Source organism: Adiantum capillus-veneris, chromosome 26 (assembly GCF_014529385.1).
Source record: "Adiantum capillus-veneris isolate H3 chromosome 26, ASM1452938v2, whole genome shotgun sequence".
Classification (NCBI taxonomy): Eukaryota; Viridiplantae; Streptophyta; class Polypodiopsida; order Polypodiales; family Pteridaceae; genus Adiantum; species Adiantum capillus-veneris.
The window spans coordinates 5,769,559-5,841,647 of NC_140956.1; the positions used below are offsets into that span (position 1 = coordinate 5,769,559).

Below are 72,089 nucleotides of genomic sequence, written 5' to 3' on the forward strand. Positions count from 1 at the left end.
GGCAAAAAGAGAGAGAAGATGACCTGCAGGCCAGCTTGGCAACGGCTCTACAAAACTGCCAAGCAATGGAAGAAGCAAATGAGGTAGTAGCAAAAAGAATACAAGCAGCTGAAGAAGAGTGTCTGCAGCTCAGCAAGTCATTGTGAGATGCTGAAAAGAACGAGATAATCTGACAGTACAGCTGGCAGAAGAAACAAAAGAAGTAGAGGCCATGAGAAATGCCAAGGAAAAGGCAGAGATAGAACAAGAAGCAAGCATGGATGAAGTCCTTGAGCTCAAGGACCAATTAAAAGTCAAAGATCAAACCATCCAGAGGCTGCGAGCATCACCTGCTAGAGTTAGAGCTACGAGCTCGACTCAAATCATTTCCGAGAGTCAAATATATGAAGAGCAAATGCAGGAACTTCAAAAGGAGCTGACTCTCGAGAAAAAGCAAAGGTTAATGATGGCTGAAGGGTCTATCGCAATGCAAACAAGAATGGAGGACAGCCAAAAATCCCTACAAGAAGAAGTGGAGAGCATAAAGATAAAGCTCGAGGAGGCGGAAAGAGTAAACGCTGAACTTAATGACCTCCTCGTGAATATGGGCGGAGAAGTTGAAGCGGAAAAGCAGACACTCCTCAGGCAAATTGAGGAGTTGAAAGGCCAGCAACAAGCAGAGGCAGAAAGCTCAGGGCCAGCCGCCAATGAGGGCATCGACCTCGAAAATGTGGCAGATCCTGTGGACACACGCATGCAAGAGGAAAGCATAGCAGGATCCTCTCAAGAGCCGCAGGATCTAACACAAGAAGAGGAGGAAAAATTGTGTAAGGCAATAGAGGCAGAGCTAAGAGAAAGCACAAAGGAAGCCTTGGAATGGGAGCACAAGGTCTTCAAATCTATGACAATTCAGAAGATCGACGCCAGCAATCTCAGGCGCGAGTGGCTTCAACCCTCTCTCCCATATCCATTGTTGAAGTATGAAGCAGCAACAATAAACAGGCAAATCAGAGAAGAGCCAACGGTACCTCTCTACAATGCAGACACCTCGAGGCCAGAAGGAGTTAAGCTCATAGTGGATTCTCAGCCAAAGTGGAGGAAGGCTTGGCTTACCAAGTACCCACAATACATAATCCACTTGGTAGAGGCACCTAAACATATCAGAGACAACCTCAGCTTCTGTCCTCTACCAAGGGTTAGGACGTGGAAGGCACAAGAAATTTTGCAAAGAAGCCAACCCACTTGGCTAAATTACCCAAAGCTGCCGGGCGTGAAGGCAGGTGAGAGAATAAGTGTCCAACACATGGTGAAAACCCTAACGGGCGCCATAAAATTGTTCACTGGCTCACCTGACCTTACATGCATTATGATGAGAAAAATCTGCAGAACCATCCTAGCAGTGTTCGAGACCTTCAAGCCGGGCCAGGTGACCGACAATATATTCTTCTTCCAAGATACATACAGATGTGCTTACAATTTGTCAGGTGAGCCTTCCAAGGAGGTGATACATGCGCTGTACCAAAGAATCATGTTTCTACCATCCTATCACCTCCAGGCTTTTGAAGAAGCATTCTATACGGGGTTCTTCAACATGAATACAGATATCTTTGGCCCGACAATGCTGAACCTACATGCAAGGTACGAATCACTGCTAAAGATGCGGGAAACGATAAGATGAAGCAGCTGATCAACGCCATGTCGGGGACGACATGAACAAGGAGAGGGGGGATGTTAGAAGCTGGACACACCCCACGGCATCTAACTACTCGGCGGACTATTATTTTTGTAATTATTCATTCATTGAGGAAAATCCGATCTTTCACCTTGTAAATATTGGGACTTACAGAAGTTTCCGGATTGTATCCCAGTTTTGATAGTTAGATTGAGTAGATGGTTGATTTTGGAACTTTAGGGTTTGAGAAGTTGTAAGGTATATATACCACTTTTTTACCTTAATGAGAAAAACCTTTTGTCATTTTAAAAAACAAGTTTAAAGTCTGTGAGTGAGTGTACTGTGTACGAGAGAGAGAGAGAGAGTGAGCTTCGTCTTGATGCTACGAGTGCTACGGTGGTCGGAATCGAGTGCGGAGAAGTGCAGCGTGTTGCCCCCGACTAGAGCTACGCGTCGATACCAACATTGCGCGCGTACGATCCGGCTTTGTGAGCTCCTTCTACGAGCTTCATCGGTTGTTTGGGTGAGCATACGTTGTCCGATTTTGCCTTGCAGCATATCCACGTGTTCACATTGAGTAGAACTACACATTAGGCACTTTAGATTTTGGAAACGAAGACCTATAGATTTCGGTCAGACATCCTACGTGTTTTTGCACCGGGTGTTTTGGGTCGTGATTTTGGTTCATAGACCTTAGGGAGAGCGGCCTATTGGTATTAGTAGGGTCTCCTTCAAGTTCTATGGTGTTTCAAGATTGTTTGATGGGTGTTCGGCTCTAGAAAGAGTTGTAGGAAGTTTTCTCTTTTGCACTCTTGAAGGCTGTGACTTAGACAATTGGTAGAGACCTCTGTAGGAATTAGTTAGGAGTCGGTCGAGTGTAGGTTGACATCTTATGCTTGCTTCCACGCGCTTGCGGGTCGAGATTCGTCCTTAGCTGACATTACATGTTAGGTGAGTTCTCGCTGTGCTGACGTCCGTCGCGGCGTATCCGTCCAACAAAGACTAGTTCTCTTTTTGTTGCGCACAAATTTAAATAGTATGCTTGCTTACAATCATGTTTGTGATGATGACGTCTCTCAAACACCAAGTAGAATTTGTCATGCTACTTTGGGAGAATGAAATGGACTAAAGAGTAGACATGCTTGTGGCAATTATGTCTCCCGAGCACCAAATGGACTAGTCATTTATCTTGGAAATATGTTGTAGGGTAAAAAGGGATCCTCTACCCGCTAAGTAAGATTGACTAGTGCTTAAGGCTTTATCTCTTCTACCTCATAGTCGAGGACAGCTATGATTGCAAGAGAGTGGTAATGTCATAAAATCTAATATCTAACCAACCCAAATGAAGTAAGATGCTTTCACCAGCTTCAACATATTTTTATTCAACCTTGAGGCTAGAGACTAACAACTAGTAATTGTCTTGTAGTTTGATAAAAAGCCAACTACCTCCACAAAGCCATGCAAAAATATATATCTTGGAATCCCAGATTTCTTTCTTTCTCAAAATGAAAAACACCCATATCGGCACATTCAAGAAGTGGATTGCCCATTGTTCACCAATGCTACAAGTAAAAACCATAATTTTTCCATATGAGAGCAACCGCCATTGGAGCCTCGTTTGCATTGAACTTGACAAGCCAGTTGTCTGGACACTAGTATTGAGAATTATAAATTGGTTTTACTTTGGATAAACTATGGAGACAATTATCATTGTTGGGTTCATACCAACTCCTCCTGCTTGCAGACGCATAAAAAGACTGTTGCACGTATATGGAAGGCTATGTAGAAATCTAGAGCTGTATATGTCAAAAATTAAGGAAGTCACAAGGCCTTTAAAGACAGTTGGCAACGCGTGTGGATGGAGATGCCTCCTCCATGCTGAGTATATACTGTAGAGCTTTCTTGCACTAAAGAAATTCATGTCAAAGGTATGAATTTTTCACATAATTACTATGACATTGTGATAGTTTGGACAAAAATGTGTCTCAATTCCTTTTAGTTTTTGTTTTTTCTTTTGTAGAGTGCATTGGAGAGTACATTGTAGAGTATTTGCACCGATACCGTGCCACCCTAATCAAGCATCTACTTGCAATTTCACATCCTGTGAGCATGGATGCAGAACAAACCCTATTGGATGACCACATTGTAGAGTTAACAATGACTGTTGATGGACTGGGGATGGACTGCATCAAATAGATTCCTTGAGGGTAGCTGAGAAAGGACAGGAGCAAGAGGAGGGAGGAACTTTTGAGAAGAGAAATGCTGTAGAGGGAGAGTTTGACAAGGAGAAAACTCCAAATGAAGGGAAGCCCACATAGGAGAAAGATCACACAGACTAGGGGCTGACAAAGAAATAAATGTTGAAACTCCCTCTACGCTTGGAGGGTTTCAGAAGGAAGAAGTTTATGCAGAGGGGGAGGGGTTGAGAAAGAACGCTCTAACCCTCAAGCAGAGCATATCTTTGCCACAATTCCACCTGTTGATCTTGAAAATCAAGAGTCATTTATTCCTGACACACAAATAGGTCATAGCACATTAGAATCAAATTCAGGTTCAATGGAGCCCTCAACACTGGAGACACAAGAGTCTCGAACAGTAGAAGAACAAGAGAAGAAGCTCAAAGATGTCAACACTGGACAAAACAACCTCGATGGCAAGCAATGAGCCTTTGCTAGACATTGACATGATTGTTTGGGTAATACCCAATGTAAAAGAATATGAAAGTCAACATATTGTCTAACTATTTATTTGTTTTACAAAATGTTTGCAGAGACTAATTATTTTGGACGTCAACAGATTGTTGTTGTTTCTAATGCTGGATGCTCCCCACGCAGAACTTGTCAACCTGCACACCTTTAGGGTAGGCGATCACAGAGCCATTGTGCATCTGGGAACCAAGGAATTTATATAGTTTCTACTTCCAAGGTTCCAGGTTGCAATATGGTCCTCTATGCTACAGAGAAACCTCAATCCCCTTGTAAATATGGTTTGCATCGTAGCGGGAATTGAACGTTTGCAATTTGATTTTTTGTATTCACAGAAGGAGTGTGTTTACATTGATAGTCACTACCACCCTACCAAACCAAATGTATTCCTATTCTATAAACCTTTTTTTTCAAATCCATGTCCCATATGTTTATATCAACACTTTGTTGATAGATGACACACCCCATAAGGGCTTGCTAAATCCACCGGGAAACAATCTCTCCCCACCCTCATTTCAAGGTCATCAGCATGACTTTTATCTAGAGGACATTTTGATCCCTTATATCCAAAGTTTGTATTTCAGCCCATTGACTATTTCAAAATTTGTACTTACAAATACTCTCCAAAATGCTAGCTATCTACATTAATATAATTCTTTGTACTTCTCAATGTGGTGCCATGGAAATGTGTGTGTGTGTTTGTGTGTGTGCGCGCGCGCACGCGTGTGCGTGTGCGTGTGCGTGTGCGTGTGCGTGTGCGTGTGCGTGTGCGTGTGCGTGTGCGTGTGCGTGTGTGTGTGTGTGTGTGTGAGAGAGAGAGAGAGAGAGAGAGAGGGGGATGATACATCAAACTCTGCATATATTGTTCAAAATACACAGTAATTACACTTCTAGCTAACAAAGGGATAGAGGTAGTGAGACCCACCTCATCTTAAAATTGAAATAAAGATATAACCAAATTGTGGAGATCATCTCACAATTGAAACAAAATATTTGAATTGCAAGAAAAGTTGCAATGGAAGTCATGAATATAGATTCATTCAAGTTACATTGGTACGATTTGGACTCGACCAGTTAGTTCTCTATAGACAATCTCTTTTTCTATTTGTTGCATTACTTTGCATCCACCAATTAAGAAATAGAACTGCGAGGGTTCGTTCTCCGTGGTCTCGTCCATGATACATCAAACTTTGCATATGTTGTTCAAAATATACAGTAATCACACTTCCAAGTAACAAAGGGATAGGGGCAGTGAGATAGACCTCATCTTACAATTGAAATACAGATATAACCAAATTGTGGAAATCACCTCACAATTGAAACAAAAGATTTAAATTACAAGAAATGTTGGAATGAAAGTCATGAATATAGATTCATTCAAGTTACATTGGCACGATTTGGACTCGGCCAGTTAGTTCTCTACAGACAATCTTTTTTCCCCTTCGTTGCGTTACTTTGTGTCCACCAATTAAGAAATAGAACTGCGAGGGCTCGTTATCCACAGTCTCATCCACGATGTCATGCCAAAGTTGCATAAGGTTGCATTTCTTTTTAATTGTGACCAGTGTCACAAGGTTCAACTCTTTGTTGAACACCTCCACATCTATGACACCATTATTCTCCACGCCTGCCGATTCTTGATCAATAGGAATAAACTTAGAGTAGCCTGCTACAATTTGAGAGCGTTGGTACCAGAAGGAGATGAGAAGGTACTATGTGCCGACCATGTACTTGGCCACCAAAGTGTTCAGTGCAACCTCGCAATATATGCCATCCACCTCTTTAACATACCACCCTCTATCAAGAAGATTGTCACAAAAGCAAGCATCTAGAGATTTACATACTAGCAGTGTCTTTGCAACATGTATGTGGCCGGTGTGAAATAGTTTCACAAAAAAACTTATAGGATAAAAATTAGCAATCTCTACCAATTTAGTGTGCACTAAATTTTGTAGGGACCTTTGCACATCCCTAAACAGCTTGCTTCTGAGAGCTTCACACACTGTGGTGTCCGGGACTGGCCAATCAATATAGCTCCAATTGGTAGGGAAAGGGAGTTTAATCAGAGTACCCTTTTGATTTTTCTAGTTGAGCTAGTTGAAATGCTCGTAGAAGAAAATTTCCTCATCTGCAAGACTGTTGCTAGTTCTTCCATCATACTGCAAAACATCAATGTTAGCGTGGATTATAGAGTTGAGACCTATAATACACTCTACTAGCTCTCATTCCTTGTATGATGAAGGATAGACACCTGCAATTGCAACAATAAAATGTAATAGACCACCTAGTCTATCTACTAAAACAAATGTAGAACTTATGAGAACTTGATCTACCTCTGCTAATATTGTTCTACCTCTTTAAAAAGAAAAAATCAATTAAGAGAACGGCAAGGTCTGAAAGAAAGAATAGAGATGGAAGGATATGAACACACTTATAGTTGCATCGAGGATGATAAGCCAATGAGACATCTCTGCCATTAGCAATCACACCAAAGTGACTATAGACATGCTGTACCAAAACCTCCAAGTAATAGTTTTCTTGCCCACCTCCACTTTGAAATCTAGCACTCGTGCTTTCCATGCTGAACAAAATAGATTTGCTATTGAGAATATTTTCCTCCTTCTTGGTTGCATAAGAACCCAAGAACCTTTGTATATTGTCTGTTGCTTCCATTGACTATCTATATTGATGGAGTTTGAGATAGTGATAGAGCTTATGGTGCTACTTGGCCTCCTTGGGAGACTAATGGCGAGGCTCGCTAGGAAGAGAGCACAACAACCCCTAGAGCTATTAGGGCTTGAAGAAGAAGAAGAAGAAAGCATGGCTCTTTCTGAGTGGTAGAAGAAAGCATGAACTTGCTTCCACAATGGAGGGAAATTTAGTTTTGAATGCTTGGTTAATGGAGCAAGAGCTTTTGGTGGCGGGATTATGATACAATATCATAGCTGTCTTTCGGTACCATAACTACATTTAGACCCTGGGCCATAAAAACGAGGTTTTACCTCATATTTCTTCTCTTTCTTTTGAATTTTTTGACTTATTTCTTCCTATTTCTACGTTACGTTGGCTTGCTTTTCATTGGATGCACCTCCTTTTCTCTCTCCTCAATAAGGCCCTCCAAATGACCTCCCAAATTCCATAATGTAGTAGTGCTTGTTAGCATATATTTAAGACCCAAGAATATGTCCATTTTCAAATTGAAAATAATTGCTATGTTTACTCCCACACCAATTTCAAAGGTAGTGCTCATCTTTTTTACTACTAAAGTTGTGGGGTAGAGGATGAGCTCTCTCTCTCTCTCTCTCTCTCTCTCTCTCTCTCTCACACACACACACACACACACACACACACACACGGTGCTCAAATAGACTCGCCCTCAAGCCACTTCCAAGTGTGAGTTCCCACTATATAGCACTTGTGCTTAGCTTTTTGTTTGTCTAGAGATTTCTTTAGTTCAGCCTTTAGTATATGTTGAAGTGGCAGTTAAAGAACTCCATATTGTACTTGACATTCATGGACACTATAGACAATATTTTCCTTCTGAATAATTCTGTAAACGGACTCCTATTGTAGGTTCTCCCTTTGGTCTATAAGCATCTCGACTTCATATGGCGTGAGAGCATGCCAGGTCTTTGTATTAGGATCATACAATGTTTTCTTGCCTTTGGTGAGTTGTGCCCTTGCCAGCTTGTGGCAGATGGACGTAGTGTGTATCCATTTAGCTGGGTCTGGCTGATTGGCTTTTATCCTAGCTTTGAACATAACCTCAGTCAGTTCTCTAAAGTAGGGTTCAAACCTAGCTTTACTAGCAAGTCCTTTTTCAAGAACCTTGGATGCCTCCATTGATAGTTGAAGTAGCTCATTCATGTACTTGATTAAGAGACTGGACTAAGCTCACCATTGGGTCATCAAACGTGGAAATTGATCTTATCATCTTTCAATTCTGACATTGTGCTCTTTTGTTCAGTGTCATTTGCTGCTTCCAAGAGACCCATAATGCCTTGCTTTGTTCATATCATTCCCTAATCTGATTCACAATTTCATGTAGTGCATCTGAGGGGATTGATACAAAGCAAGCTTCGGAGTGAGATTTTTTTTAATATTACTGTACAAACCAAATCTAGTAAAACAGCTCGCTTTAAAAGCTCGCTCCAAAAAGCTCGTTCCAAACAGAGCTTTCAAAGAGAACCTCTAGAGTGATCTTTTTTTTCTCCCTCTCTCTCTTTGGACCATCTCATCATTTATCTTTCCTAGATGGCTACAGATCTTTCCCACAAGTTGGGCTTACCCCAACAATCGCCCCCTTAACACAAACTTGGGGTTTTACAAAGACTTTATGTGTTTATGCCATGCTACAATCCTAGGCTAACATGATTCATCTACCTAATACATCATGGCGATTCTCATTGGACTTAACACCTTCACAGTTCTCAAATGGATATATCGTAGTGGCAATTCTTAGTGGATTCAGCAACCATGGGTCAGTGTCCCATGATACATCATAGCGGTTCTTTACCGGACTCATCCCTATGGTTCACAAGTTGAACTTAGTAGGTTCACTGTCCTAGGTGATACAAAAAAATTCATTCATTCATTTTGTGTGAGGGGTAATCATATGTATCCCCTCCAAAATTTGTCTTCAGGTCTTTGTCGTTGTCATACGTTATCATTGTTGTTGTTTTCTTCATCTTCATGTTGTTGGTCCGGTATGATGAGAATGCAACCTTCCTGGCCAATATCGTAATGCATACATACATTTCATGTGTATGTCTTGTGTGTATATGATGATAGGCGTTCTTGTTCTTTGAAGGATTGTAACATACATAGCATCATGCGCTTTTCTGATTGCTTTTTGTAGGATGTGTTAATGTTGGCATATATGACATGTGATAGCAATATAGAGAGGGTCTTTGCTTGTGGTCAATGCATGGCTAGTGTCTGCTCTCTTCACATCTTTGGCATGTGAGTGCATAGTCGATTGTGCTTTTGTGTGTTGATTTAACATACATCTTTAGGTAGGAAAAATTCTTGCAAAAAATGGCTCTTATAGGTCACAAGAATAAGTGCTTGGGAGGCTTGGCCTCGGAAAGGTGTAATGCAAAGATAGGAGGCAGTAAAAACCTAATAACTGACGACACTGCGTAGAGTAGTAGCGGTAGTAGCACGGAAAATAGGCCTTAAAAAAACCAAATTGAAAAATAAAACCAATAACCAAAAAGGTTGCACTGAGCGCAGGTAGGTATTGGGACTACAAGGAAGGGCCATGCCCGCAGCGCATTCAGGAAGCACTTGTCTGAAGGAGTGGCTACACAGGCCTCAAAGCATGGTGGTGGGCTCGTGGGGACTTGTGGTGTTGAGGCCCCACCACTGGCTTTCTCTGCGTAGCTTGCCAAAGGGGCCAATACAACAGCTTGCGGGTGGTTGCAGCACTGATTCCAGGGTGATGGTAGGGATGTTGAGCAAGGCCACAACTCCAGCACACAGTGATGTTGATGGGCTAGGTTGGAAGAAATCTCAGGTGATAAGGGGACAATCAATGGTGTTATGGAGTAGCTTCTTGCCCGTTGTTAGGTGCTAGCAGGCAGAGCACAGGTCGTAGGTGTAGTGAGCATAGAGAGCCGTCAAACGGTCCGTTCCAGGGTCTATTAAAAATCTCAATTAAATTGTAGCTGATCACGGTCTTGAAATATGACCAATGGGCGGGTGCCCCAGGGGACGATTTGACACCACCTTTTGGAGGTGGGTCGATGGTTGAGGGAGGGGTTGGGAGGTGGGCAAGATCTCAGCCGTCATCACTTTGTGAACCCAAAGTGAACTCAAAGTGATATTTAACCAAGTGAACACCAAGGAATCACATGCCTGCAAAAAGTGGCCGGCCATTCAAGTTGGTTGGCCCATCATTCCCTCATCATTGGCATTTAAAGCATAGGATATTTACTAATTTGAATAGGTACCTAAAATTTGGTTTCAAATGCTCATTGTCTCTTTTATGTCCATTCACTTAGTCCCTTCACTTTCCCAGCCCACCCTTCTCTGACGCTTCTTCATGAACTATATACAGTGAACTCCATGTGAACTACTTAAAGCCATAATTGTGCTCTTCAAGTGAACCACATGTGATCCCATTGTGAACAACTGTATGAATCACAAGTGAACCACATGTGATCCCTTTGTGAACAAGGGTGTGAGCTTCAAGTGAACATTTTGTGAACTTGGAGTGCTAAGCACCTTCGGTGGGGTTGTACCATTAGCCCAAATTTGGTTCAAGCACATAAGGATTTTATGGTGCAAGATGGTAGAAACCTCCGATGGAATGATGCCCTTTCAAATGGTGGTTTGAGTTCTTTCTCCACTAGTGACGAAGATGGTGAGAATTGTAGTGATAGTGAGGAAAGAATGTATTGTAGTCCATGCACGGATTCACTTGACACCTCTTTTTTTGGCTTGGAGCAACAAGATGGTCTACATGGAATCTCCACGCTTGATCCGTACAAGTATGTGTCTCGGTTTTTTTACTCCTTTTGTCAATCGAGTTATAATTTGATGAAGCTTGCACTTCAAGGAGAACATTCACCAAGCCTAAAGGAATTGCAGGCATGTGACCCAAGTGGCATGCTTGACCTAAAAAGGTGGAGAAGAATGAAAGAAAGATTATGTTTGAGGACAGCTGTAGAAGGCTTTTGGTGTTTGTGCACGGCAACTCCCCCAAATTTGAAAATCTCACCCATTGAGGAATGGGAGAGTATTATCATTCGATGTCATTTTTGTGAAGATAATAATTGCCACCACACTTATGAAGACACAATAAGAAACTTGAAGGCCTCATGGTGTTTGGACATCAAGCAATAAGGGATACCCGTAGCATATGTGAAAGCCCTTGTGGAAAGTTGTGGGTGTGAAAAAGAGACCGATTGTGGCGATGAATGCGACAAATCAACACGTGTCACCAAAGATATTAAGGATGCCATGAAGCATGAACGTCAAAGTGTTGAAATTTTACGTGTGGAGCAAGCTCTAATTGAGATTATCTTTCAACACAAGGTGAGGCTAGTTAAGGTTCGCTCATCTACGAGCCAGAATGGAAGCACAACTACAGTTGACTATGCATGTCGTAGAGGAAGAACGGCCCGTAGAAGTGGGACTATGAAGCGGCTTAGAAGGTCCAAGAGATGTGGTTGTCCTTTCCAAGTGAGAGTTCAATATCGACATGCCTCAAAAATTGCACACATATCCACTTACCCTATTCATGAGGGGCATATACCTGGATCAAGAGAGGATTTGTATCATTTACCCGTGCATCCTAATGTTATTGAGTGTTGCATGGAAGATTTGTTCGATGTGGGTACAGCAAGACATGTTGCAAAAATGTCTTTGTCTAAAGAGAAGTTGCAATATGAGCGATCTTCAGCTATTGACCAAGCAATTTATCGCTTTTTTACCTTCAGCTATTGACCTAGCAATTTATCGCTTTTTTATGATACAAAGGGAAATTTCAATGATGTCTTACCAAATACGCAATCAAGGTGACTCATATTATGTTGCAGATTAAAAATTATTGCAATTGTTTTTACATAATAACATTGTTTCTTTTGTCTTCACAGGAAATATTTCTAAAGATGATTGGAGTTCTATGTGGTTCGAGGTTTGCAACTTACAAACTTGAGGAAAGGTGTGTTATTGCCAGTCGTATAATCCCCCTGCACAAGATCCTAATCAAAGGCCTTTTATTGTTGCTATTCAAGATGAATGGATGCTAGAAATGGCCATGAGATTTTCTACACACAGCTCTTGGGCAATAGATAGCACGTTCAAGACAAACGTGTTTGGCCTTCCATTGTATGCTACAATTTTGCCTAATCAAATGGTGTAGGTTTACCTATATGGCTCATGCTATGCACTAACGACACAAGAACTGACCACGAATGATTTGCAATTGAGATAACCCAAAAGACAATTTTGCAAGAATGAGTAATGTGCGCCCCACATCAATAGTGATTGATAAATCATCAGTGGAGCTTGAGGCTATTCATAAGGTGGTGGAGGAGGATCCTTACTGTTGGATTTATGACTTCCATGGCTCTCGTCAACAAGTTCTTGGTCGTATCATTCTATGTTGGTTTCATGCTAAGAAATCTTGGGTGGAGAACCTTCTTCCAAAGGTATGTGAGAACTCTAACATTTGGTATTCCTATATGTGGGCTCATGCAACAAAGAAACTTTACACTTTGCTTTAGGTACCAAAGCAAATGCGCGAACATCTCTACTCTTCCATGTGTGCACTTATGCATAGCGCCATAGAGGCTGAGTTTGAGCAATCTTTTCAAGGGCTCCTTCAAAACTACTCAGAGTTCACGAGCGTGCAAAGATATGTGACGAACGGTTGGTGTGGGAACAATTGCCCTTGGCGCAAAAAGTGGCCAAAGTTTGGTCGCGTGTTTAATCATGGGAATGAGGATACAACAAACTTGGCGAGAGATTGTGGCAATACATAAAATATACTTTGTTGAATGCCCAAATCTGTCACCCAAACTCGCCTTGGTCATGGTGTGTGCCAAGTGCTCATTCAGGGGACACAAGGCCTCCAATATCAACCCACCAAGCCGACAAGAATGACTGGCGTCTTGAGGAGAAAGCACCAACATGGCCATTATAGAGTAAGGTTCGACTATGCTCCTTGCATATGGTGTCCACATTGCTACACTAAAACTTACATGGTGGATCCACAAATCAATTACACATGCTCTACATGCCATGCTTTGTTGCCCCTAACATCAAGGCATGCCCCCATAGGAAGCGAGCAACATTTACTCGGAAAAATGATAAAGATATGTGATATACCAACCCACATTATGGAAAGGATTGTGGCTTGCAGCTGTGGTGATTTGGAGAACGGTGAAAGACACTTTGATTTGGCTCAAGATCAAGGGGGCATTCTTTTCAATGTCATGGCCTCTCAATGGAGGCTTGTGATTGTGTAATTCTGGTCACTTACATGCTTGGACACTCATGATGTTCTAAATTTGTATCTTTTGGGCCCTTACATGTCGAGTGTTTACTTGGTAATCACATAAAGGATCGCTTTTGCAGCACTTTAGGTTCACTCACAGATTACTTGTGGAGCACAACACTGTGTATCAATGATAGCAAGGGTCCCTACTCGGGTTTCATTCCTTGTGATCTCTTTAATTTCATTTTTGGTTCTTTTTTAGTTCACTTGAAATTGTATTTGGATCACTAGCACTTCACACATATGATTACTTGGGGCCACTGAATTCTTGCCCACTTGGGTGTCCACTCGGCTTTTATTCCTAGAAATCACTTCAAGTTCACCATGAGTTCACAGTTAGCTCACTTTCATATACCATCTACTTCACTTTTGAATCTCTTGGCGATCACCTAAAGTTCACTTGTGGATCACATTGATGTGAATCATTGATCACTTTGGTTTGCTCTTGGGCCAAATTGCTAGGGATCATAAGGAGTTCACTTTGGGATCTCTTTTATGTTCCTTTCTATTAACTAGTAGTTCACTTGGGGATTACATATATGTGAATAACTCAGTACTTGGGTTTGCTCTTGGGCCTCAATTATTACTTGATAATCACTAGTAGATCACATGGGGATCACATGACTGTCGATCACTCAGTACTTGGGTTTGCTCTTGGGCCTCAATTATTCGGATCACTCAAGGTTCACAGGAAGACCACTTTTTGACCTCTGGAATATTACTTTTAAATCACTAGCAGATCACATAGGGATCACATAACTTTGCATCATTGATCTCTTGGGTGAGCTTTTTTAGGTCTAATTTCGTGTGATCACATTGGGTTCACATGTAGTTCACTCATGAATCGCTTTACTATTACTTGGCAATAAATAGTAGTTCACTGGGGGATTACATAACGAAAGTGAATCATTGATCACTTGGGCTTGTTATTGGGCCTCAATTCTTGGGATCACATTGGGTTCACAAAAAGATCACTCTTGGACTCTTGCATATTACTTGAGAATCACATGTAGATCACATGGTGATCACATTATTGTGAATCATTGAGTATTTTGGTTTGCTATATGGCCTCAATTCTTGGGATCACATGGGATTCACAAGAAAATCACTTGTGGATCTTTTGAATATTACTTGAAACTCACTTGTAGATCACATGGGGATCACATAATTTTGAATCATTGATCAAGTTGGTTTGCCCTAAGGCCTCATTTCTTAGGATCACCATTAGGAAAAATATGAACCCTCTAGGGGCCCTTTGGGATTAAGGTTAATTAGAGGCCAGCCAATAGGAAGAGGGTGGTGGACACACTCTATACCCTCAAAAAAGTAGGGGGACAAGGTAGCCTTACACCTCTTAATGGCCTCTTACCTAGTGAGAAGGTAAGGGAGGTGGCTAGGGGAAAGGGGGGGGGGGGGGGGGGGGGGGGGGGGACCACTTTGACCTTTTTTCTCCCACTTTTTGGCCCGGATTTAAAAATACACTAAAAATTTCAAAATTTTAAAAAATTTCAAATTTCAAGTTTTCCCTCCTTAACACTAGGTTGGTAATGGGACACTTTTATGTCCTGTTAAGTGACCATTTTCCTTGAATTATGTCAAGAGTTTCAAAATGGATTTTGAGGTGCTATCTACCTAGAAAGTTGTCTCATGAGCTGAAAAAAACTCGACATTTTTTTGGAATATCAATTCCATCTTTAACCTTGTCCTTGCACAACATTTCACAACCTAAACTGTGTGAAAAAACGGGTCCTGTTTTTGGCTTTTTTCAACTTTTTGCAACTATACCACTCTAGAATTCATGTTTGTGAGGTCTATAATGCTAGAGAACTATCTTTAGTAGTCATCAACATGTCCTGATGCTTATAGGGAGAAATAAATGTTAAAGTTGTAAGTTATGACCAAATTACAAAAATTGTCAAATCCTGTTTTTTAGCCAATTTTAGCTCTTCTATGATTTTTTTGGTGGCCTTCATGATATCCAAATGCAGTTTTGATTTTCTATGTCGCATATTGTAACATAAAGCTAATATTCCTTGAGTTTTGGGGCACCTAATACCCTATTTTGCATAGTAGACAACGATGGTTGATTTTTTCAATTATAGAAGAAAACAAAACATTCTAGTATATCAAGTATAGCTTTTTCAATATTGCTAGTTTCTTGTGACAACTACATGCATTTTGTAGGTAGTAACCATATCTAGTCATAAGGATCAAATTTGGCTAGATATTGAATAGTTTCTATGGGATTCTTTAACTCATAATGTTGAACCCAGTTTTTTCATGTTTGTTGTATTTAGCACTTCATCTTTGTCCCCAAGATTCCCCTTGGTAAGAGATGTATTATTCTTTTGACATGCTCCATGGCTCCTTATGAACCTAAAGGACAATAGGCAACTAAGAAAACATGCATATATTATTTGTATTGAGCGTGGCTATAGAAACTTTGATGATAGGTTTGCAGAATGGTAAAAATTCAACCTTTTTGTACCTATTTCTTTTGGCAAAACAAAAAATAGTGAGTGAGAAGCAATCATATATTCTGATCACCAACCCATTGAAGTTAACTAGGGAATTTATCTCAAGTCCTACAAAAATCCCTAATCTTATTTTTATGCAACAAAACGTAAGAAATGACTGTTTTGATGAAAATGTACTGGTCCATCAACTTTGGAGGCTTGGTGTGACCAAAAGATGAGAAATTTTACAAGTTTCTTATTTTTTCCATGTGTAGTAGGCCTTGAACTATAACCTCATGAAAGGATTTTACAAAATGAGTGGATCTACTATGGTTTTGGAGGTTTTTTTCAAAACCCTGAAAGGACACTTTTATGTCCTGTTAGGGTACCAACCTAGTGTTAAAAGGTCCCCTAACCTATTTCATGGTCAAAAAAGTATTTTTGACCTCCAAAAGTCAAAAACGTGCACTAAAAAATTCTAAAAAATTAAATTTTTTCAAAAAATTTCAAAACATCATTTTCCACCCTCCAAAGTCTTTCCAAACCTATTCTATAGCTAAAAGTGATTTTCTCTCTCTACAAACCCTTTTCCAAGCTCTCCATGGCTGCAACAACCACATGCACCCCCTATAGTCCAACATTATCTCTCTACTAGCTTTCTCCCATCTCCATTGTAGCACCAAGCAAGCTTCTTCCCCATCTCTTCCCCTTGCCCACCACATAGTTCCACACCAAGCTAGCTCCTCTCCCTTCTCTCACCTCCATTACAGCATGAAACAAGATTCTCCTCCTTCTACTTTCATTCACTCGCACTACATGGAAACCTCTACTCCCGAAGGTGGCAAAAGCATCAACTCACATGACTTGCATACCACAAGAACAGGAGGTGTGAATAGTGCATGGGCATTGCAAGGATTCATCTCCAACATAAAGATAGAATGGTGAGAAAACTACCCTTGTAGCTTACATTCAGAGCTTAAGATCATCTCCATCTTTAAGTTTATCATGCTGGAGGGAATTAACCTCTTTATGGCTTTCAATGTTTAGGCTTCACACCTCATAACATTGGGTGGTGCTATTTTGTTGATGGCTTTGGTGCGCCATCTATAGTTTTGTAGCATGTGATTGAGTCTCACAATGTAAGTAAGTTGTGTTATCTATGGAGAGTCATCAAAGATTTTTCTTATAATTTATTCTTTGTATAGTTGTCATTAGATTATTAGAATGATATCATTTTGTACTTTATAACTTTGTGCTCACATAATCTGTTGTTTACTTACAGAGTCAACTTGTTTTGAGAGGACATGAGCAAGCAACCATGTGCAGAGATGGAAATCACCCTATTTTTGTTCCGTGAGGAACCTTTCACTACCGTGCTACTAATGACGATCAAATGAAGAGATTAATAAGCCTAGGTGTGAAACGTTGGCTTTGATACCACTTGATGGGCTAGTTAATGCAGAAGCATACTCTCTAATTGCCAATGGTTGGCATTAGGCTATGGAGGGTGAAGCCTTAGGTTAACCATGGTGTTAAGCTTAGGGTTAGCGATATGGAGATTAGGGTTAGGCTATGCCAAGAGCAAAATCATAAGGAGAGAGAGTATAGACACAATGATAGTGCTCAAAGTGCAAAGATTGATTAGAAAATAGCCTCCCAAGTAGGCTCAGTGCTTTACAATCATTGGCTAGAGAGGTTGCACCCTCTTGCTATTGGACCATCTCATCATTTATCTTTCGTAGGTGGCTAGAGAGGTTTCCCACAAGTTGGGCTTACCCCAACAATGACCATACAATATGATTAGCATGTTGATATGTGTGAAACTTTAATTTTCCATAATTGTGTGCATGGCACCAACGGTCCAATCATTTATTGTGTTGGGGAGAGATCACACAAATAACCATAATGGACAAGGACAGCAAAACTTTGAAGAGATTGAGATGGAGATATGATTAACTATTTGTACCCAATGAATTTATAGACAAGAAAATGATGGGCATTTTGTTTGTACCTCCATCAAGGCCACAGTCAAAGGTGAAGATTGTGGAGGTCACCCATGATGTCAATACCAAGGCCAGAGCTAATTAGGAAAGTCGGCGTGCAAAGGAGAGGAAGAAACTAAAAGAGAAATATAAAGTAACAGTTGCTTTTGAAGAAGAGATTAAAAGTTATGACTAAGTAACGCATAAATTCGATGTGAGGAATAATGAAATTTTATCATCAATGAAAGATGGAGTGATAGCAGATGTACCACTAGCAAATGGTTCAAGGAGACTTGCAATTGATTCTATTGATATTAATATATTGCAGGTTCAGATGCTCAAATAACATAATCAATTGTCTATATATACCTCAAGTAAGACATGTTCACTAGCTTCAACATACTTGGCTTCAGGCTTTAGATTAAAGAATGACTTCCATTAACTGTTTTGTAGTTTGATCAAAAGACATCTTCCTAAAACAAAGTCAGTCAAAAATATATATCATGGATCCTCAAATGTCTGTCCTTCTCAAAATGAAATACACCCCTCAAGGCACATTAGAGAAGTGGTTTGCCCACTGTCCAATGTTGTAAGTCACAACAATAATTTATCCATACAAGAGCAACCACCACTGGAGCCTGGTTTGCATTGAGCTTGACAAGCCAGTTTTCTGGACTCTCAACTCAATTCAAGAAACCCATCGAGAATTAAGATTGTGAGTATTCAAAATTTGAATTTGGATTGGTGTAGTATATGGTGTGCATGCAGTTATTGTTTTGATTTGCTTCCAAATTTGTATGCTTACAGCTACGTAAAAAGACTCTTGTAAGCATATGGAAAGTTGTGTGGAAGTTACGAAATGTACAAGGCGCATAAAAGAAGTCACAATTTTGAAACAGACAGATGCCAACTCATGTGGATGGAGATGTCTTCTACATGCTGAGTACTACTACAGAGCTTCTTTGCACTAGAGCCATTCATGACAAAGGTAGGCATTTGCAAAGCATTACTATAACATGGCGATTGTTGCAATAAAAACCTCTCTTAGTTCCTTTTTTGTTTCCATTTTTTTTTTTTGCAGAGTGTACACAACACTCTTTTCCCCTTCTTTGCATTACTTTGCATCCACCTAGTAAAAAATAGAACTGTGAGGGCTCGTTGTCCGCAGTCTTTTCCACTATGTCATGCCGGAGTTGAAGAAGGTTGCATTGCTCCCTTATTGTGATCATTGTCACAAGGTTGAGCTCTTTGTCCACCACCTCCACATCTATGACAGTGTTGTTCTCGAAGTCTGTCGACTCTTTATCAATAGGCACAAGCTGAGAGCAGCCTGCAACAAATTGAGAGCGCTTGTACGAGAAAGAGATGAGAAGTGACTGTGTGCCGATCATGTACTTGGCCACCAAAGTGTCCAGTGCAATCTGGCAATGAATGTCATCCATCTCTTTATCATACCACCCTCTATCAAGAAGCTTCTCACAGAAGCAAGAATCTACTTGGCCACCACCTCCACATCTATGACAGTGTTGTTCTCGAAGTCTGTCGACTCTTTATCAATAGGCACAAGCTAAGAGCAGCCTGCAACAAATTGAGAGCGCTTGTACGAGAAAGAGATGAGAAGTGACTGTGTGCCGATCATGTACCAAAGTGTCCAGTGCAATCTGGCAATGAATGTCATCCATCTCTTTATCATACCACCCTCTATCAAGAAGCTTCTCACAGAAGCAAGAATCTAGAGATTTATACTAGCATAGTCTTCGCCACATGTATGTGACTGGTGTGAAAATATCCATAAATAAATTTATAGGACAAAAATAAGCAATCTTCACCAATTTGGTGGGTACAGAGTCTCGGAGGGACCTCTGCACATCCCTAAACAATTTGCTCCAAAGAGCTTCACTTATTGTTGTGTCCGGGATTGGCCAATCCACGGAGTTCCAATTGGTAGAGAGAGGGAGCTTAACCAACGTACGTTTTTTATTTCTCTGGTTGAGATGGTAGAAGTGTTCGTAGAAGGAAATGCCCTGATCTGCAAGGCTCTTGCTAGATCTTCTAGCATATTGTAAAACACCAATGTGAGCATGCATTACACATATGATCCCTACAATACACTCCACTATCTCCCATTCCTCGTACGAAGAAGGATAGACATCTGCAAGTGCAATAACCAAAAGTAAGAGACCACTCAGTCTAAGATCTGAATAGAGTTTAGGAGTACATGACCTCCACTGTTTCCATTGAATAGAACTTTGGAGAGCAGTGAGTGACTAAAAATCAAGAGGAATACATTTACATAACTTATGGGCTAACCCTCCTGAGGGTTCTTTTTTTTTTGTTTTTATTTATTTTAATAAAGTTCTATCTCTTCAAAAAGGGAGGGAAAAAAGGATGAGACCAGAAAGGTTTGAAAGGAAGGCTAAGAAAGCACTTACAGTTGCACCGTGGGTGATGCACCATTGAGACATTGCCGCCGTTCGCAATCACATCAAAATGAGTGTAGACATATTGAACTAAGTCTCATTCACAATCTTCTTGCCGGCCTCCACTTGAAAATCTAGCACTCGTGCTTTCCATGTAGAACGAAATAGATTTGTTGTAGAGGATCTTTTCCTCCTTTTGGCTGCATGAGAACCAAAGAACCTTTGCATATCGTTTGCTCTTGCCATTGAATATCTGTAGTGATGGAGTTTGAGATGGAAATAGAGCAGATGTTGCTGCTTGGCCTCCTTGGTAGACTAATGGTGAGTCTAGTTGGGGAGAGAGTACAACAATCCCTAGAGCTTTTAGGGCGGGAAGAAGAAGAAGAAGAAACCATGGTTCTTGTTGAGAGGAAGAAGAAAGCCTGAACTTGCGAGGGAGGATCAACTTTGCAAGCTTCCTTAATGGAGGAATAGCTTTTTGTGGCGGGAGTATGATATCTTTCCATAGATGTCTTTCCGTACCTTTACTGTATCAAAGTCCGTCTACGGCGGGTCCACATATGGATACCGTAAAAACAAGATGCTACCTCACATTTGAGCAAGTTTTTTTGTATTTTTTCATTTATTTGAGCTATTTTCTATGTAGCGTTACCTTGCTGCTCTTTGGACGCGCTTCCTTTTCTCTCTCTTCAATATGGTGCCCTGTATAATATTGTGTGCCGCTCTCCTTTACATTATTTTGATTCTTCTTAAGTGTGCTTGCTTGTTGCGCTACGGGAAACAAGCAATTATGTTAGATTTATTGTGCTTTGTATGCTTTAAATGTTGTTGGAAGTGTTTGAGAAGGTAGTGGCATAAAATTTGAAAGAGGAGAGAGAGATGACACAAGTATGCTACCATACATTTTACATGGATAGCAGTACAATGCTTGTCCACCTACCTCTCAAGATCGTCTTTCTTTGATGTGTGAGAAACATTAGAGAACATCAAGTGACCCATAATCATCATATCACGAGATGGAGCTCTCCTACGGCTTTCAATTTGGAAGACAGGCTGCCTCACCTTGAGAACATACTCCAATGGTTGTAAAGAAAGAACATGGAGCAATGCTACATTGCATATACCAGAAAATGAGTGACAAATTCACATCTTGTTTACTCTCCATGTAGAGAACATGTACTTACCTCGAATACAATTATGTCATTAATTTGTGTCCAGCATTTGACATTGAGATGGCAATGCATTTCCAAGCCAAGATTTCTCAAAAATTCAATTTCTTTGGAAAGAAAAGTAAGTGAATGTCTCTTGCAAACATGAGCTCTATCAATGATAGACTCTCTTGAGAGCGCTCCAGCTACAAGAGCTCTTACCTTGCCTACCTGGCCCCACATAGGAAAGCATTCATAGAGATGCACAACTAAAGATAGAAAGAATTAACCATATATCAACTGATGTGATCACCATGTCAGCACCTCCGAGGAGCTTAAGCAAAACATTGACTTCCACACTTTGATTAGGGTTATAGACCCCACACCAGACAGCTTTGCCTACCACAATGCCAAGCATTAGTAGCTATTTATATGAAAAGTTAAAAAGCTCTCTCTCTCTCTCTCTCTCTCTCTCTCTCTCTCTCTCTCTCTCTTCATGCAGAGCATTGCAATGTAAGACTCTTAAGCAAAAGGAGTAAAACAGAACTTGCACACCATATTTAATCGCCATCTAAACCTGTGGGGGCTCAATCGCTGTATTTAAAAACAAGCTACTAGTCAGTATGAAGCATCATACTTCTCTAGTGAACGCCTGCATCTGTTTAAGCATTGCATGCGTCTCAGAATCTGGCTGAAAGCCATCATTAGACATGCGCTGTACAAAATCCTTTGCAAGTCTATTAGAATTCAAATATGCCTTTAACAATGTATTGTACACTAACGTACTCCTGTAGGGACCTGCCGATGTGAAAGTCTCAAAAATGTGTTCAGCAAGCTCAACATCACCCTGCTCTCCCACATAATGAAGCACAAGTAGAAGTGAGACAGACCACGGTCTGGAATGGTCATAGGTCAAGCTCTCTCTTGAAGTTTTCAAATACTCTAGGGCCTTCTCAACTTGACCAACTTTGAGATACCCAGCTATTAAATGCCTGTATGTTACGGTACTCGGTCTCAATCGTTCCTTTGTGATGCGCAACATGAGCTCTTCTGCTGCCTCCATCCTACCATGCCTAGCATACACATCCAGCAATGCATTAAAAATTCTTGCTACTAATCTCCCCCTCTTTCTTTCAGCCTTGATAGCAAGATCCTCAGCTTCCTGGATCAAGCCAAGCTTTCCCAACGACTCAATCATCACACCATAAGTTCGAGCTGAGAGCTTACTTGAACTCTGTATGCGGCTCCAAAGCATTTTCAATTCCTTCTCCTTACCATGATCTGCATATACTGCAAGCATAAGATCATTTGCTAGTAAATGCTCTTGAGGGCTGCGATTCATCATCTCCTCTGTTAAGCGCAAGGCTTCTTCTTCCATCCCAGTACCCATGTAGGCTTTGATGACCATAGAGCATGTGAAGCTGTCAGGAGTTACACCTGTATCTTTCATGACATTGTACAAACTCAGCACCTTCTCTTTATCGCCTTGCTTCAGCGTTAAACTTATGAGGATGTTGTATGTCCTTGTGTCAGGCAAAATTTTGGCTTCAGTCATTTCTTGCATTAACTTAAATGCTTTGTCAAATTGCCCCTGGTGACCATACAGTGAGAGGAGATGACTAAACGGTAGTGCCGAAACAGGATGCCCTGAAAGACAGAGCTTTTGAAGAGTCTTTTCAGCCTCAGCTACTAGTCCCCTTGCAATGTAGCACGACATAAGCTGGTTGTATACCCGCTCAGTTGCACAGTTTTCTGGAACTTCTGCAAAGCATCTCTCAACATCCTCAATACTTCCAACTTGCCCAGTGAAGTAAAGCCTGTACATGTGATCCATATCATCCATGTCGAAAAGCTTCTTGCTCCAAACAAAATTGGCAACCTGTCCGTACATGCTCACTCTCAGCCACTCCAAGGAACAAAGACATTCACAGAAAATAAATGACTCACCTCCAGAGCCTGCTTGTATCTGCGATGGCGCTTCAGATTCGTAAGGGCCACAATAGCAGCATTTTTCGGCAGGCCGTTTCCCTCGTCCATCCATTGCTGGAGCAAAGGAGTGACACTCTCATCGTCACCAAGACGAATGAGCTGGCGACTAAGTCTGCCATTTTGGCCAGCTACGCTACTCACCTCATCCTTAACCTCTGCCTCTGCCCCTTCTTCAAATGGTTCCTCCCATGCAAACGTGTACTTGCTATGGCTGTCACCGCTTATGTTGTCAAGCACAGAATAAGATGCACGAGAAAGCAGAGTTTCGGGCACAGCCAACGCTGCCCTGCGCTCCAGGAAGACTCTTGTCCTTGCAAGCAGCCTACACTCATGCATTCATCGGCATCAGACCCACAACGAGACATGAGAGAGCGACGAAAGCTTAAACTTACCCGCCACCATTCCGCAGGCCCCTTCTGATTAGCAGCATCGAAGTGTTTCCCTCCGGACAATACCTAAACTACGATCACCCTTCAACCTTCATAGCGGGAACTTCGGAAGATCAAAGTCGGAAGGGTAAGGGAGCCATGAGCTGGGAGTCCTCAGGCCTAAGCGACATGGGTGGGAGAGTGGGATTTACGGTGGGATGATTGTGGGTCGTAGATCTAGGATGCGGTGCCCCAAATTATTTTCTGTAATTTAGAGTACGTTCGAATACAAAAAGTAATTTAGGGTACTCGCATTTCGAAAGTAATGTAGGGTATCCCATTTTGTAGTCGTGGGGTTTGACCTCACCCATGAAAAGCACATGTCCTAACCACTTCGTCTTGTGTGTGCTTTTGAAAAATGTGGGTCCTAATTTACTTAAAACACGTGTACAAGGTGGCGACACCCAAGATCTACAGTTCACAATCACCTCACTGTAGATCCCACCCTCCCATGCCCGTGTCACTTAGTCCTGAGGGGAGCTGAGGAGAGTATTCGGAGGGGTTTGAACTTACATCCTTCCTTTTGACAGATGAATTGTGGTATCCTTTAGTGACAACACCTCAGACAAAATCTTTAACATCTTTGGGACTCCATGTGCACTTTTACTAGTGCGCTTTTGAATGAAGACAGCTTAAATAAGTATGGCCAAGCATTAGCAAATTCCTCCCATAAATACCAAATTGTATGGGACTATGCCATCCCTCTTTTTCTAATAAGCGCTTCTAGTTAAATTGCTAGTCATATCTCCTCGGCAACTACCATGTTCAACGATCTTTGGCCATTTGCACCAATAACGAGAAGAATAGGACCAATACACCAAAGGCAAGTGAGGTTTGTGGATTTTCCATAATGGATAAAGAAGTATGATAGAAATGGAGATATCCATATCCACTTGGCCACATTTAGATAGTTTCTCATAGCTGAGAAAGTCGATGACTGTTGACGGGCGAGCGTCAACGACATGCATTATGCTTCCATTGGTGTGTACACATATGTGTATGCATATATTTTTTGTATTTACGGGCTCCACAGTGGGTTCCAAGTTGCACATTGATGATTAGATGAGCCTAGATACCTGCAGCATGTTATACATTTTTTGGCCGGCCGTTCATTTTTAAAAGCCCTTGTATATAAGTCAATTCACAAGATGTGAAAGGGCATTCTTAGAGAGGAGAGTGTGAGGGAGTGTGGAGAAGAAGAAGAGGAGTGGCTATGGAGCTTGGATCTTCCACATCATATGTAGTAGTCATTGGGATTAATGGAAGCTAAGATCTCTCTACTTTCTCTTGTCTTTCAAGTTTATGTGTGTAAATGGTGTATGATTAGTGTTAATCTTCTCTTCTCTCTCAAGTTTTCCCTCTTGTTTGAGCATTCTTGCTTCACACGTGTGCTAGATTAGAGTGTGTATGTACGTGGGCTGCATACATTTGTAACATTTAATGGCCTAATAACTTGTGTGTAGCGGAAATGAGCATGAACATAGTGGGCATTTCATTAGAATAGATTCCTAATGAGAATTACAAGAGTGCTTGGGTGGAGAGAGCAACAAAAATCATAACACCTAGTTAGATAGCATCAACAATACTTTCAAAAGAGAGAGAAATTAAGCTAATGACAACATTTGAGGACCGGATTTGCATGGAGCCAGTCCCCCCTCCAAAAGGCTTTGTATTATGGTTTCTCCCATCAAGAGAGACATTGTACAATACAATTCTTTGTGTTTCTTCAAGACTAGCTAGTGCAATGAAGATGAAAGCTTCATGCACTAAGCAAACACTTAGCAAACACAACTTGAATTATTCCCATTCTCAGACCCAAGACCTCACACACCTTCGAAGATGGTGAGAGCTAGCAGGGTATGAGAGTAGATTGAGAGGAAGAAGGAGTATCTTACAAGAAAGATGTACATCTCCTCACATAATCACTCATATTAGCATAGCTTTAGCTTAGTAATTAGCTTGGTAGAGGAGATGAGCATGCATTGAAGCTTGGCTATTGGTTGGATTTGCATCCACAAGCCAAGAGTGTGTCGTTGTAGGCTTCTATCTCACAAGCTTGGAGTAGGTGATGAGCTCTCCATTAAAGCTTGGGAAGAGATAGTCTTCTCTTTCTTCACACATGAGATTGTGTGAGTGTGTGTGTGATAATGCCTTGCAAAAATCAGCCCCCTCTCTCTCTCTCTTGGGCGAGCCCCCTTGCTATTTAATCTTGCAGGCTCCCTATTGGACAATGCCAAGCTCAGCCAATGGCTATTAAGCAGCATAAGTGATAGCCTTATGACATGTGTCCCCCTTTCCCCTTTTGTGAGAGCTTAATCAATTAAACTTAATTGATTTAAATGAATTAAATCCCCATTGGACCTTTCCCCATTCTGACCAATAGGAATTAAGTAGCCCATTGGGCTGCTCAATTCCTATTGGACCCCTTCACAGGATGTCCAATAATCATCCAAGAGACTTAATCTTCATTGGTTCTTTTTATTAAGTGTTTTAAAATTAATTAGGCTAAATTTACTCTAGCCTAATTCTCATTGGTCCACTGCAAGGGTCATCCAATAGAAATTGGGCATACCTTGTGGGCATCTGGCCTAGGGAGTTGACATGTGTCCCTCATTCCCTTTGTGTAAAGGGGGCTTGTGTGTGTGTGTGTGGCTTTCTCTCTCATCCCCTACCTTTAGGGCTCGCCCCCTCATGTGTAGGGATGTGTGTTGACTTTGGAGAGCACACAAAGCATCCAATTCCCCCTAAGGTTTAACCCTTTGGACACAACCTTTGAATTTTGGAACCTTAGCATTTTGGAAGTCTTAATGGGCTTAAACTTAGGGTCTTTTTAGCCCATTGTTACACATGGCTCTTTTGCAGATGGCTCCCCCTTTGGATCCCTATTTTCCCTCCTTTGGATCCCTATTGTGGTCGGTCTGCTAGCTTAACCAATATTCTAGCTTTTTCTCCCCTGGCACTTCCCCACATTAAATGATCAGTTTAATATGAGAAAATCATTTAGGAGAATTAGATATTGATTATTATGACACATTTCTCTCATTAAGCTTCTTTGTGTATGCTTAATGTGTGATTAGAGTGTGTGTGCTTGAGATTAGAGCAAAGGGATACACCATTGTCTGCATGATTAGAGAGTTAGAGTGTAGATTGAGAATGTGTGTGCATATATCTTGCTTCATCGGCTTTCCCTCTTCTCCTCTCTTGCTTTACCCCTCTTCCTAGAGTCCTCATTCCGTCACATTAGGTGCATCTATGCCTCCATGCACTAGCCGGGTTCCGATCCACCGGATTGACATTATGTCGGTGGGTTGTGCGTTGTGCTATAACCACCAACATTGGCGCCGTTGCCAATGTTGGTAATTTTCATTAGGATTAGGTATTGGTGATGGTGAATAGTTGATTTGTGATGAGCTTTTGTTAAAAAAGTTGTGTGTAATTTTCATGTTTTCTCTTCATTTTCACTAATTGATCACTAATTTACTACTAATTCGCTAACAATTGGAGTGTTTTACATGTTTATGTGCGTAATTAGAGGCTTGTGCATCACTCTTACGGGTTGAAATTTCATCAATTTTGCATGATTTGAGTGATTAGAAAGTGTGTAATTATGTGTGATTTATGTTAATTTTGATGTCTAATTACTCACTAATCTTGTGTGTTTTTGGTGCTACACATGAATGAATCTCTAATTAGATGTTTTGCCTTCATGATTATGTGTTTGATTTGAAGAAAAATGATGCTACACATGATGCTTTGTGATTGGTGCTTGTAGGTGGAGATACGGTGAAGCGGTTGCCTACACACACACATGTGTAATCGTCAATTGGAGTGGAGAAATCGACGCGATTCTTGTTGTAATGTGAGTGCATTAACCCACTTTAAAATCTGAAATTAAAGTGTAGGTTTGAGAATTGATTAGGTGCACTTAATCGGTGCAAATCTATGTGCACTAGTGTATGTCAACGTGAGGGCAAATGTGTACAAATTGGTGCTTGTTTTTTGGCAATTTTGATGCTAATGTGTTTGATGCAAAACCATTGATTGATTATGGTCATTATGTTGATATGGTTTATGGTTTTCAATTGTCAATTTTGCACCGAACTGTTGTCCAAATTTCAGTAGAATTGTGTGCGATTAATTGGTGCATTTTAGGCTTAATTGTGCTTGTGTATACACACATAATTAAACTAATTGCAAGTGACAAATTGGAGTGTTTATGATTGTATTATGATGTTGGATTAGTGGTAAACAAGTGTATGCATAGAAATTTTCTAATTGAATCACCAATTGCGCTAATTTTTGGGCCAAAAATGGACAAAAAAGATGTTAAAACGGGTCTTGGTTTGATTGGCAATTGATGTGTTAAACACACACACACACACACACACAAACATACACCCCTCTTCATTTTTCTTACTTTCTCTCTCTCGGATTCACACACACACACACGTCCAAAAAAACAAAAAAAAACCTTTTAAAAAAAACTAAAAACTAAAAAAAAAAATCAAAAAATAAAAAAATAATAAAAAACATACACACAAAAACCGCCCCCCTTTAAATATTCCTTGATTTTCTCTTTGTTTCTTTCACTCACACACACCACACACACACACACAAAAGATGCCCCACTTAAATATTCCTTGACTTTCTCTTTTTGTCTCTTTCCCTTAATCGCTTCTTGATTTTCTCCTTTTGTCTCTTTGCCCTCTTTCACTCACCCACACAAAAGATCTCCATAAAACACTCCCTTGATTTTCTCTTTTTGTCTCTTTCTCTCACTCGAATTTACACAAACACACACACGCCCAAAACAGAAAAAAAAAACATTTTTTTTTCTTTCTTTCTTTGCTTCTCATACATATTCCGCACGCATCACACGCCCCACATACTCAACGCTCACACGTATGTACACACAATTAGACACATTTAGAGCAGATATGTCCGAGAGTTAGGTTTTGTCAGATTTTGCCAGATTTGAGTCCGATTGTACACATAAATCTTGATATAGTGCAGATTGTGATTTTAGTCTACATTCAAAGAGTTGACGAGGTTTAGAGGTCTATCACACGCCGAGAGCGCACATATGATGGCCATGACCATTTCGTGCTCTGAGTACACATTGCTCACACTTGTAGGCGAGCACAGAGGCCGGCCCTTTTACACGGACACATATGGACATTTCTTTGTCCAGTGCCGCGCCTCCTTTGGCTCCACACAGACCCTCCAGGTGGTGCGAGTCCTTCCCGACGACACGCGGGATGGCACAGTTAGAGATGACTATCGCGCCACGTATGTGGTCGACCATTTGATTAGGCTAGAGGAGATAGAGCTAGTACACGCAGATGATTGCCTTGAGGCCTTCGACCATCCCGTGCAGATTACATTACAGCGGGTAGGTCCTCGAGTGATCTATATAGATAGTGCTCAGCGCATATATCGATCAGAGTGTCGCACTTCTAGTAGACGCCTATCCACAGATGTTGTGACACTAGTTGGCGAGCCTAAAGGCAGATGCTACATGAGCACCACAGGCACTGAGCTTTACTTTTTGACTTGTGGATTGCCGTATGATCCTCGACCGACCCAGCGCCCTACTTTGAGTAAGAGTGCCTCACCTCCTTTCGACACAATGCCACCACCCACATCACTCAGCCAATGTTGGTGGTCATAGCACAGCACACAACCCACCGACATAATGTCAATCCGGTGGATCGGAACCCGGCTAGTGCATGGAGGCATGGATGCACCTAATGTGACGGAATAAGGACTCTAGGAAGAGGGGTAAAGCAAGAGAGGAGAAGAGGGAAAGCCGATGAAGCAAGATCTATGCACACAAACTCTCAATCTACACTCTAACTCTCTAATTATGCAGACAATGGTGTATCCCTTTGCTCTAATCTCAAGCACACACACTCTAATCACACATTAAGCATACACAAAGAAGCCTAATGAGAGAAATGTATGCAGCCCACGTACACACACACTCTAATCTAGCACATATGTGAAGCAAGAATGCTCAAACAAGAGGGAAAACTTGACATAGAGAAGAGAATATTAACACTAATCATACACCATTAACACACATAAGCTTAAAGACAAGAGAAAGTAGAGAGATCTTAGCTTCCATTAATCCCGGTGACTACTACATATGGTGTGGAAGATCCAAGCTCCATAGCCACTCCTCTTCTTCTTCTTCTCCACACTCCCTCACACACTCCTCTCTAAGAATGCCCTTTTGCATCTTATGAATTGACTTATATACAAGGGCTTTTAAAAATGGGCGACCGGCCAAAAAATGTATAACATGCTGCAGGTATTTAGGCTCATCTAATCATCAATGTACAACTTGGAACCCACTGTGGAGCCCGTAAATACAAAAAATATATGCATACACATATGTGTACACACCAATGGAAGCATAATGCATGTCGTTGACGCTCGCGCGTCAACACTCTCCCCTTCTGAAGCTTTGTCGTCCCTGACAAAGCCATGTCATGGTAGATGCTTGAGAAAGAATGAGCCTGCAAAAAGAAAAAGGTGGATGAGGTAGCAAGCTCAAATATATGGTGATAAGGTATAAGGAAAAGGCAAAGTACATGTAGTAATGAGTAAATGCAAAGAATTATGAAATGTTACACTGCCATTAAGGAAATATAAATTTCACTTGTTGAAATTAATTAATCAAAAGTTTTGGGCTTATGAATGAGTCTATCAATTAGTTAGCTACGACTAAGGGTGAAAACATTTACTCTAGTACTAGCTAAGTTAGTAAATTTATCCCAATGCAAGATTCCCCTAATTATGTCTGTCATAGATTAGCTAACTAACTCTTACAACTCGAAACAAAAGCTTGAATTTTTTTTACTTGAAGCTCAATGGAAGTCTTTCTCATTTCATTTTTCTTGCTTTTCATTTGTTATTTTTCACATTTTGCAAAATCATTTGACGTGTGTGCTTATTTGTATACCCAGGGCTTTTTGCTTCTCAAAGAAAAGCACCCACATTGGGAACCTCTAGGGCTCTAGTACCATAGGCAATACATGTGCGTGAAGTACCAAATCAGCTTTTACACTTGTGGCACTTTTGTTTTTCTTCCATTTCCTTTGTATTTTCACTAGTTTTCTTTATTGTTTGGGTGAGAACGCCTCTCTATGCTTAAAACACTCCTAAGGTTTCAAACACTCAAATAATTTTACCAACTAGGACTAGTAGTCAAGTAAATGAGTTAACTTAAAGTCACGGCCTCCTAACCTCAAGGCTCATCAATAAAACTAAACTCTAAGTCAATTAACTAAAGAAAGAACAAGTTTATACATCTTTAATGGAAGATAACAAAACATAATTGAATGCACTTAATCAAACCAAGAAGAAGCCACAATCAACAAATACAAATGTACAAAACCATATAGCATAGGAAGGAGTACACCTGTGTATGGGCTCGATGAAGAGGTCGATGTCATGGAAGCTCCTCGTGTCTGGAGATACATCATGTCTACATGGTCGTCCAATCTCCATGGGCAAGCTAATGTCTGTCTACGTGCTGCATCAAAAGATCAACAAAAGCACTGTACCTCCAAGAGGTATGTCAGCAGTAAGATAAAATAACAAAATTAACAGAATAATAAAATAAAACATCTAAGCTAGGGTCTAAAACCTGGATATCCAGAGGGAAAAAACCCAAAAGGGAAAAAAGTGCCTCTGGTATATGCACATAAATCTAGTGCACATATCAATGTGTACAAATCTCAAATCTCGTGCAACTAGGAGTCAAGAGAGAGCTCTCACCATGAAGCATGATCTGCAATCTCTTAGCTCGATCTCTAATAGTCAAGGGATGGCTAACACCTAGCTCCATATGTAAAGTCTGCTCAACAGCACAAGGAATGGGCATAGGGGGGGCATCAGCCTCTACTCGAATAGTCTGTGGAAGGCTCTTCAGTAGCCAAATTTGCAATGCTCGCGCTCTCGTAGGGATGTCAGTCTGAGCTCTCCTAGAGTGTCTACGTGTGCATCTAGCTCTAGCACATACTATCTGCTATGAAGGTACCGACCTCTCTAGGGGTAGTCTCATCTCTCGACATCTGGCTCGTGGAGGTCTTGCTCTAGGGTATGATCTTGTATGCGCTGGGTGTGCTACCGCTCGTGGCCTAGGTACCCAAACATGTCTTTGTCCCTCAAATGTGAGCCAACCATGTGAAAGTCCATCGTCGGTCATATGGCTCTTTAGAAATATGATCGTGTCATCACAAGGTAAAAATCTAGCATGTATCTCGTCATGGGGAACAAATACCTGTTGGGTTGTCCTGGAAGCTCTACGTGGAGAGCTACGTGCCTGATCTATCGTGTATCGCTCCTCAGTGGAACTACTCATCGTAGCAGAGCCTCTGCCTAGAGAAGGCTCTACACATGGCTGAGATGCCTGTGTACGTGGTCTCCAAACAAGTCTAGCAGGCTCTATCGTATCCCTACATAGGGTGTTAGTAGAGGTCACTCTAGTCCGTGTACGTCCATGTATCTATGGTGTAACCTCTATCTCTGTGGTGTCAGTGATGTGGTCTCTAGGAACCTGATCTAGAAAAGTACGGGTCGTGGCTGGTCTCCACTCAATCGGGTGATCTGATCGTGACTCGACACTCGTAGATGGCACTAGGGCAACATCTATATGTGGTGGCTTCTCTCTCTTTGACTCACCGGCTATGACAACACTATGCAAGCTAAAAGAGTGGGATAGTGAATGTGTCGGCTCTGCATCTTCTCTCATAGGGGGATCTACTCTCGTAGATGGCTCTAGCTCGACAGCTATCTCTAAGGGCCTCTGTGAGGTCGGTAGATCTAAACAAGGATGCTCAAGGGCAACTAGAATCTGTGGAGTGGTCTCATCTATAACAAAGCCATCGGAGTCACTCACTCTAAGACTCTGTGAGATCTCTCGTTGTGTGCTGGAAGGTTCGTGGATAAGTGTGGTAGGTGGTGTAGGCTCCCTAACAATACTCTGACTAGGCTCTAGTCTCAGCGGCTCTACCTGTGGTAGGCTAGGTGCTGGAGCTATCTCTCGTGGCACACTATCATCCTCATCTGGCATCTCCCAAGGTGGTAGAATACGACGTGACAAAAGAAGCCTAGGAGGTGATCTCTCTAGTGGTGTCTCTCGAGGACTCGGAGCTCTCGGTAGCTGTGGAGCTAGCGTGGTCGTCGTGGGTAAACATAAATCATCATGTCTAAGTCAAGGGTAGTAGGGTAGACCTATAGTCAAAACATATACTGCATGATCGGCATCCCTATAAACTCACTCACGTGGATCTCCTATCAAATATGCAGAAGGCGGGCTGAAGGATCTCTGGATCCACCACTCGTCAGGCGTCTGTACCACCAAGCTCATCTAGATAGGTCACGGTCTGCTCAACTCTCTGAAGCTCCACTAGCCTAGGATGTGTATGTGTGTCTAGGCTGTCATCTGGGTGTGCTCGCTCAATGTCATCAAAATCAAGGGTCTCAATCAAGAGATACTGCTCTCCGATCTCATCAATAAAAACTGCTCTATCGGCCTGTGGGTAGGCTCTCACAATCTGCCTAGGTGTAGACATCATGTGCTGCGGGGTGGCTAGCCTCACAAAGGGGTGATCATAAGTGTCAACATAATATTCAACCCGTCGTGGAGATCGGCCTACTATATGCAAGATCTGACCGTCTATATCTCTCATGCTATCCCTAGTCTCTCTGGTCTCGGACAATGTCTGAAGGGTGGGGGTCAGTGGTCTAGGGGCACTCATATCTACAATGGGTGATCTACCGGGCCCTACCTCTGGTGCTCTCAACTGGGGTGATGTGGTCGTCATAGACTCTCTCGTATGCTCTCTAATCTCCCGTCTAATCTGTGTCATCAAAGGCTGGCATGGGTCTCTAGATGGTGTAAGGCGTCGAGGTTGAGACTCTCTAAAGTACGTGTCTCGAAGGCTCTAGGTCTCTTTCTGTGTCTCACTCTGAGTGGTACGCAAAGTGCTAGCAATCGCCGTGTACATCGCTCTAGACTCGTGATAGCTCGAAACGCTTGGCGGCAAATCAAGTCTAGGTGAGGAGAATCTTGGCGGTGGTTTCCTGAGTGATGTGGGTGGTGGAACTGTGTCTAAAGGAGGTGAGGCACTCCTACTCAAAGTAGGGCGCTGGGTCGGTCGAGGATCGTACAACAATCCACAAGTCAAAAGGTAAAGCTCAGTGCTTGTGGTGCTCATGTAGCATCTGTCTTTAGGCTCGCCAACTAGTGTCACAACATCTGTGGATAGGCGTCTACTAGAAGTGCGACACTCTAATCGATATATGCGCTGAGCACTATCTATATAGATCACTCGGGGACCTACCCGCTGTAATGTAACCTGCACGGGATGGTCGAAGGCCTCAAGGCAATCATCTGCGTGTACTAGCTCTATCTCCTCTAGCCTAATCAAATGGAAGACCACATACATGGAGTGATAATCATCTCTAAATGTGCCATCCCGCGTGTCGTCGGGAAGGACTCGCACCACCTGGAGGGTCTGTGTGGGGCCAAAGGAGGCGCGGCACTGGACAAAGAAATGTCCATATGTGTCCATATAAAAGGGCCGGCTTCTGTGCTCGCCTACAAGTGTGAGCAATGTGTACTTAGAGCACGAAGTGGTCATGGCCATCATATATGCGTTCTCGGCGTGCGATAGGCCTCTAAACCTCGTCAACTCGTCAAATGTAGACTAAAATCAAAATCTGCACTATATCGAGGTTTATGCGTACAATCGGACTCAAATCTGGCAAAATTTGGCAAAACCTAACTCTCGGACGTATCTGCTCTAAATGTGTCTAATCGTGTGTACATGCACGCGAGCATCGAGTATGTGTGGCGTGTAATGCGTGTGGAATATGTGTGAGAAGCAAAGAAAGAAAGAAAAAAAAATCGTCTAAAAAAAAAAATTGAAGTTTTTTTTTTTGGCGTGTGTGTGTGTGTGTAAATTCGAGTAAGAGAAAGAGACAAAAAGAGAAAATCAAGGGAGTGTTTAATGGAGATCTTTTGTGTGGGTGAGTGAAAGAGGGCAAAGAGACAAAAGGAGAAAATCAAGGAGTGATTAAGGGAAAGAGACAAAGAGAGAAAGTCAAGGAATATTTAAGTGGGGAATCTTTTGTGTGTGTGTGTGTGGTGTGTGTGAGTGAAAGAAACAAAGAGAAAATCAATGAATATTTAAAGGGGGGCGGTTTTTGTGTATGTTTTTTTTTTGGTTGATTTTTTTGGTTTTTTTTTTTAGTTTTTTTTTTTGACGTGTGTGTGTGTGTGTGTGAATCCGAGAGAGAGAAAGTAAAAAAAATGAAGAGGGGTGTATGCTTGTGTATGTGTGTGTTTAACACATCAATTGCCAATCAAACCAAGACCCATTTTAACCTCTTTTTTGTCCATTTTTTGTACAAAAATTAGCGCAATTGGTGGTTCAATTAGAAAATTTCTACGCATACACTTGTTTACCACTAATCCAACATCACAATACAATCATAAAACACTCCAATTTGCCACTTGCAATTAGTTTAATTATGTGTGTATACACAAGCACAATTAAGCCTAAAATGCACCAATTAATCCCACACAATTCTATCGAAATTTGGACAGCAGTTCGGTGCAAAATTGGCAATCAAAAACCATAACTCATATCAACATAATGACCATCATCAATCAATGGTTTTGCATCAAACACATTAGCATCAAAATTGCCAAAAAACAAGCACCAATTTGTACACATTTTCCCTCACGTTGGCATACACTAGTGCACATAGATTTGCACCGATTAAGTGCACCTAATCAATTCTCAAACGTGCACTTTAATTTCAGATTTTAAAGTGGGTTAATGCACTCACATTACAACAAGAATCGCGTCGATTTCTCCACTCCAATTGACGATTACACACGTGTGTGTGTGTGTGTGTGTAGGCAACAGCTTCACCGCATCTCCACCTATAAGCACCAATCACAAAGCATCATGTGTAGCATCATTTTTGTTCAAATCAAACACATAACCATGAAGGCAAAACATCCAATTAGAGATTCATTCATGTGTAGCACAAAAAACACACAAGATTAGTGAGTAATTAGACATCAAAATTAGCATAAATTACACGTAATTACACACTTTCTAATCACTCAAATCATGCAAAATTGATGAAATTTCAACTCATAAGAGAGATGCACAAGCCTCTAATTAGGCACATAAACATGTAAAACACTCCAATTGTTAGCGGATTAGTAGTAAATTAGTGATCAATTAATGAAAATGAAGAGAAAACATGAAAATTACACACAACTTTTTTAACAAAATCTCATCACAAATCAACCATTCACCATCACCAAGACCTAATCCTTATGAAAATTAGAAACTCAAACCATCACACGGATGATCCTCTAGCTTAGGCGCTCGATCCCCGACAACGACGCCAATGTTGGTGGTTATAGCACAACGCAACCCACCGACATAATGTGAATCCGGTGGATCGGAACTCGCCTAGTGCATGGAGGCATGTATGCACCTAATGTGACGGAATGAGGACTCTAGGAAGAGGGATAAAGCAAGAGAGGAGAAGAGGGAAAGCCGATGAAGCAAGATCTATGCACACACACTCTCAATCTACACTCTAACTCTCTAATCATGCAGACAATGGTGTATCCCTTTGCTCTAATCTCAAGCACACACACTCTAATCACACATTAAGCATACACAAAGAAGCCTAATGAGAGAAATGTATGCAGCCCACGTACACACACACTCTAATCTAGTACACATGTGAAGCAAGAATTCTCAAACAAGAGGGAAAACTTGAGATAGAAGAGAAGATTAACACTAATCATACACCATTAACACACATAAGCTTGAAAGACAAGAGAAAGTAGAGAGTACTTAGCTTCCATTAATCCCAATGACTACTACATATGGTGTGGAAGATCCAAGCTCCATAGCCACTCCTCTTCTTCTTCTCCACACTCCCTCACACTCTCCTCTCTAAGAATGCCCTTTCACATCTTGTGAATTGACTTATATATAAGGGCTTTTAAAAATGGGCGGCCGGCCAAAAAATGTATAACATGATGCAGGTATCTAGGCTCATCTAATCATCAATGTACAACTTGGAACCCACTGTGGAGCCCGTAAATACAAAACATATATGCATACACATATGCGTACACACCAATGGAAGCATAATGCATGTCGTTGACGCTCGCCCGTCAACATTCCATATGCAATCTAAGGAATTTCGGTTAACACTTGAAGGGAAAGCTTTGACGTGGTTTCAAAACATAGAAAATGGTATATTCACCAACCGACCCAAGTTGGCTAGTATATTTGTGACAGCATTCTTGAAAATAAGAATCAAACATAATACCATTACTCAAATTTATAGCTTTAAGTAGAAAACATGGGAAATTGTATGAGATTGTACTACTACGTTTGAACAATATGTTGCACTACGATGTCCTAGGAAAGAATTACCTAGGCAAGAAAGACTAGTATCATTGTTTTTGGGATTCCTCAACAAAAAATTTCATGCTAGCCTATATAGTATGAAACATGTGACATTGAATGCTTGCATATGTGATACGTTAAATTTGGGGGACAATCATGATATATATTCCAACCAAGAGGAAGGATCTGATGCTAGGAGTGAAAGGACCGTAACAACTCTACCCACACAAGTTGGACCAATTTTGATAACGTCTCCAATTAGTAATTCAAGTTTGGAGAAAGTCTTATGAAGACTGTTACACAAATTGTGGCACAATTACAAAAATGGATGCATATGAAAGCACCAAGGCAAGGACAACTCCTTGTTTGATCACTAGTACGACCAATGGCTCCTTGAAGAAACAACAAATGGTGTGCCATAGAGGGAAGATTGACCAAGCATAAGACACATGAGTGCTATTCTAGACCAAAGTATGATGGGAATGTGCATCTATACTCGAAAGAGCAACCGTAGGTTGCTTCTTTTTGCTCCATGTGATATCAACACTCCCAAGTGCAAACATGAATCCGATGGTAGACCTGTGATCGTATGTACTATCAGCCCAATCCACATTTGTGTATCCATAGAGTTGCAACTCCACATCCACCCTATAAAAGAGTGCATAATCCAAAGTAGCAGTCACATAGTGCAAAGTCCACCTCACTGCATCCAAGTGTGGTTTCCTAGGAGACTGCATAAACCGACTCATCAATCCAATTGTGTATCTCAAGTCTGTACGAGAGATAGTCAAGTAGATCAAGCTACCCACCTCTTCATGTACATGGTACTTGACCTGCATCGTTTCCCAACTTCAAATTCTGATCTAAGGGCATTGCAATTGGCTTATAATCAGCCATACCATACTTTTTCAACATATCCAAAGCATATTGCCTTTGTGACAGCCATACACCTTCTTCTGTGTGAATAATTTCTATGCCCAAGAAATACCGCAAGTCTCCCAAGTCTTTCATGTCAAACTCCTGTATAAGTAGAGCCTACACGCCCTCGACTTCAGCCACATTATCACCTCCAACAATCAAATCATCCACATAGATACATATTACCACAATTCTTGCCTCATATTCTTTTGCACATACAATGAATGATCTGCATCAGACATCTCAAAGCCAAATGAAATGAGGAATGCGACAATCCTCTCATATCAACCTCTAGGTGCTTGCTTCATCCCATACAACGCTTTCTTTAACCTGCATACAAAGTCACGTAGCCTCATATTTGCATAACCATGTGGTTGCTCCATATATACAGTTTCCTCCAAGTCTCCATTCAAAAATGCATTCTTTACATCCAATTGTTTCAACACCCATTTTAATGCAGCAGCCACTGCAATAAACACATGAACGGTAGGCATCTTAGCTACGAGGCTGAATGTCTCCTCATAATCAATCCCATAAGTATGTGCATAACCTTTGGCCACAAGTCTATCCTTGTACCCGCTTACACTACCATTAGCATTATGCTTTATTTTGTAAACCCACTTACATCCAATTGGCTTCATATCCTTTGGTAATGGCATCAATTCCCATGTTCTATTTGCATCAAGTGCAGCCATCTCTTCATCCATAGCTTGCCGCCATTTTTCATCCTTGACAGCATCGTCAAAATATGTGGGTTCTACTTCCTTTGTAATCTTCGCCATAAATGCACAATGATGAGCGACGTAATTGTCATAAATCAATCTTTGCACATGATTTCTTGCTCTTTCTAACCTCCATGGTCTAGGATCCAAACTCTTCTCAGAACCGCTGCTATCGCCGCCATCATAATTAGCACTCAAATTTGGCAACTTAGGGGCATCTTCAACTTTTTCATTTCCTTTACTTGATATATTTGAAGAGTTCGCATGACTCACTTTTTCGTGTAACCCACCACTCCATGGATTCTCACCATGACTTGCACTAGAGGACCCTTGTGGCCCACTCAAAACTTGTGACTACGCACCTATATTTTCTACAGCCACATTCTCTCTTACATCAGCCCCCAAATCATCTTTTACATCAGAATACCAACTTGCCATTTCATAAAAAACGACATCCTTGCTCACCCTCACTTTACTTATGACAGGATTCTAACACTTGCACCCTATCTTCTCAAGGGAATAGCCAACAAACATGCATTTTTTTGCTTTTGGATCAAGCTTACTTCTTAGCTCATCCAACACATGCACATAAGCAATATGTCCAAACACTTTACAATTTGATACATTTGGTTTTTCACCATTGAACTTTTCTTCAGGTGTCATATCATGTACTACATCAGTATGGGTCATGTTCATAATGTAGACACCCATAGCAATAGCTTTAGTCCAATAACAATGAGGCATGTTCTTCTCAATCATCAATGCTCTAGCCACTTTTGCAATGTGCCTATTCTTCCGCTCAGCAACACCATTTTGCTGTGGAGTATACATGCATGAAAATTGCCTCTAAATTCCATGCTTTTCCAGAAAACCATTGAATTCATTGGAAAATTATTCTCCCCTTCCATCTGACCTCAGGAACTTTACATGTTTCCCAATATTTTTTTCAACCATAACTTTGAAATTTTGAAAATGCATAAACACCTCACTTTTTTGCTTCATGAAGTAGACCCATACCTTCCTCGTATTGTCGTCAATGAAACTCACATAGTATCTACATCCCTAAATCCCATAAATCTTTATGCACTAAATCCAATGCATTCCTGCTTACATGCTTATCATGAGGAAATGATGCTTTTGCTTGCTTTCCAAATTCACGTACTTTCTGAATTTCTACAACTCAAAACATAGATAAACCTGTAACCATCTCTTTAGTCTGCATCATTTTCAGCCTGTGCAAATTTACATGACCAATATGTTTGTGCCAAATCTCTATATTTGGAATAACATCTGCACCTCGTGCAAGCATGGAAGCGTTCATCTCGGGCACATTTACATCCAAAGTAAAAATTCTACCCACTTTCTTTCCTTGCGTAACTAGCCATCGGAGTTAAACCTGCTCAAACATTTGCTCAATAGAAACCAGGTTCTTTGTAATGTTGGGTACATGTCGTACATCAGCCAGGTACACGAGTTAAACCTGCCCTATAAATCCTGCTCAACCATTTTCCCAACAGAAACTAGGTTCTTTGTAATGTTGGGTACATGTAGTACATCAGCTAGGTACTTCACTTTACCATCTATCATAGACAATGGTACATCTCTTGTATGCATAATAGGATGTCCAATATCATCCCTAATTTCTACATAGCCAAGACTTTGTAAAGTTTTCATTTCCTTAAACCATTCACCATGGATGGTCATGTGATTCAATGCACCAGAATAATAGGATGTCCAATATCATCCCTAGTTTCTACATAGCCAAGACTTTGTAAAGTCTGCATTTCCTTAAAAAATTTACCATGGCTGGTCATGTGATTTGATGCACCAGAATCCACATAGCAAACATTATCATTGGATTTTGCCACATTTGCAGACATAGTATTTAGCATGTGTTGCACCACAAAGAGCCTCTTGGGCTCAATGTACTAACTAGCCAACCTAGTATGCTAAGTAGCATACCCACAATGCTAACTTGCAGTCCTAGTGTACTAATTAGCCAACCTAGTATGCTAACTAGAATACCTAATATTCTAACAAGGAGATCCAATGTATTTACTAGCCATGTGTACTAGCATATCATGTGTACTAGCTAACCCATAGAGTATGCCAATTAGCATATTCAGTATGCTAAGTACCATACCAAATATCCTTGCAAGTAGACCCAATGTACTAACTAGCAATCCCAATATGCTTATTAGCATATCTAGGGTAATAGCTAACCAGCCTATTGTGCTAATTAGCATATCGTATTGGCCAATCCACATGCCAATGCACTAATCAACATACCAAGTATGATAACTAGAATACCCAATAATATTAAAACCAAATCATGTGTACTAACTAGCCAAACCAATATGCTAATTAGCATATCCAGTCTGGTGATTAGTAGACCTAATGTTCTAACAAGTGGATCTAGTGCACTAACTAGACAACCGAATATGCTAACTAGCAGACCCAATATGCTAACTTGCAATTCCAATGTACTAGCTAGCAAGTCCCGTATGCTAATTGGAATACCCATTATTAATTAGCATACCTAGTGTGCTAGCTTGCAGACCGTATGTACTTACCAACATACTCAAAATGGTAGCTAGCATTCCATATATGCTAACTAGAAAGGGTACATTCAAGGTTGATTATCTTACTAATTTTTGGTGTGATTGGATGTCTTTGCATTGCAGGGTTGCACAACCATTTAATAGGTATGCTTCTCTTGCATGTGGGAGCCCTACATTGAGTCCTAAGGGAGCATGTAGCAGCAAAGCGTAGAAGGTGATAGTTATGCTCACAGGGCACCTTGACCATTGCAACAATTTGTTGTACTTCAAGGGGAAATAGACCACAACGAGTACACAAGTTTTTTTCAACACTCTCTTGTACCTCTCTATCCTTGATAAAGCTAGCAAGGGCTAGATTAATGAGGGTAGTATGGAAAAATGAGCCTACAGCTTGGACTCCATGTGCATCAAAAATTCAAGTTGACTTTTAGAGGTCTGTACTTTGGATTTTGTAGTGCTCACCTCAACTTACAAAACAAAGACAAAAAGATCATGGTAAGTACATGAGGCACATAAGCACATGTATCAAACAAATAAATCCATGCATAAATATATTCAAGTTGATCATGCACAATGTTGAAGTGAACTCTTTATGGCACACTTTCACCTTAACTTTGCAGTACTCCAAGGGTTGGGTAGTCACCTTCTTGTAGGTTGAGTAGCTTACTGCATTTATCCTAGCACTTGTATCTGCTAATGCCTTTATTTTGAATCCATCTTTCAAGGTCACTGTTATCCTCATGTCCAATCCATCCAGCCATTATTGTCTATCTCCACTTCATCTTCTGCTAAAGCTTGAGGGAAATGTAGAGTGTGAATTTGAAGCATATTGATTGGCATTACTTCAAGGTCTGGTTGCATTGCCACTTTACTTTTTAAAACTCGAATGTGATCGTCTTCTTGAGCTTCTTTAATGACCTGTTGTCACTTCATCTTGGATTCTTTCGTTGTATGCATCCTTTCTAGGAGATCATTAGTCAATGACACATTGTGTTTTTGTAAATGACATACACTAATTAAGTTTCCATTATCTTGTCATAATAATCAATATCTAATTCTCCTAAATGATTTTCTCATGTTAAACTGATCATTTAATATGGGGAAGTGCCAGGGGAGAAAAAGCTAGAATATTGGTTAAGCTAGCAGACCGGCCACAGTAGGGATCCAAAGGAGGGAAAATAGGGATCCAAAGGGGGGGCCATCTGCAAAAGAGCCATATGCAACAATGGGCTTAAAAGACCCTAAGGTTCAGCCCATTAAGACTTCCAAAATGCTAAGGTTCCAAAATTCAAAGGTTGTGTCCAAAGGTCAAGCATTGGGGGGAATTGGATGCTTTGTGTGTGTCCCAAAAGTCTTTATCAATCCCTACATAGGAGGGGGCGAGCCTTGGGAGTAGGGGATGAGAGAGAAACTCACACACACACACACACACACACACTCACACAAATACACACACACACACACACACACACACACACACACACACACACACACACACACACACACACACACACACACACACACAATCTCCCTTTACACAAAGGGAATGAGGGACACATGTCAGCTCCCTAGCCCAGATGCCCACAAGGTGTACCCAATTCCTATTGGATGGCCTTGGAGGTGGACCAATGAGAATTAGGCTAGAGTAAATCTAGTTTAATTAATTTAAAAACACTTAATAAAAGAACCAATGAGAATTAAGCTCTCTAGAAGACTATTGGACAGTCTCCCAAGGGGTCCAATGAGCATTCAACAGCCCAATGGCTTGCCTGATTCCTATTGGCCAGGAGGCAAAGAGGTCCAATGAGAATTTAGTGGCATTTATTAATTACATAAAGCTCTCACAAAAGGGAAAGGGGGACACATGTCAAAAGGCTATCACTTATACTGCTTAATTATCATTGGCTAGCCCTAGGGAGGTCCAATGAGATTGTAGCATGAGCAAATAGCAAGAGGGGTCGACCAAGAGAGAGAGGGGGCTGATTTTTGCAAGGCATTATCACACACACACAAACACACTCACACAATCTCATGTGTGAAGTAAAGAAGACTCTCTCTCCTTCTCAAGCTTTAATGGAAAGCTTACCACCTACTCCAAGCTTGTGAGAAGGGAGGCCTACACCAACAACTCTTGGCTTTGTGATGCAAATCCAACCAAGATCCAAGCTTCAATGCATGCTCATCTCCTCTACCATGCTAATTACTACGCTAAGCTATGCTAATATGAGTGATTATGTGAGGAGATGTACATATTTCTCGTAAGAATACTCCTTCTTCCTCTCAATCTACTCTCATACCCCGCTAGCTCTCAGCATCTTCGAAGGTGTGTGAGGTCTTGGGTTTGAGACCGGAGAGAATTGATGTTGTGTTTGATAAGTGTTTTGCTTAGTGCATGAAGCTTTCATCTTCATTGCACTAGCTAGTCTTGAAGGAACACAAGAATTGTATTGTACAATGTCTCTCTTAATGAGAGAAACCATAATACAAAGCCTTTTGGAGGGGGGACTGGCTCCATGTAAATCCGGTCCTCAACTGTTGTCAATAGCTTAATTCCTCTCTCTTTTGAAAGTATTGTTTATGCTATCTAACTAGGTGTTATGCTTTTTGTTGCTCTCTCCACCCAAGCACGCTTGTAATTCTCATTAGGAATCTTTTCTAATGAAATGCCCACTATGTTCATATTAATTTCCGCTACACACAAGTTACTAGGCCATTAAATTTTACATTGGTATCAGAGCACAAGGTTTCTCTTTTCTTGCTCAAGAAGGGAGGTCCTCAAGCTAGCTATAAATGGTTGGTATTATTAATTGCCTGTGAGTAAGTAGAATAGAGATTTTTCAGCCTTTGTAGTGCGCCGGCCTTCGTGCAGGTAACGGGGCATCACCGTCGAGAGCTATGGTCTTAATAGTGGAGTCCTACCGGGCTTGCCTACGGCTTAACCACTATTGAGCTATTAGAAGCTTCACAGGAGCCGGTACTGTTTTGGTGTTGAACGACCCTCTCTTCTATTCCTTGCAATTAATGGTATTTGAGCCACGGGTACAATAGCTTGAGTGCTTTTTCTAAAGGGGTAAAGAGGAGTAGCAACTAGGGCTTGAAGTGCCAAAGTACACCTAAAAATTTTACACCTAAAAGTTGTTAGAATGGCTGACAATAGTAAAGAGAGTGAAATTAATGTTGATAACTTTAATTTTGCTAATGAGCAAGTTACTAATGATGCCCCGATGCTTGTTAACTATCTTGTTTCTAGGCTTCAACAAGCCATGGGCAATCCATCTCTCCAAAGTGAAGTGCAACAGCAGCTCCGTGCTCATGGGATTCTCCAAGCTCCCCACCATGACGAGAGAACACCTAGGAAGCCTCCTTGTGAGACTTCCAAAAGAGGTCTCTCTCCGATTCGGGAAGAAGAAGAGAATCCATACGAAGGGCTCAAGAATTTACTTCTTGATGATGCATATCCTTCTCAAAGGAGAAGTCAAGAGCCTCCACCGAAGGAACGAGAAAGAAGTGAGTCTCCCGTCACCTCAGCGGAGATGGCTCCAGGAAGACGGCGGGCTAAACGCTCTCCATCACCTCCAAAACGGAGAAGACCATTGCACCCTTCTCCACACCATAATTCAACGAGGGATGACAAAAAGCAAGAGAAGAAAAAGGCAAGAAAGAGGACACCCTCTTCTCCATCTTCTTCATCCTCTTCACGAAAGTGATGGTGAAGACGATGAAGATCCAGACAAGAAAAAGGCGAGAAAGAGGTCACCCTCTTCTCCACCTTCCTCAAATTCTTCACCTTCTGAAGAAAGTGATGGTGCAACCTTTGAACCATCAAAAAGAAGAGGCCATAGGAAATCCTATGCCGCATGGAAGAGGTCGTCCAAGATGAAGAGTTCAAAGAGGGAGGGAAGAGCATCTCTTTTCTTACCTATGATGGCACCTTTGGTGCTACGGACAAAGTCTTGGCCTTTATCCAACAATTTGATGCGGCGTTCGGAGATGAGGGCTTCACGGAGTCCTCTAAGCTACGTCATGTAGCTATGCACTTTCAAAAGTCCGCCAGGCAATGGTGGTCTAGCCTACGAGCCAACGGTGAATCTCCACGAACCTGGAAAGCTTTAAGAGATTCCATTATGAAGCAGTTTTTGGCCACCGATGCCAAAAGACAAAGTACTCACTGAATGGCGAAGCTTAAAGCTCTCTCCCTATGAATCCATCCACAAATATGTAGACAAGTTTTGGGACCTACAACTCAAAGCCACTGTCTTCAAAAAGTTGGATTTTGGAGAGCAAAAGCAACAATTTTGTGCGGGCTTAACCGAAGAAATGTCGGAGTATGTCAACTCCCAAAGGCCACGTACCATATCGGCGGTAATACACCATACTATGGTGGCCTCTCGAATCAATTTCCAAACGGGGGCTAAAAGAAAATATAAGACCACGGAAAACAAGGGTTCCAACGAGCCTAAGGGGAAGGACAATGTCCAAAAGGCTCATAAGGGCAACTCCAACAAAGCTAAAGAGAAGGGAGTTTACAAAGGTAAAATAAACTCTCTCCTGAAGAGCTTGAGCGTTATCGCAAGGATAACCGGTGTTTCAAGTGCGGCGAACAAGGGCATGCGTACCGCACTTGTCCCCAAAAGAACACCCGCCATGATCCTCCTAGAGCTACCTTGGTTGAAATCCAAGAGGAGGAGACTCACCAAACTCACCACAAAGGATCTCCTCTATGCCATGCTTGGGGAAAGGTAAGAGAACATGATGCTTTTATTCTCTTTGACCCTGGTTCTACTCACAATTTTATATCTATAGAGTTGGCCACCAAGGTAGGCATACAAGCCTCTGAGATGGGAGATGTTCTACCTACAGACAGTGCTTTCAAGGGGCAAGAAGCTTCAGTCACTCCCTTAATCGGGAAATTGAGGCTCCATGTCCAAAGCTATGTGGACAAAGATGACTTCTTTATCTCTCCTCACAAGCATGAGGATGTAATACAGGGGCACCATGGTTTGATCGCCTGGCTGCCAATATTAAATTCCCTAAAAGGAGAATCTCCTTTAAGTTCAGGGAAAAAGACATGTATATAGATGCTAAGGAAATGGGTAACACTATCCCCATTGTACATACACCAGCTTTCAACAAGTCAATAAAGAGCTTTATTTCTGTGTACATGATTTTTGTTAAAGATTCTCAAAATGAACCTAATGCTTTAGCAAAAGAAAATAAACGCAACCAAAAGGAATTAGAGTTATCCAATTTTCTCAAGGGGTTTCAAGATGTTTTTATTTTGACGACATCCCTTGTGAGCTACCTCCTAAACGAGGTAATGATGACCATGCAATTGAACTTCTTCCAGGAAGTTCACCACCTAACAAACCTCCTTATAGAGTTTCTCAAGCTCAACAAGAGGAGCTTATGCGGCAAGTGCATGAGTTAGTTGAGAAGGGCATGGTTAGGCCTAGCTCATCTTCGTTTTGCTCACCTGTGCTATTAGTGCAAAAGAAAGACGACACATATCGTATGTGTGTTGACTATAGAGCACTAAATAGGATCACTATCAAGAATAGGTTTCCCGTTCCATGGGTAGAAGACCTATTTGATAAGCTACAAGGATTGACCTAATTCAGTAGGATTGACCTAAAAAGTGTCTATCATCAAATAAGGATAGTTGATCAAAACAATGTAAAGACCGCATTTCGCACCACATTTGGTCTTTACGAATACATTGTCATCCCTTTTGGCCAGTGACCAATGTACCAACCACATTCAACCGCTTGATGGAGAAGCTGTTCAGGCCTCATCGAACCTTCACTGGCGTGTTCTTTTGATATTATCATCTACTCTAATTCATTAGACGAACACAAGCAACACCTCCAGGTAATATTTCAAGTTTTAAGAGAGAATAAACCTTATGTTAATCGAAAGAAAAGTGAATTTTTCTTGCAAGAGATTCAGTATTTAGGTCACATTATCTCTCAAGATGGCATCCAAATGGATCCATCAAAGTTAGAGGTAATAAAAGGATGGCCTAAACCAAAGAATCTTCATGAACTAAGAAGCTTTATAGGCATACTATAGACGCTTCATAGAAAAGTTCTCACAAATTGCGGGACCATTACATGACTTAACAAAGAAAAGCGTTAGGTATACATGGTCTGCTAAGGAGAAAAATGCTTTCGAACAGCTTAAAGAAAAGCTTATCCCTCAACCTGTGCTTACACTACCGGATCTCTCAGAACCATTTGAGGTCCAATGTTATGCTTGTGGTGATTGCCTTGGAGCTGTTTTGCTTCAAGAAGGGCACGCCATAGGCTATGAAAGTCGAAGGCTCCACCCTGTTGAGCAAGCTCTAGGCATATATGAAAAGGAACTCCTTGCAATTCTACATGCCTTAGACTCATGGAAGCACTATTTATTGGGGACTCCTTTCATTTTGCGAACGGATCACCAAAGTCTTAAGTACTTCATGATGCAGACCAAGCTCTCCGACAAACAAATGAGGTGGGAAAATTTCCTTTCGCAATTTCATTTTCATATTGCTCACATTGCTGGCAAGAATAATCAAGTAGCAGATGCACTCTCAAGATGACCGAGAGTGAATGCGGTTTCCATAGCAACTCACAATGATCTATCTTCAATGATAGATGAGTATGCTATTGATTCCGATTTTAGAGATGTGATTTCAGCCCTTGCATTAGGGAAGAAAGAAGAACCATTTACTTTACAAGATGGTTATCTTCTCTATGGCAATAGACTATGCATTACTAACTCTCTAAGTGAGAAAGTAATGTATGAGTCTCATGCTCCTCCTTACGCGGGGTATAGAGGGATTCAGTCTACCCTAAAGGGAATTGAAACATATTTCTATTGACCTACCATGAAAGTGAACGTACAAGAGTATGTTTCTAAATGTGTGGTATGCCAAAAGACAAAATTTGATAGAGGGAAGCAACCTGGATTGCTTCAACCCTTGCCAATCCCTAATTCACCATGGGAGAGCATAGCCATGGATTTTATCTTTGGATTGCCTAAGTCGATCCATGGGAATACGGGAATATGGACGATAGTAGACAGATTCAGTAAACAAGCTCATTTTATACCTGTCAAAAAGACTATCAAAGCCCATCAAATAGCAACCCTCTTCATTTCACAAATTTTTTAAGTACCATGGCTTGCCAATGTCCATAGTGTCGGATAGAGATCCTAGAATGACCAGTAATTTCTGGAAGGGTCTCTTTGAGAATTTAGGGACAAGGCTAAACTTCTCTTCGGCCTATCATCCACAAACGGATGGCCAAAGTGAAATAACTAACCTAACAATCCTCGATCTACTAAAAGCCTATGTAACGAAAGTAGATCAAAGATCCCAATGGGAGAAGTACTTGCCCTTAGTGGAGTATGCTTACAATAACACTGTACATACTTCCACAGGAAAAGCACCTTTTGAGGTAATTGAGGGGAGATAAAAAAGTCCCTTGCTACTTAAGGTACATGGGAAGGTCTTCGCTACAGATGAGTATAGCCGAGACCTACAAGAATCTTTTCAAAAGATTAAGGATGCTATCTCTATCTCACAACAAAGGAAAAAGGTTGCTGCTGACAAGCACAGAAGAGCCCAAGCCTTTAAAGAAAATGATTGGGTCTTATTAAAATTTCCCAAGGCTCGATTAAGGCACATGACGGGCAAGAATCCTACGGGACACCAAAAGTACTATGCTAAATAGCAAAAAGGTACTATGGTCCCTTCCAGATTCTTAGGCCAATCAATGAGATGGCCTATGAACTCAAGTTGCCCAATCATGGATCATACACAATGCTTTCCACGTGAGCCTATTAAAGCCTTACAAAGGAGAGCCACCTCAAGAACCAACTACCGAAGACCCATCGGAGATCGCGGACCAAGAAGAGGTGCTGCAGCCCGAGTCCATTCTCCGACATGAAGACAAGTTAATAAGAGGCGGTAAGACTATCCGATGATATCTTATTAAGTTTAAGAATTATCCTTTTGAAGATGTTAGATGGATGCAAGGCATACAATTAAAGGATAACCTAAACCTTGTCAATGCTTACAATGCTTCCCAAGAGTAAGCAAATGTACAAAATGTTAAAAATGAACAAAGTTTTTGTCTTATAAGACTCTCTTTTTCTTTATTGTGCACAAAAATGAAGTAGTATGCATGCTTAGATCAAGTTTGCGGACATGATGTCTCCCAAACACCAAGTAGAGCTTGTCACTCTACTATGGAAGATTGATAGGACTAATGTCCAGACATGCTTGCGGAAGCCTCAGGCTCTCAAGCGCCACATGGACTAGTCATCCATTGTGGAATGATGTCTTAGTCTAACATAGGGATCCTCTACCCGCTAAGAAAAGGACTAATGAATATGCTTTATCTTCTCTACCCCATAGTCGAGGACGACTATGATTTCAAGAGAGAGGTAATGTCATAATAATCAATATCTAATTCTCCTAAATGATTTTCTCATGTTAAACTGATCATTTACTATGGGGAAGTGCCAGGGGAGAAAAAGCTAGAATATTGGTTAAGCTAGCAGACCGGCCACAGTAGGGATCCAAAGGAGGGAAAATAGGGATCCAAAGGGGGGGCCATCTGCAAAAGAGCCATGTGCAACAATGGGCTTAAAAGACCCTAAGGTTCAGCTCATTAAGACTTCCAAAATGCTAAGGTTCCAAAATTCAAAGGTTGTGTCCAAAGGTCAAGCATTGGGGGGAATTGGATGCTTTGTGTGTGTCCCAAAAGTCTTTATCAATCCCTACACAGGAGGGGGCGAGCCTTGGGAGTAGGGGATGAGAGAGAAACTCACACACACACACACACTCACACACACACACACACACACACACACACACACACACACACACACACACACACACACACACACACACACACACACACACACACACACACACAATCTCCCTTTACACAAAGGGAATGAGGGACACATGTCAGCTCCCTAGCCCAGATGCCCACAAGGTGTACCCAATTCCTATTGGATGGCCTTGGAGGTGGACCAATTAGAATTAGGTTAGAGTAAATTAGTTTAATTAATTTAAAAACACTTAATAAAAGAACCAATGAGAATTAAGCTCTCTAGAAGACTATTGGACAGTCTCCCAAGGGGTCCAATGAGCATTCAACATCCCAATGGCTTGCCTGATTCCTATTGGCCAGGAGGCAAAGGGGTCCAATGAGAGTTTAGTTGCATTTATTAATTACATAAAGCTCTCACAAAAGGGAAAGGGGGACACATGTCAAAAGGCTATCACTTATACTGCTTAATTATCATTGGCTAGCCCTAGGGAGGTCCAATGAGACTGTAGCATGAGCAAATAGCAAGAGGGGTCGACCAAGAGAGAGAGGGGGCTGATTTTTGCAAGGCATTATCACACACACACACACACACTCACACAATCTCATGTGTGAAGTAAAGAAGACTCTCTCTCCTTCTCAAGCTTTAATGGAAAGCTTACCACCTACTCCAAGCTTGTGAGAAGGGAGGCCTACACCAACAACTCTTGGCTTTGTGATGCAAATCCAACCAAGATCCAAGCTTCAATGCATGCTCATCTCCTCTACCATGCTAATTACTACGCTAAGCTATGCTAATATGAGTGATTATGTGAGGAGATGTACATATTTCTCGTAAGAATACTCCTTCTTCCTCTCAATCTGCTCTCATACCCCGCTAGCTCTCACCATCTTCGAAGGTGTGTGAGGTCTTGGGTTTGAGACCGGAGAGAATTGATGTTGTGTTTGATAAGTGTTTTGCTTAGTGCATGAAGCTTTCATCTTCATTGCACTAGCTAGTCTTGAAGGAACACAAGAATTGTATTGTACAATGTCTCTCTTAATGGGAGAAACCATAATACAAAGCCTTTTGGAGGGGGGACTGGCTCCATGTAAATCCGGTCCTCAACTGTTGTCAATAGCTTAATTTTTCTCTCTTTTGAAAGTATTGTTCATGCTATCAAACTAGGTGTTATGTTTTTTGTTGCTCTCTCTACCCAAGCACTCTTGTAATTCTCATTAGGAATCTATTCTAATGAAATGCCCACTATGTTCATATTAATTTCTGCTACACACAAGTTACTAGGCCATTAAATGTTACATATCTGGCCATCCAAGGTGGCCAATTTAACTGCCCCGCTTGGTGAAACACTTTTGAGTACAAAAGGACCAGGCCCCTTTTTCTTGAACTTAGGGATGTGTTGTTTCAAAGAGTAGACTAATACAAGATCTCCTTGCTTGAAGATTTTTGTTAATAGATGTGAGTCGAAGAACTGTTTCTGTTTCCTTTTCTCAGCATAGATGTGTGCAATAGCAGCTAGTGTTAGGTCATCTAATTTCTCAAGATTTTGAAGTCGTTCCAATAGTTGATGACCCGTCCACTCTAGTTCATGTGCTACTATGAGGGTTGGCAATAAAAAATCCATTGGCAATATAGCACATACCAAATAAAATGGAGTGGCATTAAGGGTTATTTGTACAAAACCCTATAAGCCCATAGAGCAGAATGGAGATTCATCTCCCAATCTGTTCTTCTCAAGCTCACAATTTTAGTAAGCACAAAGAAAAGGATTTATTTGTAAGCTATGTTGGCCATTTTCTTGAGGATGATAGGGCACGGATTTGTTATGGATGACCATAAACTCATTAAGCAAGTTCTCTATCACCTCGTTGAGGAAATGTGTCCCTTGATCACTCACAAGCTCAATGGGAAGTCTGCATCATGTGAACATACATTTGTACAAGAATGCAGTCGTGTTTTGTGCATCCTTCTTCCTAGTGGCTCTATCTTTTGTCCACTTGGTCAGATAATCAGTGGTTATGATAATATAGTGTGCTTGAGTTTTGTAAGTAGGTGGTTGCATAGGACCAACAAATTCTATACCCCATCCAACACATTCTCTTACTCCTATCATTAATCACAATGGCATGATATCCATTGTAATCAGCATTTTGGCCCTTTGACAAGAGTCACATCTTCTAAAAAAATTCTTTTGCATTTGCAAATAGAGTTGGTCACCATATACCACATCAGTATTTCTCTAGCCATAGTCTCTTGAAATAAATGTCCCTCTGCTAGACCCACATGTGCTTGTTCTGAGATAGGAATATACTCATCTTCATTGGCACATAGTCTAAATTGTTGGCCCTTTCCCTCTTCTATGTAGCTTCTGGACAATCATGGTGTAATTTGTTGCCTCCATAACAATTTCTCTTCGTCTTCATTTGCTCATTTCTTCAGGGAATTTTCTATTCACCAAGTACTCCACCACATATATGCTCCATCTAGGTGCAATTGAGATCTAGAACATATGTATCATGTGGTAATGTTGGCCTCTTTTTGCATTGAAAGCAGTTGTTTACATATGCATGAACATTTTTTCTCATGTCGAGATTTGTAACAAGGTAGCATGTGGTATTGCTGCTCTCTTTTTTCATTGAAAGCAGTTATTTACATAGGCATGAACATCTCTTGTCATGTTTGTCTTGTAAATTCCTAACCATGTAAGTCATTTCAAAGTTTGGTTTTCTGCAAAATGGATTCCACCACTACTGTATCAACCCGATTTAAGTAGTCGGCTGGTTCTTTTAGGCTTCTGCATAAAAATAGAATTCTATCCTTGTTTTTTATATACAATCTCCCAGCCAACAATTGATACATGGTTGATTCTCGATCAGTCATGACGTGATTGGAGGTGGGATTTGTGACTCTACTTGAGCTATAGTCATCTAAGAGACTAGATCCTTTGACCATCTAGAAATTATCTTAATTGAGAATAGATCAGCATCAGGCAAATACAACCCCCTTGTGAGGTTCTCTTGAGGTAATTCTTGATAGGTGATCTGCTCGTTGATGTGTGGTGCCCTTCTTAACTACCACTATGAAACCAAACTCCAGCAACCATCTTAAAATCCTACCAGTGTTACACAGTTTGTTGACTAGATAAAGTAGAGCATGGTACTTCAAAAACAAGACTAACTTACTTACTGATAAGCAATGCATGAACTTTTTAATTGCATAGACCATGCCACATCCTTCCCTCTCTACCATGGTTTAATTTTTTCAGCTGTGTTCAATTGCATGCTAGCATATGAGATGGGAAAACCCATGGTTCCCTATCCTAGTTGTGCTAGTATGCTACCAATACCAAAGTTTGAAGCATCAACATACACATGGAAAATTTTATTCCAATGTGGAGTCTTTAAAATAGGTTTTGTGAAGGCAAAGCTTGTTTAATCTTCTGAAACGACTCTTCACACTCATCGATCCATACAAACTGAGTGATAAGGCCATAAATAGGCTTAGTAGTGAGACAACATACATGTCGATAAATGTGCGATAGTATCCACAGTGTCCCATGAATTCTTGAACTTCCTTGAAATTCATTGGTCTAGGCATTTCAACAATCATTGACACCTTTTCTACATCTACCACAATGCCATTTTTTGAAACAATATGACCAAGAATTTTGCCTTGTCTAATTGTGAATACACATTTTTTGGGATTCGAACAAATCCTATATAGATGGCATTTCTCAAAGACACACTTGAGGTGTTCAAAATGGTCTTCTCTTTTAAATAAATGCACACAAAGATCATCCATGTAAAGTTCTAAAAAGTCTCTCAGATGTTCTTTAAATGCATGGCTCATTAGCCTTTGGAATGTTTTTGGTGCATTTGTCAGCCCAAAAGGCATAACTCTATAAGAAAATAAATTCCATTATGTGGCAAAAGCCATTTTGTGTTGATCTTTAGGATCAACGTCTAATTGATTGTAACTAGAGAACCCATCCAAGAAGATGTAGGCTTCTTTTTCAGCTACTCTTTTTACAACATGATATGCGATGCGAAGAGGATAATTATCTCATATGGTTGCAACATTTACCTTCTTAAGGTTCACACACACTTGAGTTCCCATTTTTCTTTGGTACCACCAAAACTGGTGACACCCAGTCAGTGTGTTCTATTTTGTAGATGAATTCAACTTCCTTGAGTTTTTCTATCTCCTCCTTGATCTTTTTGGCAAATGTCTCATTGTAGATATAGGGTCTTTGTCTACTCGGTTTGGCATCATCTCACATAAGAATAGTGTGTTGACAAATTTCAAGATCTATCCCTTTGAGATCTTTGTACCATGCAAAAACGTCCCTATACTCCTTCAAAGTTTTGATGAGGATCTCCTCCTCTTCTTGAGACAAATCCATAGCTACGTAGGCTGATTTCGGTTCTTTCCCAGGCCCTGCTAGGTCAATCTTTTTGGCGTTTCCTGTGCCTTTGTAGAATTTTCTTGGTTCCTTAGGTTGTCTCATTGATTGTTCATATGTTTTGTAATGTAATGGAACACTAATAGCCCCTTGTTGATTGGTATCAGACTACATTTCAATGGTCCATACATCTTTCAACGTCCTTTTCAACTCTTTTTAGTTGACTTTTTGCTCTGTTTTTATCATTGAAGGTTCCTTTTCTTTTGTTTTGTCAGTCTTTTGCAATTTCCATTTCATTTTGGGTTCTTGTTTTGCATTCTTTTCATTTCTTGAGATGGGATATCTGCCGATGAATTATCCTTGATACAACCCTCAATGTCAACCATCACCATTAATTGTGTCTTGTCTTCTAATTTTGGCATGTTTCAATTTCTTTTCAGTTCATCCTCTCGTTGTTCTCAATATCTCTATTGTCATCTCTGATGCTAATTAGAGAAATCAAAAACCTTCTCTTCCCCTCCTCACAACAATAGTTTTTCTCTAACATGCTCTTTTTTTGAGTCAGAATTCTCTGTGGTAAGAGCTTCCTCCTCTAGCTCATCTGTAGCATTGTAATAGTGATCAGAGAAAACTTTCTATTCATCCAATAGTACAATTCTTATCATTTAGATGGAAACAATGTCATAGCCTTCTTTGTCACAAGACAAGGTCAGCATGCACTCATTGAGACACACATCCATGTTAGCCAAAATTTGAGTCCATCCAAATGGCTCAAGCAAATGTTCAGGAAAAGGGTCTGGTACATAATCAACATCATCTACTTCTCGTATCAAGATGCAACCTTCACATTGTTAACTACCATTCTCTGAAGTTCCACACATCCAAATTGGAGCATCCTTGTTCAACCATGATGGTAATTTAGTCTCAACCGATGTTTCAGATCAAGCTCTTGGAATGGTGTTTTCAAGACATCCTTGTATGAGTGATCTTTTAGATTTACACACTCGTAATTGATCCAACCTATTTCAAGTATAGATAATCATTTCCCAGTCTTGGATCAATTTTATTTGCCTCATGAAAGGTCGTCCTAAGATGATTTCATAGTTCAATTTTCTCACAAAATCTACAATGGAAAATGTGTGCTGGTAGTCAATTCCACATGAGTGGACTATTATTTTTTCTAACAATCCCATGGGTCATTCAATGTGCCCATCCACCAATTTCAATTTCATTCTCGTCTACCTAATTGCAGGTCTTTACTAGTCTTCCCAGACTACCTTTGTTGCTACGACAATGCTAGCTCTATTGTCTAGTATAGCCATGGTGGTTACATAGTTATATTGCACAAGAAGAGTTGTGTTTCTCTCATTTCCTTTGCAATAATCCCCCACCTTCTTCACAAGAACAAATTTGACAAGTTTTCCCCAAGATTCTTCTATGTGCAACTCTTTGACTCTTTCTTTTGTTAGCCCCATTATGCCCACTTTCTCTAAAGTGCTTTGTAGATATTTCCATAGATATGGTCTAATCTTCAACAACTCACCCAATGCTATGGTGCATTGAATCAGTGTTGACATGATAGACTGCATATTCTCCACATGTAGAGTCTGCTTTGTCTGGTTTAATTCAATGGTCTTGCAACCAACAATGTCTCTTTGTTATCTCCCAAGTATGATGGTAAAGTCTTGAAAGTTTGAGAATTTAAAAAGCTCAACCATTTTGATCCCCAATCTCCATACAGAGACTATCCATCTAACTCAATGGGTGGTTTTGTTATGTAAAATTTGAGTTATGAGCACATCTAGAAGGAGGTTAGTCGCAACAAAAACACAATTGTACCGTGAAAAACTTACAATTTCGTGAAGAGCTTTCACCTGTGAACGTGATGAAGCGAGCGGCACTTCAAAGGGACACTTCATGAGGGAGTTATGAGGTTGAAAAAGAAGAAGAAGAGTACACAGTGCTCTGCAAAAACTTTGTATGCTTATTATAGAAAAAACTCTCCTTTAGGTTTCATAAAAATTATCTCTTAAAATGAATGCAACCTAGAGCTTAGCAATGATGCCCCCACACTCCTCCTGCCTAATTGGGCAATGGCATGGGGCAAGCCACACATGCATCATAAAGTCATGAAAATTTATAGTATTATTTTTGAATTGCACATGCCAAATATTGCCATTTTTTTCTCTCAAGGCCAATGCAAGTTGCAACCTTGGTAGGTTGTAACATTTAATGGCCTAGTAACTTGTGTGTAGTGGAAAATAGCATAGACATAGTGAGCATTTCATTAGAATAGATTCCTAATGAGCATAGCAAGAGTGCTTGGATGGAGAGAGCGACAAAAAGCATAACAACTAGTTAGATAGGCATGAACAATACTTTAAAAGAGAGAGAAGTTAGGCTATTGACAACAGTTGAGGACCGGATTCATATGGAGCCGGTCCCCCCTCCAAACGGCTTTGTATTATAGGTTCCCCCCCATCAAGGGAGACATTCTACAATACAATTCTTCGTTTTCCTTCAATAACTAGCTAGTGCAATGAAGATGGAAGCTTCAAGCACTAGCAAACAATTTAAAACACAACATCAATTCCCTCACGGTCTCAAATCCAACACCTCAAACACCTTCGAAGATGGTGAGAGCTAGCAGGGTATGAGAGTAGATTGAGAGGAAGAAGGAGTAGTATTACGAAAATAATATGTATCTCCTCACATAATCACTCATGTTAGCATAGCATAGCTTAGTAATTAGCATGGTAGAGGAGATGAGCATGCATTGAAGCTTGGCTCTTGGTTGGATTTGCATCACAAAGCCAAGAGTTGTTGGTGTAGGCCTCCCTTCTCACAAGCTTGGAGTAGGTGATGAGATTTCCATTAAAGCTTGAGAAGGGGAGAGAGAGAGAGAGAGAGAGAGAGAGAGAGAGAGAGAGAGAGAGAGAGAGAGAGAGAGAGAGAGAGAGAGAGAGAGAGAGACTTCTTGCTTCATACATGAGATTCTGTGTGTGTGTGTGTGTGTGTGTTAATGAATTGACAAATTGAGCCCCCTCTCTCTCTTGGTCGACCCCTCTTGCAAATTATTCTTGCTGGCACCCTATTGGCCCATGCTAGGCTTAGTCAATAAGAATTAAGTAGCATAAGGGATAGCCTTATCACATGTGTCCCCCTTTCCCCTTTTGTGAGAGCTTTAGGTAATTAAATAATCCAACTAACTCTTATTGGACCCCTTTGTCTTCTGGCCAATAGGAATCAGGCAAGCCATTGAGCTGCTCTCATAGGACCCCTTGGGAGACTGTCCAATAGACTTCTAGAGAGCTTAATTCTTATTGTTTCTTTTAGTAAGTGTTTTTGAATGAATTAAACTAGATTTACTCTAGCCTAATTCTCATTGGTCCACCTCCATGGCCATCCAATAGGATTTGAGTGCACCTTGTGGATATCTGGGCTAGGGAGCTGACATGTGTCCCTCATTCCCTTTGTGTAAAGGAAGCTTGTGAGTGTGTGTGTGTGTGTGTTTCTTTCTCATCCCCTACTTGCAAGGTTCGCCCCCTCCTTTGTAGGAGTTTTGAAGACTTTTTGGTACACACACAAAGCATCCAATTTCCTTTGAATTTTGGAACCTTAGCATTTTGGAAGTCTTAATGGGCTGAGCCTTACGTTCTTTAAAGCCCATTGTTGCACATTGCTCTTTTGCCGATGGCCCCCCCTTTAGTTCCCTATTTTCCCTCTTGTGGATCCATACTGCGGCCAGTCTGCTAGCTTAACCAATATTCTAGCTTTTTCTCCCCTGGTACTTCCCCATATCAAATGATCAGTTTAACATGAGAAAATCATTTAGGAGAGTTAGATATTAGTTATTATGACATTACCTCTCTCTTAAAATCATAGTTGTCCTTGACTATGGTGTAGAGAAGATAAAGCCTACTAATTAGTCCTTTTTCTAGCAGGTAGAGCATCCCTATCTTACCCTATGACATCGTTCTAGAATGGATGACTAATACATTTGGTGCTTGAGAGCCTAAGCTACCGCAAGCATGTCTGCACATTAGAAATATCAATCTTCCATAGTAGAGTAACAAGCTCTATTTGGTGTTTGGGAGACATCGTCTCCGCAAACTCGATTCTAAGCAAGCATACTACTTCACATTTGTGCACAATAAAGAAAAGAGAGTCTTATAAGACATTTTTTTTTTCATTTTAAACATTTGTACATTTGCTGACTCTAGGGAAGCATTGTAAGCATTGACAAGGTTTAGGTTATCCTTTAATTGTATGCCTTGCATCCATCTAGCATTTTCAAAATGATAATTCTTAAACTTAATAAGATATCATCGGATAGTCTTACCGCCTCTTAATATCTTGTCTTCATGTCAGAGAATGGACTCGGGCTGCAGCACCTCTTCTTGGTCCTCGATCTCCGGTGTGTCTTCAATAGTTAGTTCTTGAGGTGGCTCTCCTTCGTAAGGCTTTAGTAGGCTCACATGGAAAGCATTGTGTATGAGTCAATGGGTGGGAAACTTGAGTTGATAGGCCATCTCATTGATTGGTCTAAGAATCTGGAAGGTACCATAGTACCTTTTTGCTAACTTAGCATAGTACTTTTGGTGTCCCATAGGATTCTTGCCCGCCGTGTGCCTTAATCGAGCCTTGGGAAATTTAAGTAAGACCCAATCATTTCCTTTAAAGGCTTGGGCTCTTCTGTGCTTATTAGCAGCAGCCTTTTGCCTTTGCTGTGAGATAAAGATAGCATCCTTAATCTTTTAGAAAGATTCTTGTAGGTCTCGGCTATACTCATATGCAACGAAGATCTTCCCATGTACCTTAAGTAGCAGGGGACTTTTTGATCTTCCCTCAATTACCTCGAAAGGTGCTTTTCCCGTGGAATTATGTACAATGTTATTGTAGGCATACTCCACTAAGGGTAAGTACTTCTCCCATTGGGACCTTTGATCTACTTCCATTACATAGGCTTTTAGTAGATCAAGAATTGTTAGGTTAGCTGTTTCACTTTGGCCATCCGTTTGCCAATGATAGGCCGAAGAGAAATTTAGCCTTGTCCCTTAATTCTCAAAGAGACCCTTCCAAAAATTATTGGTCATTCTAGGAACTCTATCCGACACTATGGACATTGGCAAGCCATGGTACTTGAAGATTTGTGAAATGAAGAGGGCTGCCATTTGATGGGCCTTGATAGTCTTTTTGACAGGTATAAAATGAGCTTGTTTGCTGGACCTGTCTACTTTCGTCCATATTCCCATGGATAGACTTAGGCAATCCAAAGATAAAATCCATGGATATGCTCTCCCATGATGAATTAGGGATTGGCAAAGGTGGAAGCAATCCAGGTTGCTTCCCTCTATCAAACTTTGTCTTTTGGCATACCACACATTTAGAAACATACTCTCGTATGTTTGCTTTCATGGTAGGCCAATAGAAATATGTTTCAATCCCTTTTAGGGTAGACTGAATCCCTCTATGCCCCGCATAAGGAGGAGCATGAGATTCATACATTACTTTCTCACGTAGTGAGTTAGTAACGCATACTGTATTGCCATAGAGAGGATAACCATCTTGTAAAGTAAATGATTCCTCTTTCTTCCCTAGTGCAAGGGCTAAAATATCATCTCTAAAATAGGGATCAATAGCATACTCATCTCTCATAGAAGATAAATCATTGTGAGTTGCTACGGAAACCGCATTCATTCTTGGCCGTCTTGAGAGTGCATCGGCTACATTATGCTTGCCAGCAAAGTGAGCAATATGAAAATGAAATTGCGAAAGGAAATTTGCCCACCTCATTTGTTTGTCGAAGAGCTTGGTCTACATCATGAAGTACTTAAGACTTTGGTGATCCATTCGTAGAATGAAAGGAGTCCCCAATAGATAGTGCTTCCATGAGTCTAAGGCGTGTAGAACTCCGAGGAGTTCCTTTTCATATATGCCTAGAGATTGCTCAAGAGGGTCGAGCCTTCGACTTTCATAGGCTATGGCATGCCCTTCTTGGAGCAAAACAGCTCCAAGCCAATCACCACAAGCGTCACATTAAACCTCAAATGTCTTTGAGAGATCTGGCAGTGTAAGCACAGGTTGAGAGATAAGCTTTTCGAAAGCATTGTTCTCCTTGGTAGACCATGTATACCTAACGTTTTTCTTTGTTAGGTCAGGTAATGGTCCCGCAATTTGTGAGAACTTTTTTATGTAGCGTTTATAATATGCCTACATACCTATAAAGCTTCTTAGTTCATGAAGATTCCTTGGTTTAGGCCATCCTTTTATTACCTCTAGTTTTGATGGATCCATTTGGATGCCATCTTGACAGATAATGTGACCTAAATACTGAATCTCTTGTAAGAAAAACTCACTTTTCTTTCAATTAACATAAAGTTTATTCTCTCTTAAGACTTGAAATATTACCTGGAGGTGTTGCTTGTGTTCGTCTAATGAATTAGAGTAGATGATGATATCATCAAAGAACACTCCAGTAAAGGTTCGGTGAGGCCTGAATAGCCTCACCGAACAATGGTCTTGCAACCAGCAATGTTTCTTTGTTATCTCCCAAATATGATGGTAAAGTCTTGAGAGTTTGGGAATTTGAAAAGCTCAACCATTCTAATCCCCAATCTCCATACAGAGACTATCCATCTAACTCTATGGGTGGTTTTGTTATGTAAAATTTAAGTTATGAGCATATCTAGAAGGAGGTTAGTTGCAACAAAAACACAATTATACTGTGAAAAACTTACAATGTCATGAAGAGTTTTCACCTTTGAATGTGATGAAGCAAGCGGCACTTCAAAGGGACACTTCATGAGGGAGTTATGAGGTTGAAAAAGAAGAAGGAGAGTACACAGTGCTTTGCAAAAACTTTGTATGCTTATTATAGAAAACACTCTCCTTTAGGTTTTACAAAAATTAGCTCTTATAATGAATGCAACCTAGAGCTTAGCAATGATGCCCCCAGACTCCTCCTGCCTAATTGGGCCATGGCATGGGGCAAGCCACACATGCATCATAAAGTCATGAAAATTTATAGTATTATTTTTGAATTGCACATGCCAAATATTGCCATTTTTTTCTCTCAAGGCCAATGTAGGTTGCAACCTTGGTACGTTGTAACATTTAAATGGCCTAGTAACTTGTGTGTAGTGGAAAATAGCATAGACATAGTGAGCATTTCATTAGAATAGATTCCTAATGAGCATAGCAAGAGTTCTTGGATGGAGAGAGCAACAAAAAGCATAACACTTAGTTAGATAGGCATGAACAATACTTCAAAAGAGAGAGAAGTGAAGCTATTGACAACAGTTAAGGATCGGATTCATATGGAGCCGGCCCGGAGCCGGTCCCCCCTCCAAAAGGCTTTGTATTATAGGTTTCCCCCATCATGGGAGACATTTTACAATACAATTCTTCATGTTCCTTCAATAACTAGCTAGTGCAATGAAAATGGAAGCTTCAAGCACTAGCAAACACTTTAAAACACAACATCAATTCCCTCACGGTCTCAGACCCAAGACCTCACACACCTTCAAAGATGGTGAGATCTAGAGGGGTATGAGAGTAGATTGAGAGGAAGAAGGAGTAGTCTTACAAGAAAGATGTATATTCTCTGCTGATATGATCACTCATATTAGTAGAGCATAGCTTAGTAATTAGCATGGTAGAGGAGATGAGCATGCATTGAAGCTTGGCTCTTGGTTGGATTTGCATCACAAAGCCAAGAGTTGTTCGTGTAGGCCTCCCTTTTCACAAGCTTGGAGTAGGTGATGAGCTTTCCATTAAAGCTTGAGAAGGAGAGAGAGAGTCTTCTTGCTTCACACATGAGATTTTGTGAGTGAGTGTGTGTGTGTGTGTGTTAATGAATTGACAAATTCAGCCCCCTCTCTCTATTGGCCAACCCCTCTTGCAAATTACTCTTGTTGGCACCCCATTGGCCCGTGCCAGATTATCTAGTAAGAATTAAGTAGCATAAGTGATAGCCTTCTGACATGTGTCCCCCTTTCCCCTTTTGTGAGAGCTTTAGGTAATTAAATAATGCAACTAAACTCTTATTGGACCCCTTTGTCTTCTGGCCAATAGAAATCAGGCAAGCCATTGGGCTGCTGAATGGTCATTGGACCCCTTGGGAGACTGTCCAACAGTCTTCTAGAGAGCTTAATTCTTATTAGTTCTTTTAGTAAGTGTTTTTAAATTAATTAAACTAGATTTACTCTAGCCTAATTCTCATTGTTCCACCTCCATGGCCATCCAATAGGATTTGAGTGCACCTTGTGGGTATCTGGGCTAGGGAGCTGACATGTGTCCCTCATTCCCTTTGTTTAAAGGAATCCTGTGTGAGAGAGAGAGAGAGAGAGTGTGTGTGTGTGTGTGTGTGTGTTTCTCTCTCATCCCCTACTTGCAAGGCTCGCCCCCTCCTTTGTAGGAGTTTTGAAGACTTTTTGGTACACACACAAAGCATCGAATTTCCCTAGTGTTTGACCTTTGGGCACAACCTTTGAATTTTGAAACCTTAGCATTTTGGAAGTCTTAATGGGCTGAACCTTAGGGTCTTTAAAGCCCATTGTTGCACATTGCTCTTTTGCAGATGGCCCCCACTTTAGTTCCCTATTTTCCCTCTTGTGGATCCCTATCGCGGCCAGTCTGCTAGCTTAACCAATATTCTAGCTTTTTCTCCCCTTGTACTTTCCCATATTAAATGATCAGTTTAACATGAGAAAATCATTTAGGAGAGTTAGATATTAGTTATTATGACATAGGTATTCAATAAACCTGTTTTTAAAAGACTTGGACTTGTTTTGGAGGGAAAATTGTGTGTACAACGCCCAAAACATGCTTCTAATTGATGACAATTTTTACAAAGTGTTTCAAAACCCGAAACAAGATTGGATTATTACTCCTAAGCTAGAGCACTAGACTAATGAGTAGAGAGAATAGTTTCTTATAGAAAACTTTGAAGCCTGACTTTTCTTTGGCTGCAAACAAATGATCGGGCTGGTTATGTTGCTAATAATGTTTTTGTTACAAGCTTGAATGCCTTTTCTGATGCAATCATCAACAAATTGCATCAAATAAAAAACGACAAGCTGGAGGCTCTAAGACAACCCGAGCTTCGTCTTGCCAACAAATGGAAGCTGACCTAGAAGAAGAGACAAATGAGAAAGCTAAGATGGACATCAAAAAGCAAAGAAAAGGAGCAACAGAGAGAAGACCAAGACCAACAAACATACCAAGATCAGTAGAGCAGACCAAGAGGAAAGAGACCATTCACTAGAAGCACCCTTGACTCTAGCATGAAAAGTAGAAAGTATGGCCTCTTTATTTTTAACATGTGCAGCAATAGACCTTTTGTACAATTGACTCTTTTTGTATACCGGGCCTTAGTTCTTTGGAGTTGCCAACACTCACTCTTATTGTAAAATTGAAACCTATGTAAAGTCATTTGAACTCGAAAGTTGATGATGAGACAACCTTTTCGACTCCCAATAGTTGATTTGGGACACTAGTTAGCACCAGTGTGCAATATTTAGCATATAATGTATGCTAGCTAGCATATACTATATGGTAGTTAGTATATACTATATGCTAGTTAGCATATACTGTATGCTAGTTAGCATATACTATAGGCTAGTTAGCATACTTGAACTTATCAACACATGTATCATTTTGAGTGAACTTTATTATCCATATCAAAAAGTATAGCCGCGAGCTACATGTCAAATAGAAGAAGACCGGGAGCTACATGTCAAATACCAAAGGGCATGATGTTATAGATGGCTTTATAATCTTCAGGGGTGATTGTGTACATTTGCCATCTCTTTTGCATGTGTTCCATGGGTATTTGATACAATGTACAAGATACAAAAGGATGTGACCAATGGGTTGGTTGTAGTCTAGCTTGAAGGTGTATGCATCCTCTTGCTTGTAATATAGTCCTTGCACAACATAAGAGCCTTTGTCAATCACATTGCTCCTCCGGATTCATTGCAAAAGTGTCACCAAGACACAAAGCACTACTTAATGCATCATGGTGGACTTCACACATGAAATTTTCATAGCCAACGATCTATTCTTCAAGGGAATCATCAATCAGCATGTCATATTCATACTCAACTTTATTAAACAATGGCATCAGAAGGTGATACTCCCAAGGTTGCACATAAGATTTGTTAGTGCATCAATTCAACTGCAACTCACGCATGCATCACAAAAGCATGCCAATGATCTTGTGGAAATGGCAATTGGATCATGTCACTTGTGACCTCAAAAAGCAAACAAGGTGTGGGACTTCTCAAATGTGGCCCAATTCCATTTAACCTCCCTATTTACACCTCCTACTTTGATCTCCCAAAACACACGAGCACATTCCCTTTCTTTTAAAGGATATAATGCATCTTTTCTCTTTGATAGGTTGCCTTGGAAATAAGAAACCACATCTATAGCACACTTTAAAGTGGCCCCATTAGGCTTCAGTTGTTCACGTCTCAACAATCTTTTAGCAACTTTGCCTGCACTAGCATTCTCTCCCTTGCCATGTCCAAATCCAAAGTAGAACTAGCTCATCTCCATTCTTGTCAGTAACATACCTTGCAACAAAATAGAAAGGCCTAATAGCCTTAAATTATGAGGCAAAACCATCTGACCAGACTCAGTGTTCTTTTGGAGTGGCACCTTCTCTTTGTAACCAACCACAATGTAGGATAAAACAATGTTGAATAAACAATGTGCCATGCACCTTGTCATCTAATATAAAGAAATGAATTGTCTTGACTACTTTCCCTTCCTTGTAGTAAGTCATGTGCACAAAAATGGTTACTTGACTTGAGTGCCAATGCATAGACTAAATCTTATTTTCTCCTTGAATGTATAGTTTTTCGCAAAATCTACAACTGAAACAACCACATTGTTGAGAAATCTAAGAATAGGGTCCTTGAATTGTTTTGTTTACCATTGAGAGATATAGTTATCTTTGAATAAAACCTTCAGCTTGGTCTGTAAGAGTTAAAGAAACTCCTAGTACTACAATTTTTTTATTCAAAAGATCTTTTCCCTCTTTTTTTTTTGGTTTCCATGCTTATCTCTTGTCTCTATGATATGCTAACAATTTTACAAAGATGTTCTTACTTGGCATTTATATCTCTAAGTAGCATGTTTCTAGCTTCTTGACACCACATTTATTACATTCTCCCATCAAACACTCTCTGTTGTGGTGGTAAACAACATCTATCTGCTTTGGGCAGAGAACTGACTATCATAGATGTGTGACACCTTTGAAAGTGTGACATAAATCCATGAAATCCACGCTAGCTGCATCACCTCTGATGCAAATGCTGCATGTACATTTGCTTGGGCTCCATCATAGCCTGAATGATTGAGACTCCATATTGTTAAATGTGTCCTTTAAATGGGACATTTGCACATGGTATTCACAACATCATGTGTATCTATCTTTCAACCACCATACAAAAAATGGCTTCATAATCTCAAATGTTATCATACCAATTTTTGCAATCTGGATGCTTTTCTTTGAATTTGTAGTAGAGATCAACCTACAAATATGAGAGAGGCTAGAAGGATATGTGTGTGCTAGCTATCTCTTGCACATGCATTATGCTAGCTAGCACTTACAATATGCAAATTAGTATGATAACTTGCACATTCAGTAAGCAAACTAACATATTCAAGATTTTAATTTGCACACACGATATGCTAATTAGAAAATATAGTATGCTAATTAGCACATACATTATGCTAACTAGAAACTTAGAGTATGCCTCCATGTATAGCTTGTATACTAACTAGCATTTCTCGCATGACAACTAGCACACTCAGTAAGCTAAGTGACATAATCACGATTTCAAGTAGCATATACAGTATGCTAACTACCATTATATAGTATATCATGTGCTAGCTACCATTTAACTATCGTTTTTAGTATGAAAATTAGCACAGTGTTATTTCTTTTTCTTTTTCTCATCAAAGGCAAGCTGTCCAAGTTGAACCTGCTTAATTTTTTTTCTCTCATTGTTTCCTCTTTCTTTGTATCTCATAAACCCTAATGACAATACAAATTGGATCCTCTAAGTTGAATTCATTGTCTCCTGCTGCTGTAAAGGATCCCTTTTTCTACTTTCATTTCCAGCCCTTGAACATGCAAGTAAACCTACCAAATCAGAATTGCAAGGTATAGTTCGCCATAACTCTATGACATGGGGATGAATTGGGCTACATGGAGAGAATGTGAGGCAAAGGGATACATACTGATTATTTTGAGGAAGAGGGAAAGAGAGAGAGGGTGAGGCTGTTTGAGTTAGCATCAGAGAGAGAGAGAGAGAGAGAGAGAGAGAGAGAGAGAGAGAGAGAGAGAGAGAGAGAGAGAGAGCATTGCAAGATAACGTGCAAGAGAGAGAGCCTATCCATTATCCCACAACTTCAGTAACTGAAAAAGATGAGCACTACCTTTGAACTTGGCATTAGAGTAAACATAACAATTATTCTTAATTTGAAAATGGACATCCTTGGGTTTTCAATATATGTTGCCAAGCACTACTAACTAGCATTGTCCTGGATATCATCTTTTGTGCATGTGAACATGCTTGTACCTTCGAGTTAACAAAGGTATATTTTAATATACGTATGAGTTTACCCAAAAGAGTTGTGTAAAAAGTATGGGACCAAGAAGATTGAAAGGATGTTGGCATCGATGAATATCTTTCCCATAGGTGAGATAAATGTGTTTAGAGAAAGACTAAATAGTAAAGATAATGATATCCAAACAACTTCACCGATTTAAATCTAGGAGAAAAGACCAATGAATCTTGATGGCAAGCCTTTAGGAGAACAGAGAATTTAGAATATTGGAGAAACCAAACCAGAGGAAGAGGACATGGGAAACATGCAACAGAATGCACATGCACCAAAGTGTAATAGGATACCATCTGATTGAGAGGGATATTCAGTTAGTACATAAAATCCTCAGAATCAATATGTAGCAACCATATGCACAAAAAAGGAAGCTGAGTCACTCGCAAGACAAAAAGGGAATAAATCATTAAATTGGTCATTACTAGATGATTAAGAAGTAGAGAAGTGGAATTTGGGTTCACTATCCACTTGAGCTGAGAGAGAGAGAGAGAGAGAGAGAGAGAGAGAGAGAGAGAGAGAGAGAGAGAGAGAGAGAGAGAGAGAGAGAGAGAGAGAGAGAGTTGACCGTTGGGTCAACAACACAACATAACTCAAGTTTCGTACCAAAGTCTTATCTTTTGCGAGTTATGAAATGCTGTGGATTATGGCTATAAACGTCATTTGTAATGAGTAGTTATTCTAGTTTCAGAAGCCGGGGTGCAATGGCACTTCCAGATTGTAAATACAAAGCCATTTGACCCTTTCAACCCCATTTTTGGTTAAACCTAAGGTAGCCTTAGTATATAAGGTACCTAGGTCATTTTGTAAAAAAGACCTTAATCATAAAAAAACTTAGCGCTGCCGTCTACTGTGTGTGAGAGAGAAAGAGAGTGAGCATGAGCTTCATCCTCTCGCTACGCCCGGCTCGCTCAACACATTGGAGATCTGACTGCACCATTGTTGTAGGCTCGAGGAGAGCTATGCGACGACGTCAAGCATTCCACGTGAGACGAAGCGCACACGTCGACGCATCTACGAGCTATTTGTGGCCGTAAGTGTATCAAACGATGTCTGTTTTCTGCGTGCTAGTAGTCTATAGAATCGTGGCGACATAAGCTACGCATAGGTACTCATAAATTTCAGTTTCGGGCACTTTCGAAATTCGGCTCTGTCATCCTACGCGTTTACCGCAGATGGGTTTAGAGTGAGGGTTTTGAGTGTAGAAGCTTAGGGACAGGTGTATCCTAGTGAGGGGATGGTGTTCCTTAAGTTTTGTACGAATCTGGCATGATTAGGTGAGTTACCTTCCGTATGTGTGTATGTGGCTAGGTGGTGTAGTTGAGAGCAGTGAGGTTCTTGATTGTGGTTTAGTTTGCCTTCTTGAGTGTTGTATGTGTAGGATGGTCTCAGCCTGACAAGCTAAAGAGATTTCCTCCGTGTGCCTATCGTGTCATCTGTGTCCTCAATTGACATTATGTTGATCTAGGTAGTGTTTGCATGCACTTCATGGGTGTGTGAGTCTCCCCCGTCCAACATTGGCGCCGTTGCCGGGGACACAAGGACCTAAGTAGGTTTCCTACTAACACTCGTGTGATGGTTGCTTGATTTAGTTTCGGCTAAAGAAAGCGTTTTTCTTAAGTGGATCCGGAAGAGGATATTTCGTGATCAAGTGGATAGCCAGAAAGCGTGTGTCTGGTCGAGGGTCTGCGACTAGATAGGTTTAGTTAGGATCTGTGGATTAGAGTAGTTGTTGGTGGTTGAGTGATTTGTGAGGTGATAAAAGCGTTTACTAGTCTGTGTGTGGCAGTGAAGTGTTTTTCTACTCATAGATGCAAAACCCCATATGATTTGTAGGAGTAGCTTTAGGTAAGTGATTCGATTCTGATCTAGAGCTATTCAGCATTGAATTATTCGCTTAAGTGCTTGATTGCATTTGAAATCACGAAAAAGTGTGCTTTTGAGGGTAAAAATGCATTAAACAAGCTTTTGTGGATATTTTTGTATGACTGACTGATGCTGTGCATATAAAACAGCATTTGCAAGGGTTCTGTGAAGAAAACCTGCAATTCTGTAAACATAGACATCCTACGCGTAGGATGTCTCAAGGGGGTTCTGGAGACCAAATTTGAAAATTCTGACTGCACCAGTGGGTTCAGAGGGTAGGTTTTACCCTATTTTCATATTGACTTGGGTGTTTTTCCCTATTTTTGTTGACCAAAAGCCAAAAGGCGGAGTCAGAAAACGTAAAATTTCAGAAAAGGCTTAAATTGAGTGATTTTTGCATGTTTTTGCAATTGTGAAGCATACTTGCACTTTCTGAGAGCATAAGGAAGCATCAGGGACACTTCAGTCTCAAAAAATCAGCAGTAGACATCCTACGCGTAGGATGTCTACAGGGTGATCTGGGCACTTTTTTTGAAAATCTGAGGTTACCAGTGTGTTTAGAAGGTAGGTTTTACCCTATTTGTACCTGGAAAGTGGAAATTTGACCAAATTTTGACAGATCAAAGCCAAAAAACGAGAATTGTCAGACATCCTACCCAAATTGTGTCCAAGGCCTAATTTTGAGACCAAACCATAGGATGACTCCATAGGCATGTTCTAAATGTTGTATTGAGTGCATGTGATAAATTTAATCTCATTTGGGTCAGTGAAAGGAAGATTGAATAGACTTTAGCATTTTTGACTGAAAAAGGCAAGAATAGCTAGTTTTGGGGTCTTTTGACATCCACACTCAAATCTGAGCATACCACTGGATTGCTGACATCAAGGGGAAGCTTTGGGTCAAGTCTGGGGTCAAACAGGCCAAAAACACATCCTACGCGTAGGATGTCATATGTGTGATTTTGCACTCCAAAATTTAATTTTGAGCATACCACAGTGATCAGCACCTTAAGGAGAGTATGTGGTTCAAATTTGGGGCAATTCTGAGCAGTTAGACATACTACGCGTAGGATGTCTATTGCATGATTCTGAAACCAAAATTCTACTGTGACCATACCATGCTGTCATATAGTGTTAAGCAAGCCTCCTAGGCAAATTTGGTCCAATTTGGAGTTGATTTGACTTAGGAATTCATCAGAACCGACATCAGGCTTTTGGAACAGATTCTTGATCATTTGACCAACCCATAGGTGTTAGAATCAAAAAGTAAAAATAGTTGTGAGCTTAGCACATCAAGGGGAAGCTACAGTGTAAGTTTGGACTAAATCTGAGCAGTTAGACATCCTACGCGTAGGATGTTTCCAGCTTGATTTAGGACTCCAAACCAACTTATGAGCACACCACTGTGATCAACACATCAAGGAGAAGCTGGGGTGAAAATTTCAAGTCATTTTGAGCAAAAAGACATCCTACGCGTAGGATGTCTCAAGGCCATTTTTAGGACCAAATGAAATTCTGAGCATACCATTGTGCTGCTGGACTTATGGGGAGTCTCTGGACCAAATTTTGTTAAATTCTGAGCATATAGACATACTACGAGTAGGATGTCTCCAAGCCAGTTTTAGGGTCCAACTGTACTTTTGACCATACAGAAGTGTTCACAGTGTCACAGAGATCCCAAATCTTTTTTCAAAATTGAATTTGGACTCATTTTGACCAGTCTAAACTGCTGTTTTGGCCATAACTTTCACAAACGGTATCGGATCGGAATTTTTTTTATATCAAAACGTACCCTGAGAGCGGCTCTACAGATCTTAGAGCAAAACTTGAACTAAATGTATGCCTACACATCGTTTGAGGCCTCAAAATTCATCCGGAAGTCAGGGATGTCTGAAAGCAATAATTTGCGAGAATTGTGATGAAACGGTTGCGGTTTTGGACATAGTTTTGGCTTTTCCCTAACCAAAGAACTTGAACACAGTGGACTAAGTCTACTTGAACCAAGCAAAAGCTCTTAAGCCCAAAAATCATGTCTACCCTAGATTCAAACGTAGCTTACACAAGCTTGGAGATCCCAACGATAGAGGAATATCCTCCCACAATGGATCTTCCAAACTTGCAATTGATAAAGACCCATCTTGTTGAGAGATTTTGGATGGTTGGTCATGAGAGTGAAGGACTATATAGATACATTGACGACAATGAGGTCAATCTTTATAGGTGCTTAGATCCATACCTAGAAGAGATATCGGATTACAAGCTCTTATATGTCTACACATACAGAGTTGACTATCAATGGAGATCTATAGTTGTCGACAAGTATGGACGAGAATACAGAGTTGTAGAAAGCACAAATCCACAGACTGTACTAGAAAGAGGTGTATATTTGGTCAATGAAGGACCACAAATGCCTCCACCAAACACGAGAATTCCTATAGGAATTCCAAGAAGAGAGCCACCAGGATTCCCTTCAAGAGCGATAACGAGAGAAGGATTGGGAGAGTCTCTGGTTAGACTTGTAGACAATCCACGAGTTAGACCATCCCAAGTCCAGAAATGGGTAAATAGAAAATACTCCGGAGATAAAGATCCGAGAGATCACGTAATGGCTGTTAGAAGAGTGATTAGAGCAGAGGAAGTTTCAGATTTGCGACACAGTTTGCGGGATTTGGATTGACTCTAGAAGATGATGCAGCTACATGGTTCGACTCGGTGGAAAAATGGGATTTTGAGACCCTAGATAAGTTGTTTGAGGAGTTTATTGAAGAATTCTCGCCAAAAGGCATTGCTCACAACATGGTCTCGCAAATCCATAGATTCAAACAGAAAGAGGATGAATCAGTATGCAAAGCATCATTACGGCTCAAGAGATATGTTAAGCTCTGTCCGAGAGCGGAATTACCTACGCA

General features: G+C 40.7%; 2 protein-coding genes and 2 pseudogenes across 2 annotated transcripts; 2 read left to right on the plus strand and 2 right to left on the minus strand.

Annotated features, from left to right (window-relative positions):
- The first annotated feature begins 9,619 nt into the window (after window positions 1–9,619).
- LOC147422932 (uncharacterized) lies at window positions 9,620–12,282 on the plus strand (annotated as a pseudogene).
- A 9,601-nt stretch (window positions 12,283–21,883) lies between these two features.
- Window positions 21,884–23,933, minus strand: LOC147422933 (pentatricopeptide repeat-containing protein At1g07590, mitochondrial-like). The gene is made up of 3 exons (XM_086502061.1): window positions 23,751–23,933; window positions 23,317–23,680; window positions 21,884–23,248 (listed from the first exon to the last, which is right to left on the minus strand). The coding sequence occupies exons 1-3, from the start codon at window positions 23,786–23,788 to the stop codon at window positions 22,001–22,003; spliced, it is 1,650 nt and encodes a 549-aa protein (XP_086358187.1). The 5' UTR covers window positions 23,789–23,933; the 3' UTR covers window positions 21,884–22,000.
- A 4,936-nt stretch (window positions 23,934–28,869) lies between these two features.
- On the plus strand, window positions 28,870–29,390 carry LOC147422934 (uncharacterized; annotated as a pseudogene).
- An 8,897-nt stretch (window positions 29,391–38,287) lies between these two features.
- On the minus strand, window positions 38,288–38,877 carry LOC147422935 (uncharacterized). Its single transcript, XM_086500885.1, has 3 exons — window positions 38,796–38,877; window positions 38,501–38,636; window positions 38,288–38,399 (listed from the first exon to the last, which is right to left on the minus strand). Exons 1-3 carry the CDS (start codon window positions 38,875–38,877, stop codon window positions 38,288–38,290), a joined length of 330 nt encoding a protein of 109 aa, XP_086357011.1.
- Window positions 38,878–72,089: the final 33,212 nt, after the last annotated feature.

What these genes read in the sequence shown, in the direction of transcription:
- LOC147422933 (XM_086502061.1), bottom strand. Translation starts at nt 23,788, where the DNA reads ATGCTGCTAATCAGAAGGGGCCTGCGGAATGGTGGCGG. An exon ending in GGCCTGCGGAATGGTGGCGG is followed by an intron (nt 23,681 to 23,750) that starts GTAAGTTTAAGC and finishes GCATGAGTGTAG; the next exon opens with GCTGCTTGCAAGGACAAGAG. An exon ending in GATACAAGCAGGCTCTGGAG is followed by an intron (nt 23,249 to 23,316) that starts GTGAGTCATTTA and finishes ATGTACGGACAG; the next exon opens with GTTGCCAATTTTGTTTGGAG.
- LOC147422935 (XM_086500885.1), bottom strand. Translation starts at nt 38,877, where the DNA reads ATGGATGAAGAGATGGCTGCACTTGATGCAAATAGAACATGGGAATTG. An exon ending in GGATATGAAGCCAATTGGAT is followed by an intron (nt 38,637 to 38,795) that starts GTAAGTGGGTTT and finishes TGTTTATTGCAG; the next exon opens with TGGCTGCTGCATTAAAATGG. An exon ending in CTACGTGACTTTGTATGCAG is followed by an intron (nt 38,400 to 38,500) that starts GTTAAAGAAAGC and finishes TGTCTGATGCAG; the next exon opens with ATCATTCATTGTATGTGCAA.